Below are 68614 nucleotides of genomic sequence, written 5' to 3' on the forward strand. Positions count from 1 at the left end.
CCCTAAGGAAGTCGATCCACATCTTGAGTATATGTGACAATCTCAGGTCTAAGGACAAAGCGTATATTTTTTGTAAAGAGAGAACTACTTCTCGTGTTGGGTCAGTCCTAGCACATGTCTCCACATGTGCCCACATTATTAGTTCAACACCTCCATGTCCATGACTCGTGAAACATAGTCATCAACTAATACATGTGCTAGTCTAATATTCATGTGTGTCCTCACATGAACTCCGACTAGGGACAACTTTATAATAACCATACAAGTAAAGAGTTTCACATACAATTCACATAATTGCAAATCAATTCATGTAGCCTTTAATGGATATTCAAGGAACACAATATCAATCATGGATACAAATGGAATATCATCATGTCTATGATTGCCTCTAGGGCATACCTCCATCAAGAGGATCTCACCTGTGATGAACATAACTTTACCGACTCTTGCCTCATGGCTAGAGGCCCCATGGTAGACTCCGAATCACCTTTCTATGGTGATGATGAGGTAAATAGTGATGATGAAAAGATGATAAAAGCCTTAGGAAAACATGCTTCCAAATGAATAATGAAACTAATGATGGTACTAGAAGATAGGGATGAGACTCTTGAGGTGCATGAAGAGCTATTTAGACTTGAGCAAGAGAAAACCATTACTCTTGAGAATTCCCTTGAAAATGAAAAGAAGGGTTGTTGGCGCTAGAAATCGGTCAACCGAATCCCCAGCGTCTGACACACGACCCGGGAGAATCTGCTTAACTCCTGTTCGGGTGATTGCCCTGGTGCGGTTCGCGTGGCGTGCCAGCTAATCTGACCTGTTGATTGGCAAGGAAGAATACGTGTAAGATCCAAAAGTCACGATCGGCTAAATTTTCGATCTCGAGGGAGCTTATCAGCGAATCGGCCGATTTGCCGTAATAAAGAAATCGGCTATGAAGCAGCCGACTATCAGGCAGCGTGAACGATGACTAATTGAAGTAATCGGTACGACGCTACAGTGACAACACTAGGAACAGATCTAATCGGCTATGCGTAGAATAAGTAAATTAAACAGCAAAATATGAGAAAAGCCGAAACTGCCGATTCCTAGCTGGATAACTGGTGATAAAACTAGAAAAACAGGTAAAACCTACAATTCTAGTGAATATCGATAACTAGTGAATAAATCTAAACGAAACGATAGCGATGCGCCCGAAGTTAAAGCTTAGAATTTACTCGGTAAACGAAACTTACAAGATCGGCCGGAGGTCAAGCTGATGCAGCCCCGCCAACCCGTACGAACTCGTGAAAAAGAAGAAAGTATTTGGCAAAGTCGCCTGCTTGAAAGTAAGTACGAGGAAATAGTAGTTTGTTGTATTGAGTAGTTGATGATTACAGATCTTCAAAGGTGGCTATTTATAGCCCCGTATAGACGACTCCTTATCTGACTAGAACTCTATCCCTAATTCAAATAGAAAACGAATATTTACAAGCACGACTCGTACTAGGTTGGTTATTATACGCTTCATGGGCTGATTTCCTCTTCATCCTTCTGATCCTTTCCAAGCCCATACCGGCCCAATTATCCCAACCCCCTAATCGGCCGATTCCTCATCGGCAAAGGGTAACCGATCGGGAACCAGACGTGTCCGATCCAAACCCCAAGGGTTAAGCGAGGCAGAATTCCTAAAGATCCATCGGTCGATCCTGTACTGTAGCATCGGCCGATCCTGGACTGTAGCACCAACCAACCGATCTCTAACTGTAGCGCCATTCAGCCAATTTCCAACTGTCACCCCTGTATTCTACTGTACCTTCCCATTTCTTCTTCTCCTGACGCCGATTTTACTTGTGATGAAATTTGGCGTCAACACATGCCCCCCAGTTTCGGAGTAAAACATAGTCTTTTACTTTGAAATTCTTTTCAACTTCCCCTCCGAAACAACCGCAATGAAAATATCCTTCCGTTTCGCAGTCTTCAACCTGATGATTGCAATCTTTTCGAAACGGGCGCCCACAACAACCACTACTCCCGAAAAACTCGAAACGCCGGCGCAGTAAAAATTCCATTTTTACCCTTCATCAGACACCCTTTAAATATCAGTACACCCCGCACCTCCTTTTCGAGCTTATGTCCTTCTTCCTCAGCGCGCGAGCCTTCTTCTTCCTCCAGCACTTTTCCTTAGTTCCAAAGCTTCCTGGCGCCATCCTCTTGTCACTTTTCCTCCTCCCCTCCAATGGCGGCACCTTCAGGCAACTCACCCGCGCGCGATGCTCCAGAAATGGCACCTCCGGTGGAAGTAGCGACAGTGGTGGCTCCGTCGTCGGAAGAAGGAGCTTCATCCGAGATCCCAATGGCGATCCCAATAGTGGTCTCATCCTCCGCAGCTGCACCAGCGGTCACGCCGACTACAAGGAACTTCATCCCAGAGGTCATTACCGAATCCTTCCTCTATCGGCAATACATTTACTTTAGATCTATTTCTTACTTTCGCACCCCCTTTCCTTTTTTAGGCGGTTAGACATCGCATCACTATCCATCTAACGGGAAATCCCGGCCTTATCTGTCTCGGACCCATGGGGAACCCAGATCCAACCGAGCTCATTAATTTGGAAACCCATAGAATCCCCTTCAAACAATCCACCATGGACCTGGATCACTGGCTGGGCACCTTTAGGTCTTGGCCGAATGAAACCCCTGGTTGGAGGGAGTGATACCAGCGGATAGCCGAACTGAAGAGGGTCCAATGGGACGAGCTCAAAATCGGCCAATGCATCAATCTGTCCCAGATGGAGCGCAACGAACCATTAGTGATAGCAGCCTCTTACTTCTGGTCTGATGCTCTCAATGCATTCTTGTTTGGACATGGACCTATGACCCCCACACTGGCCGATGTGGTTCTGCTGACCGGCCTAGACATTTCCTCCCCGGACACCCCTTTCCGCCTCTTAGCCGCAACATCGCATCGACTGGACACGAGGGGAATCGGCGAGTGGAAAGGCTTTATCAGATATAACAAAAGGGCCGGGTCAGTTGAGAACAGGGAGCACACGGCTTTTTTAATGATGTGGTTCGAAAAACACTTCTTTTGCGGGAGAGCAGCCGGCCCATCAACCAATACCCAAGCCTTAGCCGAAGCACTATCAGTAGGAACTCCTGCTCCTCTTGGAAAACATCTGCTAGGAGCGGCATACCACATGCTTCATCAAATCGGCATCAAACTTTCCAAGGGGGAGCCGATTGGAAATCCAGGCGGACCCTGGTGGTTCATTAACTTGTGGCTGAACCTTTATATGAGCAAGATTTCTCAGCAGAGGGTGGAACACATGACGTTCCCAACATCGAATCGGCAGAAGATCCCACTGCTCGATGCCGATGCACATCTTTTGGTGAAGCGGCATCGGCCTTCCCCGGTTGCCTATACTCTGCTACGAAAGTGGCCGAGTACTTCCGATGCTTTTACAACGGTTTCAATGAAGATGCAACCGTCTGGTTTCCTTATCGGCGAGATGACCCAATCTTCGAACTCCCAACTTGCTTTGACTCGACCACTGGCCAATTCGACGAGGACCTCACCGATGAGTTAATCAAACCGGGAATCCTGCCAGCCAACTTCTTTTCAGGGAAAGATGCTCCTACATATGAGTTCTACAATCCCTCTGCTGCAGCACGTCAACTCGGCATGGGTCAGCTGCCGATTCAAGTGTATTTTGCTGGCCGAGCCAAGTTCAGAGATGGGCTTACAACAGGTTTGGACTATAGTCGGTTGCGAGACCGGATCCCAGACTCCACCACCATTGACTTGAACGACTGGATAGTAGCTCCCTTCGCTGTCCAACCTTTCAAGCTTTGGTGGGCTGAATGGAAACAATTCCTTTTCTACAACTCCGCATCGGCATACTGCAATCTCCTAGACCCCACCAACGTCGACCCGAACGCCGAGGTATTTTTCCTTAGCCGATTTTTACTCTTTTACCAACCACGGCTGAACACTAACGTTTTGCTATTGCTTCAGTTCGAGAACCGTGTCCCCCCAACACACAGCCGGAGTGGTCGGCTAATAGAAGATCATCATCCATACACCACCTTCCCTCTTATCGGCTATGATGCCCCGTCCTTGGATGTGATCGCTGGCCGATCGAAGCAAGCACAGAAGAGAGTCACCAAGAAGACCAGTCGCCGAGTCCGGGCCCGTATAGAATCGGCGGATCCTCCCACGCTCGTATCGGCAGAGACTTCGGCCGCACTGCCTCTTCAAGCTGCCAGAGAGATTGATACTCAAGTCGTCGCGCAAGCTAGGGCAGCCGCTGCATCACTACTGTTAGAGGCCGTTTAGGTAAACTCATGTTTAACCCTTCCGATTATTGTTTCAATATTATGCCCTCTTATCTTAGACTGCACAGATTACCCCTATGGACTCACAACAATCGGCAGCAACTCAATCGGTCATCGACGCGCCCCCGCTTCCATCCGTCGAGGTATAACACTCTTCCACCGATTCCCCTAGTATTTAAATGACGTGCTCATTCAACCTTCTGACACAGGTCATCAGTACGCCAAGCGCCCCTCAACCAATGGTCCCCTCTCGGGAAGCTGGTCCAAGCACAGCACCAATCATCATGGAGTCTTCTTCTTCTGATGAACCCATGGTACCAGCCCCTGAACCGAGGATAACGGCTTCCCAAATGCAGCTTGAGGAAATCCGATTCAAGGAGGTAAGAGACCTTTCACCTTTATTTAAACCGATTTGCTATTACCATCGGCTGATTTGTTTTTCTTCTTAACTTGCTATTTCCAGGAACAGGACACCCCTGACAACAGCCTCTTCTCTTTTGCGGTCGCCCTCTCTGACGACGAAGAAGTCGCCTCCTGCCAGGTCACCTTGAGCTCCATCCCCGACGACGTCTGAGCCAAGCTTACCAGCATCCGATCCCTTCTTCAAGAAGACATCGGCCGATTGGTAGAAGATGCCTCGCCGATCCGGCAACTCTTTGGTGACATCAGCGGACAAGTGCCAGAAGAAGCGGAGGAAGCCTTGGCGCCGGCCGCATACATCGAGTCGATGAGGATCCCGGTCTTCAGAGCCCTTCGTCACATGGCCGATCGCGCCAAGTTGGCCAAGACTCGTGACGAAGAGGATGCGTTTAAACGTCAGGCCCAAGAGGTGCACCAATGTATTCATTTTCTGGAGGACTCCCGCCCAGGGATTGTCGGCGAGATAGATCGCCTCAAACGCCGAAGGGCAGAGCTTGCCAAGGAGATGGAACAGGTGACCAAAGCAATAAATGCCAAAGAGAAAAGGCTCCAAGAACTCCCTTCCGTCATCGCCGATCTAAAATAGGAGAGGCAGCATTTGGCCCATGAAGCCCTAAAACTCCACCGCGGTGCATCAGAAGTCCCCGGATCGGCGGATGATGACCAACGGGTTTTGGACTCTGCCGATCAGATCCGGCGTCGAGCGATTGCGGCTATCGATGCCCTTCTGGGTAATCTGTAAAAGTACTGACTATTTTGTACGAACCTTTAATGACTGCTTTGACCGTCCTTCGTGACGCCTCTTTTATTCATTGCCTTTCTCACTTCCGACGGGACGCACCTTTACCAAATATCTACGCCTCTTTTTCTTATAAATGCCAGCCTAGACCCTCCTTCCGAGAGTACCAGTTTGGCTCGGCTTTGTTTTCTCAACCTGCTCTCGTCCATGCGACCTTCAGTTATGTCTTCATCATCTTCCTCTTCCTCTGTTAACCAGGTGAAAATCTGGCCTTGATCCTTCTTCTCTATTTAACTCTTTTGAAGGGGATCACCTTTTTAATCGTTCTTTTCTTCAACCACGGCGTCTTAGCCTCGAACTTGAACGCGCCATCGAGCTCATGCACTCTGATGAACCGTTGTCGTCAGAGGACAAGGATTTAATCAGGGCTCATCGTGACGAACTTCAAGAACATATCCCTGCTGACATCCGTCGGATCTGGGACTTTCTGGACGGCAACGCCCGCCGGCGACCTTAAGCCGACAGAAGTCATCCGCTTCCTCCAAGAGTCGCCCTTGAAGATGCGGCAGCAGGAACATCGCGCCCGGCCATGGACCGGAGCCACCCTCTCCCCCGTCAAGTCGAAGCGGAGGCTTCGATGAAAGAGATAGAAGAAGAGTACATCCGTCTTATAATAGAGTTAGGTCAGGCTGAGAGAGAGCGTAAGAAAAAGAATGGTTAATTATTATTTTTTGTTCTAAGGGCGACTTGTACCTTGTCGGTCGTGTAACCCACCATCCGTACCGAATGAACACATCGGCCGATTTGGACGATTACATGTTTTTTCTAGACGAACCGTTTTGTATCGGCTGTGTGCTGTTGTATTATGGTCAATCCTTTATGCTCCGACCCATATACTAGGGTAGTATCTTTTCAAGTACCTACCGTTCAGAGCCCTAGTAAACTCTTCTCCTTCGATTGTTTCCAAAATATAAGCATTTCCTGGAGCACATCTGCCGATTTTATACGGCCCTTCCCATGTAGGGGACCACTTTCCGAATTTAGGATCTTTCGACCCAATCGGCAACACTAACTTCCAAACCAGGTCCCCAGGGGAGAATTGTTTGACTTTGACCTTCTTATCGTACCACCTGGCTACTTTTTTCTTGTTTTCCTCAATGCTTATCAAAGCTCTCAACCGCTGGCCAGCCAAGTCATCAAGTTCCCTTTTCATGAGTGATGAGTAGTCGTCGGCCGTTAACTGGTCCTGGAGCGAAATGCGCCTCGACCCCGCCCTTGATTCCCACGGTAGTACTGCATCATGACCGTACACCAACTGATAAGGGGATAACTTGGTGGCCCCATGGCAAGCCATCCTGTATACCCATAGGGCTTCAGTTAGACATAGATGCCATTTTTTCGGCTGCTCCTCTATCTTCCTTTTGATTAACTTAATTATCCCTTTGTTGGAGGATTCAGCCTGGCCGTTAGCTTGGGCGTAATATGGAGAGGAGTTTAATAATTTGATTCCCATATCGGCTGTGAATTCCTCGAATTCCCCTGATGTGAACATTGTTCCCTAATCGGTTGTAATAGTCTGGGGAATGCCGAATCGGTAGACGATATGGTCCCTTACGAAGTCGGCCATGGTAGCCGATGTCACGGCTCTTAACAGAATTGCTTCCACCCATTTAGTAAAGTAATCGGTAGCCACCAGAATAAATTTGTGCCCTTTGCTTGATGGAGGGTAAATTTGGCCGATAAGGTCTATTCCCCATCCTTTGAACGGCCATGGCTTGATAATGGGGTTCATGGCCGATGCGGGCGCACGTTGGACATTCCCGAATTTCTGACAATCCTGGCATCCCTTATAATATTTGAAGCTATCTTCGAGGATCGTCGGCCAGTAATACCCATTATTCCTGATCATCCATTTCATCTTATGGGCCGATTGATGGGCTCCACACACCCCTTCATGGATTTCTCCCATCAGAGTCTTAGCCTCCTCTGTTCCTAGACATTTGAGTAGGACGCCGTCAATTGTTTGGTAGAACAAGTCGTCTTCAAGCAGCACGTATTTGGTAGCATGGAAACGCACTCGTCGATCCACTTTCTTAGACGGATCTTTCAGGTAGTCGGCAATTTCTTTTCGCCAGTCATCGGCCGCGAGTTCCAGGGCCATAGCGCCTAGAATTGGCCGATATCCAGATGCATGCTGGGCGAGCTTGTTGGCATCCTTGTTGTGATCCCTTGGGATGTGCTCGATTACTGCCGATTTAAATTCTTTTAAGAGTTGCAGGCAATCCTCGTAATAAATTCTCAATACATCGTCCTTGCACTCGGACCTCCCTGTTAATTGATCCACAATAAGCATGGAATCCCCGAAGACTTCAACAGAATCGGCCTTGACTTCTCTTAGTAGTTGCAATCTCTTCAATACAGCCTAGTACTCTACTTGATTGTTAGTGGCGGTGGCTTCTATCGGCAGAGAAAAATCATAACTTGCCCCCCGAGGCGATATGAGTACGATGCCGATTCCTGATCCGACCCCACATGACGATCCATCAAAGTATAAAGTCCAAGGCACCAGTTCTACGAAGGTAGTCTCTGGTCCACAGTGTTGGGCGACAAAATCAGCCATGACCTGACCCTTGACGGCTTTCGCCGATTCATACCGTAGGTCAAACTCTGACAAAGCTAAGATCCATTTGCCGATTCGTCCTTTCAAGATCGGCAGTGATAGCATGTATTTTACTACGTCGTCTTTGCATACGACCACACATTCCGCCGACAGTAAATAGTGCCTGAGTTTGGTACATGAGAAGTAAAGACATAGGCACAACCGCTCCACTGGAGGATATCTTGTTTCAACATCCAGAAGTCTTCTACTGACATAATAAATTACTCGTTCCTTTCCTTCGAATTCCTTGACTAGAGCCAACCCAATAGCCTTTTCATCGGCTGATAAATACAATTTAAATGGCTTACCAGTTTGAGGAGGGACCAATACAGGTGGTGAGACCAAGTACTGCTTGATATCTTCCAGTGCCTTGCGTTGCTCCTCCCCCCATATGAACTCCTGGTCGGGCTTCAACTTTAATAGTGGTGTGAAAGCCTGGATCCGCCCAGATAGATTAGATATGAATCTTCTGATGAAATTCACCTTGCCGATTAAAGACTGCAATTCAGTTTTATTCTGCGGGGCCACGACTTTGTTGATAGCCGTTATGGTCTTCCGATTGATTTCTATTCCCCGCTCATGCACCATGAATCCTAAGAACTGTCCGGCGGACACGCCGAAGGCACATTTATTCGGGTTCATCTTCAGCCCATGTTTCTTAGTGCATTCCAGCACTTTTCGCAAATCGGCCAGATGCTCTTCGTGCCCTTTGGACTTGACTATGACGTCGTCGATGTAGATTTCTACCAGTATGCCGATGAGCTTGTGAAATATGTAGTTCATGGCTCTCTAATACGTGGCGCCGGCGTTTTTCAAGCCAAAAGTCATTACCACCCACTCGAATAAACCAAGGTGGCCCGGGCATCTGAAGGCCATTTTGGGTATGTCCTCTTCGGCCATAAGTATTTGATTGTACCCATCGTTTCCGTACATGAAGCTAATAATCTTGTGTCCCGCGGCAGCGTCTATCAGCACATCGGCTGTTGGCATGGGGTACCCGTCCATCGGTGTGGCCTGATTAAGATTCCTGAAATCAACGCACACACGTAGCTTTCCGTTCTTCTTGTACACTGGTACAATGTTGGAGATCCACTCGGCATAACGGTATTGCCGAATAAATTTTGCTTCGATTAGCCAAGTTATTTCGGCTTTTATGTCTGGTAGAATTTTAGGATTGCACCGTCGTACCGGCTGTTGATACGGCCGATATCCTGGTTTTATGGGTAGCCGATGTTCAACAATAGATCGATCTAATCCGGGCATCTCATGATACTCCCAAGCAAAACAATCCTTAAACCCTCTTAACAAATTTGTCAGTTTACATTTGTATTCTGAGTCTAAATTTGCACTAATATAAGTCGGCCTTGATTTCGTGCCATCGCCTAAGTCTATCATCTCTAATGAATCGGCCGACGTGAACCCGTGCCCTAGCTTCCCATCTTCTCGGGCGAACTGATCCATTTAATCTGAGTCTTCGGAGCCGACTGCTCGGATCGGCTGTAGGCCAAAATCGAACACCTTCAGGAAGTCGGTATCCCATACTCTACCGGATATGCACTTGACGGTTTCGCAGCTCAACTGCTGCGTGTCGGCTGCCGCGATGCTGTATGCGGAATCGGCATTGACCACCTCGATGTTGTCGCCGACCCATTGTACGAGATATTTATGCATTGTCGATGGGATGCAGCAATTTGCGTGTATCCAGTCTCGGCCGAGTAGCATGTTGTAGGATCCCTTGCCATTAATAATAAAGAAGGTAGTGGGAAGGGTCTTACTGCCGATGGTGAGGTCGACGCAGAGGGCGCCGCGAGTGGGAGACACGTTGCCCTCGAAGTCTTTGAGTATCATGTCTGTCTTGGTCAAGTCATCATCGCTTTTCCCAAGCTCCTGGAGCACGGCATATGGCATGATGTTGACTGCAGCTCCTCCGTCCACCATTAATCTGGTGAGGGGTCGGCCGTTGACATGCCCTTTAAGGAACAACGCTTTCAGATGTTGCCATTTGTCGTCTTCGGGCTTCTCGAACGTGGCTATCATGGGCTCCAAAGCCAATTGTGCCATCTGTTCTTCTATCGCCGACATATCCTGTCGGTCGGCAGGAGTCATAAATTCCATCGGCAGTGTGAAGACCATACCGATGTCGGCTGCCGATTCATCACCCGCCGATTCGTCGCCCCCTCTGTCGTTTCTTTTGGGGTGCCATACTTGAGACCTGCCTTCCCTTTTGTCCGTCGTGCACAGTTGTTCTTCCTCCTGCTGTTCCCATTGGCGGAGACGTTGGATCCTTCGTTTTTGAGATTTGGTCAATCCGTCGGGACACCACCTGGGGTTTACTGGTTTGGTCCTTGGCCTGGCGCGTTCCCATTTCGGCTCACGTCCTAAAGGGTTTTCGTCTGTCACCCGAGCATCGGCCATCTCTTCAAGCCGACTGTGAACGTTGGCCCTGTTTTCTGACCGGTCATGTCGATCAAACCTGCCCCCCGGCCTGTCATGGCGTCTGTCTTCCGACCGGTCATATCGGTCACTTCTGCCCCCCAGCCGATCACGCACGGGAGGGCGCCGGTCGTCTTGGTCGCGCCAGTTCCTGCTGATCGATTCTGGTCTCCCATCTCTGGAGCGAGACCTGTTGAACGGCCGATTATTACGATACGGGCCGTTGCATTCAGAGCAATTATTGGCCGAAGGTAGCCTGAGGTTGCTCTCCCAACAGTGGATGAAGAACGGGCACCTCCAGTGATCTTCGTGTCGCCGCATCGCTTCTTCCCGGTATCTTGAGCGTTCATGTTGCCGCTGATATTTTTGGAGCAGGAATTGGGAAGTAACGCGTGGCTCACCTGATTCGCCATCGTCGTCCTCGATCCGCCGCTTCTCCTTGACATCTTCAGGTGTCGCTTGATTTCTGGGGTCGACGGCACCACTCTTTTTAGCCGATTCGGACGTCAGCACCTTTGTTTGGAGCGAGTTCCTCCCTGTGTCAACCATGTTGGTGGGGAAGGGGTGTTGGTCGATCTTCATCGGCTTGGCTGACTTTGTTGGTACTTCAAATTTAAGTCTGCCCTGCTCAATGGCCGACTGTATCTGCTGCCGGAAGATTTTGCACTCATTAGTGTCATGGGATGTAGCGTTGTGCCACTTGCAATATTTCATCTTCTTCAGTTGTTCGGCAGAAGGTATTGTATGATATGGCGAGAGCTTGATCTGTCCTTCCTGGAGGAGAAGGTCAAAGATTTTATCGGCCTTTGACGTGTCAAAGCCGAACATTTCTGGCTCTTTCTTGCCGAACGGGCATGATATCGGCTTCTTTCCCTTAACCCACTCCGCAAGACCGACATCAGCATCTTCTTCGACTTCAACCTCTTCTAGGAACGCAACCTTCTTCTGGAAGTTCCTCCGTGGATCGAAAGAACGTACCTCCTGCCCAGACAATCGGTGGACGATTTGGCTTAAGCTCTCAAACTCCTGTGAGGCGTACTTTTCTTTGATGTGGGGCAGGAGACCTTGAAAGGCTATATCAGCCAGCTGTGCGTCGTTTAGAGCCAAAGAGTAGCATTTGTTTCTGATCTCCCGAAACCTCTATACATATGAGGATACCGGCTCGTCGCTTCTCTGCTTGAGGCTGGTCAAATCGGACAGCTTCATCTCATGCACCCCAGCGTAGAAGTATTTGTGAAACTGTCTCTCCAAATCGTCCCATGTAATAATCGAGTTCGGCGGTAATGTCGTGAACCACTGGAAGGCTGACCCAGACAAGGACGACGAGAATAGCCGCACCCGTAGAGCGTCTTGCGCCGCTGCCTCTCCGCATTGGATGATGAACCTGTTAACGTGTTCCACGGTTGAAGTGTCATCCATCCCCGAGAACTTGGTGAAGTCAGGAACTTTATACCGATGGGGAAATGGCAGTAGGTCGTACGTAGACGGGTATGGTGTTCTATAAGTGTAAGTCTGTACCTTCGGCTTCAAGCCGAATTGTTCCTGAATCACTTCTCCTATACGTGCCGACCAGTCCGGCTGTTGCTGGTAAACTGTTGGCTGAGGGACTGGCACGTGCTGGTATATCGGAGGCGGGACGGCTTGATGCTGAGTGAAAGTATGTGGCATCTGATGTGTTATAGCCGGCTGTGTATTTAGGGCCGGCTGTTTGAATGAACCACTCGTTTCATCGTATAGTATGAGCTCTGCTGCTTTGCTCATCTCTGGTGCGACGGGCTGGTACGGCGGCATAGTTGGTCGAGTGGTTGCCTGGAAAGATGCCTGGAATTGGGGACTTCCCTGACTGGCCGATTGATCCTGAACGGCCGTAGCTGATGGTGCCCCCCAAGGCGCTGGATTAAATGGAGGGAACGGCGCATAGGACAGCTGAACGGGGTGTGACTGGAAGTGGTGTGTGCCATTATACCCCAAAGGAATTGATGATGAGGACGCGCCTGAACCCCCGACAGGAAATTGGATCGGCTGAGAAGCCAAATTCAGATAACCCTTGTTTGGTGGAATTGGTGGAGCATATGCCGGTCCCTAGTACCCTTGAGGTACCCCGCTAGCCAAGGAGCTGATGACGGCATTCTACACCGTATTTGCAAGCACCGGGGATTGATCAATGAAGGCGTGATAAACGGACTGTTGGACCATCTCGGCCATCTTGTCCGAGTCCTCGGTGATTGTGATCTGGCGGGGAGTTGGAAACGGAGACTTTTTGATAGTCTCCCCGCTTCTGGTGCGACTGAAGGATTGCAGGCAAACCTTCCGGTATTGTGCCGTCTGCTTTTCTAGTTCTTCCGTCTGGTCGTCCCTGAGATCTGCCTCTGTCACTTCGATGACGTTATCTTCGGAGACTTCTGCTGCTTTCGACATGGTGGCGGTTGTATTTGTCCCACCGGGCGTGCCAAAAGTGTGTTGGCGCTAGAAATCGGTCAACCGAATCCCCAGCATCTGACACACGACCCGGGAGAATCTGCTTAACTCCTGTTCGGGTGATTGCCCTGGTGTGGTTCGCGTGGCGTGCCAGCCAATCTGACCTGTTGATTGGCAAGGAAGAATACGTGTCAGATCCAAAAGTCACGATCCGCTAAATTTCCGATCTTGAGGGAGCTTATCAGCGAATCGGCCGATTTGCCGTAATAAAGAAATCGGCTATGAAGCAGCCGACTATCAGGCAGCGTCAACGATGACTAATTGAAGTAATCGGTACGACGCTACAGTGACAACACTAGGAACAGATCTAATCGGCTATGCGTAGAATAAGTAAATTAAACAGCAAAATATGAGAAAAGCCGAAACTGCCGATTCCTAGCTGGATAACTGGTGATAAAACTAGAAAAACAGGTAAAACCTACAATTCTAGTGAATATCGATAACTAGTGAATAAATCTAAACGAAACGACAGTGATGCGCCCGAAGTTAAAGCTTAGAATTTACTCGGTAAACGGAACTTATAAGATCGGCCGGAGGTCAAGCTGATGCAGCCCCGTCAACCCGTACGAACTCGTGAAAAAGAAGAAAGTATTTGGCGAAGTCGCCTGCTTGAAAGTAAGTACGAGAAAAATAGTAGTTTGTTGTATTGAGTAGTTGATGATTACAGATCTTCAAAGGTGGCTATTTATAGCCCCGTATAGACGACTCCTTATCTGACTAGAACTCCATCCCTAATTCAAATAGAAAACGAATATTTACAAGCACGACTCGTACTAGGTTGGTTATTATATGCTTCATGGGCTGATTTCCTCTTCATCCTTCGGATCCTTTCCAAGCCCATACCGGCCCAATTATCCCAACCCCCTAATCGGCCGATTCCTCATCGGCAAAGGGTAACCGATCGGGAACCAGACGTGTCCGATCCAAACCCCAAGGGTTAAGCGAGGCAGAATTCCTAAAGATCCATCGGTCGATCCTGTACTGTAGCATCGGCCGATCCTGGACTGTAGCACCAACCAACCGATCTCTAACTGTAGCGCCATTCGGCCGATTTCCAACTGTCACCCCTGTATTCTACTGTACCTTCCCATTTCTTCTTCTACTGATGCCGATTTTACTTGTGACGAAATCTAGCGTCAACAAGGGTTTTAAGATGCAAGAGGACTTGCTCCAAGCTAAAATGGAGAAAGTTCTTAGCCTTGAAAAATCTCTTGCTAAATAGAAGATGAAAGTGGAAGGATTAACTAAGCAACTCTCCTTAGCTAAGGACACTAGTGCTAATCTTAAGATTTAGAAGATTGAGCTCAAGAGAACCTCACAAGTTCTAAAGCCAAGCACATGTCACTTGAAATTCAATTCAACACTCTCAAGAAAACCACTTCATCTAACTCTAATGATGCATCCATGTCTTCTAGTGCCTCTACTAGTAATGGTTGTGCTAGATGTTATAAAGTTGATGTGAATGTTTGTGCTACTAACTTTGCCGAGATGTATGCCATGAGGAAAGAGATTGCTAGACTCTCAAACTCACTTCTCAATGAAGGAAAGGGTACCTCTAAAAGGGGTGAGTTTGAGAACCACACCAAGGCATTTGAGAATGGAAAGGGTCTAGGTGTCGGTGTTTTAGACCGGCAACCAACCTAGGGGGTACCCTAGGTGGTCTTTTGTGTGGTAAGTGCCATCGAGCATCAAGGAGTCAATAGTGACACAAGGAACACGATTTAGACAGGTTCAGGCCGCTACATCGCGTAATACCCTACGTCCTATGTGTTGATTGTATTGAACTCGGGTGAGTTGAGGGAGTTGTTCTTGAGGGGGGTCCCAGCCCGCCCTTATATAGTCGGGGGAGCAGGGTTACAAGCTAGAATCCTAGTCGAGTACGGTTACAAAGTTCTACTCGGTGTAGACAGAGTAGTTTCCATATGTATACCTAACTAGCCTTCGGGAGTCTGAGCGGGATACGCTTCTTTGCTGCGTAGCCCCCGATTCTTGATTATGTTCGAGTACGCCCCTTAGTGGGCCGCACAGGGCCTACTCGTGGGCCTGGGATGCATGCCCGACAAGCCCCTGAGTACTTTGTAGTCGAGCAGCACAGTTCTAAGTACTCAGAAGCTGCTATCTGAGTAGTTCCCAGCAACGGTTGTAGTGTCTTCGAGTACTCGAGTACTGTCGTGTGGCTGGAAGGTACTCTTCATTTATTTTTTGCTTTCGAGTTGCTTCTATTTTGAGAAAATATGGTAGTGCGATGACAATCGCACTCGATATGGAGTAGCCCCCGAGCCTTAGTTTGAATCGAAGAATCAGGCTGAGGGTCAATCCCGTGTTCTGGTTATTTGTCTTCAGTAGTCTTCTAAAAAAGAAAACTTTGTCCAGCAGGTACGGTATCCGCAGCCCTCGAGCACTTAGGTGATTTTTCCGTAGTCGATGAAGTGGTCAAACTTCTTGCTTTGAGTAGCCATTGGATATTATGATGATAAATCCAGTTTATATTTGACTGTTGCGTAATTGACGCTTGGAATCCGGAGGTGATGGAGATATAATGAGGGGGCCCTTATGGTTAGGATTATGTTTCCATTTTAGCAGATCTGTTTTGTCCCCTACTTTTCCTGTTCGTCGTTGAGCCGTAGTGCTTTCTAGTGCCGCCACCACCATTGTTGCCTCCTCCTTTCCTTTGAGAGAGATCTGATGCAGGTTCTTCCCCTCATTCCTATCCCCGAGGCCATCTAATGTGCATTAAGAAGATGGGGAAGAAACCCAAGAAGACTCAAGGCCAGGCCGCGGCAGCCCGTAAGTTGAGATCCAAAATGAAGAAGGGGAAAGAGCTTGCGCTGCCGGCGCCAAAGGTTGGTCCAACGAACCAGACTACACTGCCACCGCCTGGGATCACGTGGCAGAATTCTGTGATAAGGGAGGCAGCTGTTCAGGTGCTGGTTGATGCCAAGCTTCTCCAGCCAAAGCATGTACTTGAGTGGAGGCCTGCTTTTGGCAATGCATGGCAGTTTGAGGAGCATCCGAATGACACTATCATACTTGCACACTTTTTCGAGAGAGGACTGGTAGTGCCTACTTCCGACTTCTTCAGAGGTATTCTCGAGTACTATAAACTCCAGTTGGTTCACTTGAACCCCAATGGTGTACTCTATATCTCTATCTTCGTACACTTGTGTGAAGTGTACCTGGGTGTCCCTCCTAGTCTTGAGCTGTTTAGGAAGCTATTTCGCTGTAAGCCACAGCCTAGCGCGATTAGGACAGAGGTTTTTGGAGGTGCCGGGTTCCAGCTTAGGAACTCAGGCGCTTATCTTGACTACAATCTGACTGAGTCGCATGGTGACTGGAAGAGAAAATAGTTTTATCTTGGGAATCATAACCCTTCTTTGCTGGTAGTCACTAGACATGCACCAAAGCACGCGGTGAATTGGGTGAGCGAGCCTGAAGACACCCCTGAGATTTCCCACCTGCTAACTCAAATTGCTGAATTGAAGTCGTTAGGCTTGACTGGCATCAATGTGGCTGCTGGTTTTCTCAAGCGGAGAGTTCAGCCTTTGCAGCAGCGAACTCGCTCAGGCTCCGAGTACTCGGGTTTTGATGACCCGTCACGTATGTCTCCTGATGACATTTCTAATGATGATGTGGAGGCATTGCTGGTGAAGGTCTTCAGGAATTATTAGGGGGCACCGGTTATTCTAGGAGTCCTTCGTCAATTTGACAGCTGGTACGGGCCGAAAGAGGTATGTTTTTTTTTGCTTGACTTGTGTTTTTCGAGATGTTGGGATATCTTCGAGTAACAACTTGTTTGCAGTCCCGAGTTCTTTTTGGCTATTTGGCACGGTCTGGGGGGGAGGAGGTAGACGTGTCTACTTCTGAAGACGAGCCTTCTCCTCCTGCGAAAAAGCGCCGAGTAGTTTGGAAGAGGGCTTCTGTGAAGTCTGCTTTGATGTCGAGTTTGACCCCTGACGGGTCGTAGAGTACCAAGGTACATAGTCGTTTGTTCTTGGTAATTTTTTGTAGAGTTGTCCTGTAATCCTTGATAATTTTAGTTGACTGGGGAGGCTGTCGATGTGACTCTTGGTGGTGATGAGGCTACTTCTGGTGAAGAAGTCGCCACCGCCAAGGATGTTGTTAGTTTTGCGGTTTGTTGAAGATTTGCCGGTGGGGGTGTTGCTTGTAGATTCAGGAGCAGCCCCCGAGCCAGCAGTCCTGACACCGTCGGCTACCGAGTTGCCGGTCCCTCACCAGGTAGTTTTAAGTTTACCTGCTGAGGTGGCAGATGTTGCGAAGGCAGAATCGCCGGTGATCGCTGCTGGCTCCTTGTTGTCCAATGTTATTGCTAGTGGTGAGTTTTTTCTGACTATTTTTGCTTGTTCGCAGTTTTTTTGTAGTCTTATCTTCAAATTTTTTAGGACTTGAAGAAAATATCGCTGTGGTGCCGAGTACTCGACCGACAGTCACTGAGAAGAAACGTGTGCGTCTACCGCCGCGTTCGTCCCGGTGAGTTTTTAAGTCGTGTTTTTGAGCTTTCTGAAGCATGTGTGATGACTCCATGTTTTGATGCAGGGATGCGGAGGACACTATCCCTGTGGATACAGAAGTGGAGTCTTGTCCTTCAACTACTCTTTCTGGCCCCTTGGTTGATTCGACTGTTGATGACGTACCCGAGGTTGAAACAAGCCGCCTTGGTGCCACTATGTCCATGCTTCAAGAAGTGCTCCGCTCAGTGGAGAGCCTTGCAGTCCCTTCGGGTTCTGGAGGTGTGTTGGGATACGAGGTAGGCTACACTAGTGCAAATCAAAATTTTCTACCGCGTATAACCAGGAAGAACTGCCGTATAAGGATCACGGGATTACCACTCGACGCACTACTGGTGCGGAAGATGTAGATATGCGTCGGTGCAGTGAAGACGATCACGTAGTCGTACGTAGTCGATCACGTGCAGCAGCTCCTCAGCAGCTCGTCCACGTGCACAGCAAGATCGCCTCCGGTACCGCGGCTCGTCGTCGGCTCGTCGTGACTCGTCGGCGGCTCGTCGGCGGCTCGTCCAAGTGTTGCAGGCGCAACACCTCCAAGGTATCCACACGTGCAGGGAGGAAGCGTCGCAAGCCGGATTGCTAGATCCGCGAGTTGCAACAGGCGAGGGCGTGGGAGGCGCGGCAAGAGTGTTCAGCCAAAAGGTGTAAACCCTAGGGCGCCCCCACCCCTCTATTTATAGAGGTTCCTGATGGGCCTCTGGATCCGAGGCCCATTAGTACTCCTAAACCTAATCCAACTCGGATCAGATCCGAATTGGGCTTCCAGCCCCTTAAGTGTGTGACCCTATGGGTTCGGATACGTATAGACATGGCCCGAGTACTCCTACTCGGCCCAATAGTCGGTAGAGGCCTCTAGCAAGACGTGCCAACTCCTATACGCACACGAAGATCATATCAGACGAACCATCACAACATAATATACATGCTATTCCCTTTGCCTCACGATATTTGGTCTAGCTTCAAGCCGACCGCTCTTTCTCGATCCTGTGATTCGGAATCCCTTTGTAGGTTAACTCTTAACCGTACGTAGCATGGCCATGCATTTTCGGATCCGATCACTCGAGGGGCCCAGAGATATCACTCTCAATCAGAGAGGGGCAAATCCCATCTTGATTGACCATGTCTCATAGCATGCTTCTTGACAAACCCGAAAGCTACCTTTATAACTACCCTGTTACGGCGTAGCGTTTGATAGCCCCTAAGTAGGTCGATCCACATCTAGAATACATGCGACAATCTCAGGTCTAAGGACAAAGCGTATATGTTGTTTAAAGAGAGAACTACTTCTCGTGTTGAGTCAGTCCTAACACATGTCTCCACATGTGTCCACATTATTAGTTCAACATCTCCATGTCTATGACTTGTGAAACATAATCATCAACTAATACATGTGCTAGTCTAATATTCATGTGTGTCCTCACATGAACTCCGACTAGGGATAACTTTAGAATAACCATACAAGTAAAGAGTTTCACATACAATTCACATAATTGCAAATCAATTCAAGTAGCCTTTAATGGATATTCAATGAACACAACATACAAATCATGGATACAAATGGAATATCATCATCTCTATGATTGCCTCTAGGGCATACCTCCAACAGTCTCCCACTTGCACTAGAGTCAATCTAGAAGGTACCTAATACCCATAGCTCTTACATGCACATCATGCTTAGCCTGCGGGAGTGGTTTTGTCAACGGATCAGAAATGTTCAGATCCGTGTGTATTTTGCATATCTTGATCTCACCCCGGTTAACGAAGTCTCGAATGAGATGAAATCGCTGTATTACGTGTTTGTTCTTCTGGTGGTTCCTTGGCTCCTTTGCTTGCGCAATTGCCCCATTGTTATCACAGTAGAGATTCAATGGGCTGGACGCATTCGGGAACACACCAAGCTCAATGAGGAAATTCCTTATCCAAACACCTTCCTTCGCGGCTTCCGAAGCCGCGATGTACTCGGCTTCTGTCGTAGAATCGGCCACCGTCTCCTGCTTGAAGCTCTTCCAACTAACAGCACCACCATTTAGCGTGAACACAAATCCTGATTGTGACTTTGAATCATCTCTGTCGGTCTGGAAACTAGCATCGGTGTAACCTGTTACAACGAGCTCCTCCTGACCTCCATAGACGAGGAACATATCTTTAGTCCTTCTCAAGTACTTAAGAATGTTTTTCACCGCTGTCCAGTGACTCTCACCTGGATCAGATTGGTGTCTGCTTGTCATACTTAGCGCATATGAAACATCTGGGTGAGTACTTATCATTGCATACATGATAGATCCAATAGCCGAGGCATATGGCACTCTACTCATGCGATCCCGCTCATCAGCAGTCGAAGGACACTGAGTCTTGTTGAGATGTATGCCATGTGACATAGGCAAGAACCCTTTCTTTGCCTCTTCCATGCTGAACCGCTTCAACACTTTGTCAATATAAGTATCTTGGCTCAAACCTATAAGCCTTCTCGATCTATCTCTATAGATCTTAATGCCCAGAATATATGCCGCTTCCCCTAAGTCCTTCATCGAAAAACTATTTTTCAGTGAAGTCTTTACGGACTCAAGCATAGGAATGTTATTTCCAATCAGTAATATGTCATCCACATATAAGATTAGAAATACTACAGAGCTCCCACTAACCTTCTTGTAAACACAAGACTCTTCTTCGTTCTTGGTGAAGTCAAACCCTTTGACCACTTCATCAAAACGAATGTTACAACTCCTAGATGCTTGCTTCAATCCATAAATGGATCTCTGAAGCTTGCATACCTTTCCAGCATTTTTCGGATCGACAAAACCCTCGGGCTGTATCATATACACGTCCTCAGCTAGGTTTCCATTCAGGAAAGCTGTCTTGACATCCATCTGCCATATCTCATAATCGAAATAGGCAGCTATAGCTAGAATAATCCGAATGGACTTAAGCATCACTACGGGCGAGAAGGTCTCGTCGTAGTCAACTCCTTGAACTTGTCGAAAACCTTTTGCGACAAGTCGTGCTTTATAGATGTGAACATTTCCATCCATGTCCTTTTTCTTCTTATAGATCCACTTGCACTCTATGGCTTTAACACCATCAGGCGGGTCAACCAAGTTCCAAACTTGATTGTCTCCCATGGACTCTATTTCGGATTGCATGGCACTCTGCCATTTTTCGGAGTCTGGGTCCATCATTGCTTCTGCATATGTCGCAGGCTCATCATTGTCCAACAATAATATTTCCCGCATTTCGCGGAGCCTTGCCGACCTTCGTGGTTGTGGCGGTGCTTCTCTTGCCATGGGTATCTCAACTTGTTCTGCTACGTTACCATCACTCATTGATTCTTGCCCGATCGGCTCATCTTGAACTTCTTCAAGATGCACTGTCTTTCCACTCTTTTCTCCTTTGAGAAACTCTTTCTCTAGGAAAACCCCGTTCCGAGCGACAAACACTTTGCCTTCTGATCGATTGTAGAAATAATATCCCAAAGTTTCCTTTGGATATCCCACGAAAATGCACTTATCCGACTTGGGTGTGATCTTGTCCGACTGAAGTCGCTTGACAAACACTTCACATCCCCAAATCTTTAGAAAAGACAAGCTAGGAACCTTTCCAGTCCATATCTCATATGGTGTCTTAACTACGGATTTAGATGGTACCCTATTAAGTGTGAAAGCTGCTGTTTCTGGAGCGTATCCCCAAAATGACAACGGTAGGTCCGACTGGCTCATCATTGATCGAACCATGTCTAACAAAGTTCGATTACGTCGCTCGGACACACCGTTTCTCTGAGGTGTTCCAGGCGGCGTAAGTTGTGGAACAATTCCGCAACTCTTTAGATGATTGCTAAACTCGTGGCTCAAATACTCGCCTCCACGATCAGATCGTAAGGCCTTAATTTTCTTGCCACGCTGATTTTCAACTTCATTCTGAAATTCCTTGAACTTTTCAAAGGTCTCAGACTTGTGCCTCATCAAGTAGACATAGCCATATCTACTAAAATCATCAGTGAAAGTTATGAAGTATTGGAATCCTCCTCTAGCCGTCGTGCTCATTGGTCCGCATACATCACTATGTACGAGTTCCAACAAGTCTACTGCTCTCTCAGGAAATCCTGTGAAAGGCGTCTTGGTCATCTTGCCTAGCAAGCAAGCCTCACATGTCTCGTATGATTCAAAATCAAACGAAGTTAGAAGTCCATCAGAATGGAGCTTCTTCATGCGCTTATCACTTATATGACCCAAACGACAATGCCACAAGTAGGTAGGACTCAAATCATTAGGCCGAGGCCTTTTAGCACTTACATTACAGACAGGTGAACCATCAAGATTTAAAACAAATAATCCATTCACAATGGGTGCAAAAGCCATAAACATATTATTCTTAGAGATCACACAACCATTGTTTTCACTCACAAATGAATAACCATTCTTCATCAAGCATGAAGGAGACAAAATGTTTCGACTTAAACTAGGAACAAAATAACAATTATTCAACTCCATAATAAATCCTGACGGGAGGTGGAGTTGCATCGTCCCGACGGTCAAAGCAGCAACTCTTGCATTATTGCCCACGCGGAAATCAACTTCTCCTCTTTCCACGCTTCTACTTCTTATCATTCCCTGCATCGAATTGCAAATATGAGCAACCGATCCGGTATCAAATACCCAAGAATTAATAACTGTATCAGCGAGAAATATGTTGTCTATAACATTAACAACAAGCGTACTGAGGTAGAAGTACTCTTACTTCCGCCGTTCTTCAAGGAAGCTAGGTACTGCTTGCAGTTTCTCTTCCAGTGACCAAGTTCATGACAGTAAAAGCACTCTTTATCTGGAGCAGGTCCAGGTCCAGCTTTAGCCTTGGGCGGTGGGTTTGGCTTGGACGTTCCAGCCTTGCCCTTCTTCTTCCAAGAATTGCCCTTCTTCTTAAAGCTGGGCTTGTTCTGTATCGCCATCACATGGCTGGTACTAGCGCTTTTCTTGATGTCAGCCTCTGCTGTCTTGAGCATACCACACAGCTCATTCAGACCCTTCTCCGTCCCATGCATATGGTAGTTCGAGATGAAGTTCCCATAGCTAGGCGGAAGAGACGAAAGAATGAAATCCGTGGCCAACTCTTGGCCCAGTGGGAAGCCTAGCTTCTCCAACCGTTGAGTGTAACCAACCATCTTGATTACGTGTGGTCCTACTGCTGCGCCTTCTGCTAGCTTGCTCTCAACAAAGGCCTTAGACACATTGAACCTTTCAGTCCTGGCCTGTGTTTGGAACATGTCTCTAAGCGCCACGATCATATCGTGCGCCTCATGGTTTGTTTCGAACTGCATCTGCAGCTCGGGTTCCATGCAAGCAAGCATAAGGCAGCTTACTTCAAGGTTAGCATCACATGCTTTCTTGTAAGCAGTCTTAGCAGCAGCGGGTGCATCATCAGCAGGTTCTTCTGGTAGTGGGTTGTCTAGAACATCTTCCTTTTTCTCAGCCCTGAGAACAATTCTCAGGTTACGGATCCAATCCGAGTAGTTTGTTCCATTCAACTTGTCCTTCTCAAGGACCGAACGCAAAGCAAACGATGTGGTGGTGTTGCTAGGTGCCATTTAATCTACAACAAAAGTAATGCAAAATACACTAAGACAAACGTATCCATGATAGAGCAAATGACATTAAACTATTTTAACAGAATCTACTCCCACTAAAATCAATATCCCTCTATTGAAACTTAGTGATTCAGGATCCACAACTAACAAGTCTACTAGTGAGCTTTAGCATCACCGCTAGCAAACGAGGTAGATCGGTAAGCAACTTTTGCTAATCATATCACATATGACTCCTGTTGTTGGGTGACATCTCTATGTCTCGGCGTCCAACCTTTATGCCCCAAGGTCCTTAACCGTTAAGATGACCTTGTTAAGCAAACCAACCCTTATGCGTGTAAGTGTCCGACACAAACCCGTCTAGTCAAGGAAAACTAGTGGCACCCTAATTTCATAGACCCACCACTAATTGTACAAGACATGGGACGGTGCAAGTTTTAGTTGGGAGGGCATACTAACTTAAACTTTGCGAGGGATCGTTCTACTTCTAACATCACAGCATGCAGAAAGTAAAACATAAACAGAATAGCATTCACACAGTTGTGACACAGTATGGCCCGTTTTCATATGGTGATCTCCATCTCCATAGAACCTGTTCACCATGGTGATCTCCATCTCCATGTTCCGTGTGCGCCATCCTCCTGGTGATGAGTCCTCCAAGAACTAGAGCATGCTATTACGCCTAATAGCTAGTAAAGAATCTAGTAATGAAGATTACATAGTTGCTTGGATCATCACAGATTGGTACGCAGACCATTAAATACAATAAAGTGACAACACATATGGCTCCTGCCGTGTTGCCGTACGCGCGACACGCAGGTCACGAATGAGTTACACACATGCATCACATACACAAGGGGGCCATACTGATCACAAGATACAAACATACATCCTGCAAAACAGAGTTAGGCGTCCTAACGTTCCAAACTTCGGAGGCCCGAAACTCCATCTTCCAAGCCGAATTTGGGAAATCTAATCTCGCCGAAAACGGCAAGGCCGTTGAAATTCACGTGTAACTTTTTCTGTAGATCAATTTTTGTATAGAAATCGCCCCGATCCGAGATCGTACCGAAAAGTTACGGTTGATTTACCGAAGCATGCGCATACGGCAAAATCCCGACCCCGGCAGTAGATCCCATCTACTATTGCACATCTAATGCGCCTGGCGTATGACCCTGGATTTCGATTTGACCAATCATATTGATCTTCCCTCACTGCAACTGGATTTACGTGTATCACTTAACTCCGATGGCGGAAACCGACCGGTAGGAGTATGTCGTTACACTACCATTGCAGCAAGGGCACGAAATCAGGACATAGATCAAACAAAGAACTCGCATATCTCCATATGCACACATCCCGAATCCAAAACTAAGTAGCTACGGCTCTTGATACCACTGTTGGGATACGAGGTAGGCTACACTAGCGCAAATCAAAATTTTCTACCGCGTATAACCAGGAAGAACTGCCGTATAAGGATCACGGGATTACCACTCGACGCACTACTGGTGCGGAAGATGTAGATATGCGTCGGTGCAGTGAAGACGATCACGTAGTCATACGTAGTCGATCACGTGCAGCAGCTCCTCAGCAGCTCGTCCACGTGCACAGCAAGATCACCTCCGGTACCGCGGCTCGTCGCCAGCTCGTCGTGACTCGTCGGCGGCTCGTCGGCGGCTCGTCCAAGTGCTGCAGGCGCAACACCTCCAAGGTATCCACACGTGCAGGGAGGAAGCGTCGCAAGCCGGATTGCTAGATCCACGAGTTGCAACAGGCGAGGGCGTGGGAGGCGCGGCAAGAGTGTTCAGCCAAAAGGTGTAAACCCTAGGGCGCCCCCACCCCTCTATTTATAGAGGTTCCTGATGGGCCTCTGGATCCGAGGCCCATTAGTACTCCTAAACCTAATCCAACTCGGATCAGATCCGAATTGGGCTTCCAGCCCCTTAAGTGTGTGACCCTATGGGTTCGGATACGTATAGACATGGCCCGAGTACTCCTACTCGGCCCAATAGTCGGTAGCGGCCTCTAGCAAGACGTGCCAACTCCTATACGCACACGAAGATCATATCAGACGAACCATCACAACATAATATACATGCTATTCCCTTTGCCTCACGATATTTGGTCTAGCTTCAAGCCGACCGCTCTTTCTCGATCCTGTGATTCGGAATCCCTTTGTAGGTTAACTCTTAACCGTACGTAGCATGGCCATGCATTTTCGGATCCGATCACTCGAGGGGCCCAGAGATATCACTCTCAATCAGAGAGGGGCAAATCCCATCTTGATTGACCATGTCTCATAGCATGCTTCTTGACAAACCCGAAAGCTACCTTTATAACTACCCTGTTACGGCGTAGCGTTTGATAGCCCCTAAGTAGGTCGATCCACATCTAGAATACATGCGACAATCTCAGGTCTAAGGACAAAGCGTATATGTTGTTTAAAGAGAGAACTACTTCTCGTGTTGAGTCAGTCCTAACACATGTCTCCACATGTGTCCACATTATTAGTTCAACATCTCCATGTCTATGACTTGTGAAACATAATCATCAACTAATACATGTGCTAGTCTAATATTCATGTGTGTCCTCACATGAACTCCGACTAGGGACAACTTTAGAATAACCATACAAGTAAAGAGTTTGACATACAATTCACATAATTGCAAATCAATTCAAGTAGCCTTTAATGGATATTCAATGAACACAACATACAAATCATGGATACAAATGGAATATCATCATCTCTATGATTGCCTCTAGGGCATACCTCCAACAAGGTGTGCCATCTTCAACGTTGTTTGGTGGTACCCTAGCTTTAGTTGATGTGACTAAAGCGGATGAGGCTGGCGCATCGGGTATGTAGTCGAAGTATAGGTGTTCTTTATTGAAGTTGATGTTGTTATATCCTGTGACGACTAATGTGTGTCGTTTGTCAAGTGTTGTCTTGGGCTAAGCTCCAGAGCCTCGGATTGTTAAAAATGCTGAAGGTCTAGTGCTCGAGCTACCGTCGGAGTCTGAGTTTCAGAGAGCTATCCAGAGCTTTCAGGTATGTTTTTTCTTTTGTCTCACTGTTTTTTCCTGAAAACTTGATGATTTGCTTTTATTCGCAGGATCTTTATGACAGCGCTCAAAAAAATGCTCGGGCCCTCCAAGAGCGAAATGATTCCGTGCAATGGTTGGCGCAATTGGAGCAAGAGTGCAGCTGTCTCACCGAGTCCTTGAAGGTTCATGAGGAGGCTGTGAAGTCTTTTGCCGTGGAGCGGAGGGATCATGAAGTTTTGCAAGAGAAGTTGGAGAGCCGCTATCGGTCTTTGAATAAGAAGTATCAAGGTGAGTACTCATGACTTTTGAGTATTTTCAACTATAGTCGAGGGTTTTTGAACTGTTGCCTTGTTGCAGAGCTCAAGAAGAAAGAGGCTATTGCGAGTAGTCAGCTTCTTGACTGGAGGAATGCGCATGACCGAGTAGTTGACAAGGCTAATCGTCTCCGCGCATCGCTAGATGAAGCTCAGGCTGCATGTGAGCATCAGAGGGACAGGAAGAATCAGAATGGAGTTATGCTCGCTATGGCCATGGTGGCTTATAGAGATCATGGCCAGACCATAGGAAGACTTCGAGGTGAGCTCCAAGAGTTAACTGATGCTACGCGGGATGTGGTAAATGCCATTGCTCCTCTTGAGGATGATGTGGAGCCCCGTTCATTAGTCGAGCGGCTGAAGACTACTCCAGGTAAGGTTGCTAGTCTCTGCAAGGCTGTTTGTAAACAACTCATTGCGGTGGTCAAGTCATATTACCTGAGGGCAGATTTAACAGCGGCTGGTGTCAGTGTTGCTCGGAACTCCACACAGGATGCTTATGTGCAATATCTTGAGGAGGCTGAGCCAATCGCTTCAAAGATGTCTGAGTTTGTATCTTTGGAAGAGCCTTAGGCTTGTATAGCCTTGTAATCTGCCGAGTACTTTGTTTACCTAAGATAATCTCTGAATTTTGTTTGAAGTCTACTGAGTCATTGTCAATTCTTGTCATTTTGGAGCAAGTCTGAGTGCCAGCCAAGTAGTCGTGCGGTCGTCAATTATTGCCATTGCTGTTTTGAAAGTACTCTCTCCCTTTACTCTCCAAGGGAGGTGCACAGGTGTTCTGTACTCTCTTATTTTTTGTGGTGTGAATGCCTTCACGTGAATGGGGTCAGAGGGCATCTTGCTGACTCGTCAGTACTTGTCACGAGTGAATAGTAACTCCCGAGTGGGTGGTTGTTGTGGCATTTGGCTATAAATAGACTGCCGTGGAAGTCGATCAAAATCAGGCTTGAGTAGCGATGGACTGCTTTCGATTGCTATTATTTGATTGTAGAGAAGCTTCAAAGAGTAGTCCGGTCCTAGAAGATTTCTCGTAGATTAGAATCACCTTCCCTCCATAGAATCTAGCGCTCGTAGGGATAGCTGCGATGCTAGAAGAATCCTCGTAGGAGGGTTTGTCGCGTGCCTCATCTTGCAGCTCATGATCCAGCTAAGTCTGTGCTGGAACTCGCGAGTGATGGGTGATGAGTACTTCGGTCTTTATTCGGCTCTCTTATTAGAGGTGGAGGTGTGGCATGCAGTGTGGGACGGCTCACTGAAGCTAGCAAGGCAGCAGTCTTGTTTTTTCTCCCTTATGCAGCGCTCGGGATTCATCGTTGCCGCTGTCGAGGTAGTGGCGGTGCACGAGTTCCTGGTGTTGTATGGGAGGAAAACCGGGATGTGGCTGTGTTTTGCACAGCTTCCTTGCATGTGGGCCCTTCCCTTTGTAGTAGTCGATAGGCCTGTGTGGCCTTGTGATATTGTAAAAGCCTGAGGCTTAAATGCAGACCGCCAATAGGCAATTGCTTGTAGTCTTTGCTATGCTGTTATATTGTATTTTTGAGTACCCTTACTCTTTTATGAGTAATCATGTGTAACTTCGAAAATTTGTTCAGTTTGAACCAATCTTGAGTAAAAAAATTGCTTTACCCTTTGAAGTCTTGGAACTCGTACTGAGGCTTCGGTGCCTATAGGAGCTGATTTTGATAAAGTCGTGTATCAAGAGTAGTGAATCAATATCCGGAGTTGGGCTGTCAGCTCCGAGTAGCCAGTAATGAGTTGTTTTGAGGGAATTGGGGCAAAGGTCCAAGTACATTGTTTACTATGGGTAGTAGCGATAGAGATGTTCTATGTTCCAAGAATTTGGTATTTGTTCTCCTGAGAGTTCTTGTAGTCGGTATGATCCGGGTCCTGTGACCTTGGATACGATGTAGGGATCTTCGCATGGTGAATTGAGTTTATGCAACCCTGACGTGTCCTGGATTCGTTTGAGGACCATGTCACCTAAGTTAAAGGATCGCTCCTTAATGTTGCGGTCGTGGTAGCGTCTTAGCCCGTCGAGGTATCTGGCTGATTGTATGAGGGCTGTGCATCTAGCCTCTTCCAGACTATCTAGATCCAATTGTCTTGTTTCTTCTGCTATTCCTTCATCGTATTGTTCATTTGCGGGAGAGTGCCACATGACATCTGCGGGGAGGATAGCTTCTGACCCATACACAAGGAAATAAGGGGAGAATCCGGTAGATTTGCATGGTTGGGTTCGTAGTCGCCATAGGGCATTAGGTAGTTCTTTGAGCCATTTGCCTCCTTTTGTGTTGCCGATGTCGTGTAGCCTTTTGTTGAGTGCTTCGAGTATCATGCCGTTGTCATGCTCGACTTGTCCATTGGCTCGTGGATGAGCAACTGAGACGTAGCGGACGTCAATCCCACTGTTCGCGCAGTATTCCCAGAAATCATGGTTGTTGAAGTTGGATCCCAGGTTGGTGATTATTCTATTTGGAAAACCGTAATGGTGTACGATTTCATCCAAGAAGTCGAGGACTCGGTCTGCCTTGGGGCAAGTGACGGGTTTGACCTCGATCCATTTGGTGAATTTGTCGATGGCCACGAGTACTCGGTTGAAACCACCTGGACCAGTTGGCAGTGGTCCTATCATGTCTAGCCCCCAGCAAGCGAAGGGCCATGTTGGAGGGATTGTGATTATTTTGTAGGCGGGGACGTGTTGCTGTTTAGTGAAGAACTAACAACCTTGGTATTTTCAGACCAATTGTTTTGCATCGGCCAATGCCATGGGCTAGTAGAAACCTGCTCGGAAAGCTTTGCCACAGATCCTATTGTGAATTTCTTCCAGGATTTCTTGGTTATCTTCTCGAGTGACACATTTCATGAGTACCCCTGATGATGCACTTTTTTTGTAGAGTTTGTCTCCGACTAGAACGTAATTTTTCCTCGCCGGGAGATTTGCTCAGCTTGACTTTTGTCAGATGGTAACTTATGGTCTTTGATGTAGTCGATGAAGGGTGACCTCCAGTTGACTTCTATCATCATGATTTCCCGATTAGTTTCTGTAGTCTTGACCACTGATGGTGTAACTTGCTCTGGTATGGACAGTTTATGGAGTTCATGTACAAAAATTCCTGCTGGAACTTCTGCATGAGTCGAGCCCATTTTTAATAACACGTCAGCGGCTACGTTGTTGTCACAGACGACATGATGAAATTCCAAGCCTGAGAACTTGTTTTCCAATTTACGGACTTCTTTGTAGTAGGCGTCCATGTTTTCCTTGTTTCGATCCCATTCATCATTGACTAGGTTGATAACAACTAGCGAGTCGCCATATACTAGTAGTCGTTTGATTCTGAGGGAGATTGCGAGATGAAGACCATGTAGCAGTGCTTCGTACTCGGCTTCATTATTTGAGACTTCCCAAAAGATTTGAAGTACGTATTTGAGTTGGTCTCCTTTTGGAGAAATTAAGAGTACTCCTGCGCCGGCTCCTTCGAGCTTGAGGGAACTGTCGAAGTACATGACCTAGTGTTTTGGCCTCTCGACTGGTGTTGGTACTTGGTTTTCTATCCATTCGGCCATCAAGTTGACCAAAGCCTGAGATTTGATAGCTATTCTTGGTTTAAAATCTAAAGATAGAGCTCCGAGCTCTACTGCCCATTTGGAAATTCTACCCGTGGCATCTCTGTTGTGGAGGATTTCGCCGAGCGGCAAGTCGGTGATAACTGAAATGCTGTGTTCTTGAAAGTAGTGGCGTAGTTTTCATGAGGTGAGTAGAATTGCGTAGAGCAGCTTTTGTATTGGCGGGTACCGAGTTTTGGAGTCTAAGAGTACTTCGTTGACGAAGTAAACGGATCTCCAGACTCTATAAACGTGGCCTGCTTCAGATCGTTCGACTACTACTGCAATGCTGATGACATGAGTAGTAGCTACTATGTGTAGGAGCAAATCCTTGTTTGGGGATGGAGCGATGAAGATTGGTGGTTTTGACAGAAAGTCTTTGAGTTGCATCAAAGCTTTGTCTGCCTCTTCTATCCATTTAAACTTGTCCTGTCATTTGAGAAGCTTGAAGAAGGGTAGTCCTCGTTCTCCAAGTCTCAAGATGAATCGATTAAGGGCTGCCATGCAGCCTGTAAGTTTCTGCACATCCTTGATGCTAGCTGGTGCTTGCATATTTGTGATGGTAGTTATTTTCTCTAGGTTGGCTTCAATGTCGCGATGGCTAATGATGAACCCGAGTAGTTTGCCAGAAGGTACACCAAAAACGCATTTGGTAGGGGTTGGTGTTTTAGACTGGCAACCCGCCTAGGGGGTACCCAAGGTGGTCTTTTGTGCGGTAAGGATCGTCAAGAATCAAGGAATCAATGGTGACGCAAGAAACACGATTTAGACAGGTTCGGGCCGCTAGATCGCGTAATACCCTACGTCCTGTGTGGTTGTTTGTATTGATCTTAGATGCACTTGGAGTTGTTCTGTTTGAGGGGGGTCCCTGCCCGCCCTTATATACACGGGAGGGCAGGGTTACAAGTCCGAGTCCTAGTCTAGTACAATTACAGAGTTCTACTCGGTATGGCCCGAGTAGTTTTTCATATGCATACTTGACTAGTCCGAGTGGGATAAGCCTATCCCTGTCCTGATCACATCTGAGTACGTCCTTAGTGGGCCGTCCAAGGTCTACTCGTGGGCCTGGGGTGCATGCCCGACAAGCCCCCGAGTACTTTATAGTCGTGCGCCGCAGTCTTGAGTACTGTGGGCATTATCCGAGTAGTTCTTTTGTAGAGGTTGCAGTGTCCAAAGTGCTCGAGTACTATTGCGTGGCTGGAAGGTACTCTTTTTGCTCCTTTGAGTTGCTTCTGTTCGGAGAATTTTTTATATGGTAGTGCAATGACAATCACACTCCATATGGAGTAGCCCCTGAGCCTTAGGTTGAGTCGAAGGGTCAGGCTTAGGGTCAATCCTGTTTCTTGGCTATTTTACTCTTGGTAATCTGAAAAAGAAAATTCTGACCATCAGGTACGGTACCCGTAGCCCCCGAGCGCTTAGGCGATTTTTGTTGTTGAAGTGGACAAGACCCGTTGGAAAGAGTAGCCGTTGGGTGTTTAAGGCAATTAATCTGTTTAAAACCTTTCCGTTGTGTAACTGACGCTTGGAATCCGGAGGTGGTGGAGATATAACTGGAGGGCCCCCCTTCGGTTAGGTTTACGCCCCACTCTAGTAGATCTGTTTTTCTACTTCCCCCACTTTTCCATTCCTGTTTTCCTCTGCCGTGATTGTCTAGCGCTGCCGCCGCCGTTGCTGCTCCTCTGAGAGAGATCCGAGGTTGAGTGCATTTTGCTGCGGGTGAAGCCGGCGGATGCGTACCAAGAAGATGGGGAAAAAACCCGAGAAGGTTCAAGGCAAGGCTCCAGCGGCGGGCAAGGTGAAGTCCAAGGAAGGGAAGGAGCTGGTGTTGCTGGCACCGAAGGTGGGGCCGACGAATCAAATTGCGCCGCCACCGCCCGGAGCGACGTGGCAGCATTCTGTGATGAAGGAGGAGGCCGTTCAGGCGCTTGTTGACGCCAAGCTTTTGCAACCGAAGGAAGTACTTGAGTGGCGCCTTGCTTTTGCGAATGCGTGGCAGTTCGAGGAACATCCGAATGAAACGGTGATGCTTGCACACTTTGTGGAGAGGGGGTTGGTAGTGCCCACCTCCGACTTCTTCAGAGGTATCCTCGAGTACTACAAGCTTCAACTTGTATACTTGAACCCCAATGGTATACTGCATATGTCAATTTTTGTGCACCTTTGCGAAGTTTACTTGGGAGTTCTGCCTAGCCTTGAACTATTTAGGAAATTGTTTCGCTGCAAGCCTCAGCCCAGTGCACTTAGAACTGAGGTCTTTGGGAGCGCCGGGTTCCAACTCAGGAGCTCGGGTGCGTATATTGACAATAACTTGACTCACTCCCATGGGGAGTGGAAGAAGAGGTGGTTTTATGTTGGGAACCATATCCCTCACTTGCCGGTGGTCACTGGTCATGCGCTGAAGCACGCAGAGAATTGGGTGAGCGAGCCTGAAGATAGCCTAGAGCACGATCACTTGCTGCACCAGATTGTCGAGTTGAAGGCACTCGGTTTGACTGGAGTCAATGTGGCAGCCAGCTTCCTCAAGAGAAGAATTCAACCCTTGCAAAAGCGGGCGCACTTGGGTGGGGAGTACTCAGGTTTTAATGACCCATCACGTATGTGACCAGATGATATTTCTGATGATGATGTTGAGGCGCTTTTGGCCAAGTTCTTCAAAAACTATCAAGGAGTACCAGCTATTCCTTCAACGCTTCATTAGTTTGATGCTTGGTATCAGCCAGAAGTGGTATGGTCCTTCACTTTGACTTGTACTTTTTGAACTGTTCGGGATATTGTTTGAGTGTTGACTTGTTTTTGTAGTCCTGAGTTCTAGCCGGCTACTTGGCGCAGTCAGAAGAAGAAGAATCTGTTGTTGAGGAGTCAGAGAACGAGCTCTCTCCTCCTGTTAAGAAACACCGAGTAGTCCGCAAGATGTCTGCTGCTAAGGCTACCATGACTTCTCCTCCTGAGAAGTCTCAGGGTGCCGAGGTATGTAGCCGTGTACTCACTTGTAGCTGACACATTTTAACTTGTAATCTTTTAATCACTTTATCTGTCTCAAAAGGCTGATGACGCGGCGCTTGGTGATGATGAGGCTGCTTCGGATGAAGTAATCGTGAGCGCTCAGGGTGTTGATGTTGCGTCTGTTGAGAAGGTGCCAGAGAAGTTGCCACCAACAGATGCTGGAGTAGCCCCCGAGCTAACAGTCCAGGCTCCATTGGCTGCCGCGCTGCCGGTCCCTGACCAGGCAGTCCTGGGTTTGCCTGCTGGAGTGGCGGACGATGTTGGGAAGGGAGTATCGCTAGTAGTTGCTACTGGGTCTTTGTTGTCCAATATGAATGCTAGTGGTGAGCTTTCGTTCCCGACTATTTTTGTTAGTCTAAGTTTATTGTAGTCTTGACCCTGTGTTTCCCAGGTCTTGGCGAGAAGACAGCGCCGGCAGCTATTCTGTGGTACCGAGTACTCGGCCTCCTGTTGCCGAGAAGAAACGCGTGCGATTGCCGCCGTGCTTAACTCGGTGGGTTGTTTATGCTTGGTGTGTATCTTCGAGTTTTCTTGAAGCCATGAGATGACTTTATATTTTAATGTAGGGATGCGGAGGAGACTATCCCTGTAGAGGCAGGAGTAGAGCCGTGTCCCCCAACTACTCTATCTGCTCCTTTGGAGGATTTAATTGTCGAAGAAGTATCCATAGTTGATGCTGGTCGCCTTGGAGCGACCATGTCTATGCTTCAGGAAGTGATCCACTCGGTGGGAGATCCCTCAGCTGCATCGGGTTCTGGGAATGTTTCCTTGTCAGCGTCTACTGGCGGAGCTTTGACTGTAGTAGATGCAGAGAAATATAAGGAACCAGCTGCTCTAGGTATGTATCCGCAACCCTGGTAGTGTAGTCGTAGTATTGAGGTGACTGATTGTTAATTTCTGATGTACTACCTTGGGTGCAGCTCCTCATCTTGCGAAGAGTACTCAAGGTCCAGTACTCGGGCTTCCATCTGAGTCAGAGTTCCAGAGAGCTGTCGATGTTTTTCGAAGCTTCCAGGTGTGTTTTCTTTGCTTGTCTAACAGATTTAGTAATTAAGGGACTTGACCGATTGTGTTGCTTTGCAGGATCTGTATGACCAAACGCAAAGGAAAACTCGGGTCCTTCAAGAAAGAAATGAGCAATTGGAGCAAGAGTGTGCCCGGCTTACGAAATCCTTGAGGGTTCCTGAAGCTAGAGCGAAGCCCTTTGCTGTGGAGCGGTCAGATCATGAAGTCTTGCAGCAGAAGTTCGAGAGCCGCTACAAGTCTTTGAATAAAAAGTATCAAGGTGAGTACTTTTCATGTTCCGGGTATATTTGACTGTAGCTGGCTGTTTATAGAACTTGGTCGTTGTGTGCAGAGCTCAAGAGGAAGGAGGCTGCTACGAGTAGCCAACTCCTTGACTGGAGGAACGCGCACGATTGAGTGGCGGATGAGGCTGAACATCTTCGGGCCGCGCTGACTGAGGCACAGGCTGCCTGCGAGCATCAACGAGACAGGAAGATCCAGAACGGAGTGATGCTTGCCATGGCCATGGTGGCATGCGAGCTCCAAGAATTAACTGATGCCTCTCAAGGCTTGGTGAATGCCATTGCCCCCTTGGAAGAGGACACAGGACCTCGAACACTAGTCGAGCGCTTGAAGACTGCTCTGGGTAAGGTGGCAGGCCTCTGCAAGGCTGTTTGCAAACAAGTCCTTGCTGTGGTTAAGTCATACTACCCGAGGACAGATTTGTCGGCGGCTGGTGATGGTGTTGCTCGCAACTGCACAGAGGAAGCCTATGCGCAGTACCTCAAGGAGGCGGAGCCAATCGCAACAAAGATGTCTGAGTTTGTATCTCTGGAGGAGCCTTGAAGTTTTTATGTACTCTTGTAGTCATTCGAGTACGCTGGATGGTTTTTTTTGTTTGAGAAAGGAACACTTGTCTATATTTTGTTGCTTAAAGTAGTACTTCGCCCGACCCAAGGTCCCGGGGTCGGATACGCCCGACCCCTTGCTGACGAAACTCCACTTCACCCGACCCAAGGCCCTAGGGTTGGATGCGCCCGACCCTTTGCTAATGAAACTCCGCCTCGCCCGACCCTTGGTCCTAGGGTCGGATGCGCCCGACCCCTGGCTGCAAGGCTCTGCATTGCCCACCCCTAGGCGTAGGGGGTCGGACTCATCTGGGCCACTCAAGACAAGGAATCACCTCGGGCGCAAACTAGGCGCAAGGAATTGGTTCTGAGGACTGAGTTTGAGTAGTCGCAATGTAGTCGAGTACCTTGCCTTGTTACTCGTTGAATAGGAGGTGCATGGGTGCACTGTACTCTTTGTCATTTGTGGCGTGAATGCTGTCACGTGGGTAGAGTCAGAGGTCATCAGACTCATCGATCATGGGCGCATAGTAACTCCTGGGTGGTTGATGGTTGTAGCCCTTGGCTATAAATAGACCGCCCTAGAGGTCGACCCGAATCAAGTTTTGAGTAGCGATGGATTGCCTTCGGTTGCTGTTGTTTAACTGTAGAGAGGCTTCAAAGAGTACACCGGTGCTAGAAGATTCCTTGTAGATTGAGGCCACCTTCCCTCCATAGACTCTAGTGCTCGTAGGGATAGCCGCGATGCTAGAAGAATCCTCATAGGAGGTTTCATCGCACGCCTCATCTTGCAGCTCGTGATCCAGTGGAGTACGCATTGGAACTCGTGGGTGATGGGTGATAAGTGTCGCGGTCTTTATCACGCTCACTTGGAGGTGGAGTTGTGGCCGTAGAGTGGGTTGGCTCGGCAAGGCTAGCAAAAGAGCAGCCTTGATTCCCTCTATGCACGGCACGCGGGATTCATTGTTGCCACTGTCAAGGCAGCGGCGGTGCAGGAGTACCTGGCGTTGCCTTGGGTAGAGGACCTGGATATGGCTGCATTTTGCGCAACTTCTTTGCATGTAGGTCCCACCCATTGTAGTCAGCAGACCTGAGTGGCCTTGTGATATTGTAAAAGCTTGAGGCTTAAATGCAGCCCGGCAAGAGGCAGTTGCTTGAAGTCCTCTTGTATTCTATTTTGAGTTCATGTACTCGCTTGTAATCTTGATGTATCTTCGGTCTTGAGTAAAGAATTACTCTACCGCTGAGGCTTTGGTAGTCTGGAGTCAAGAGTAGTATATCTTGTAGTTGGTAGTCGAGCTGTGGGCTCGAGTAGTTGTCGAGTTTTTGCTTGAAGCAATTACTCGAGTGCTGCTATGGGTAGTAGCAACAGAGGTGTTCTATATTCCAAGAGTTTGGTACTTGTGCTCTTAAGAGCTCTTGTAGTCTGTAAGATCCGAGCCCTGTAACCTTGGATACAATGTAAGGGTCTTCCCATGGTGAATTGAGTTTATGTAACCCTGACGTGTCTTGGATTCGTTTGAGGACCATGTCGCCTAAGTTGAAAGATCGTTCTTTGACGTTGCGATCGTGGTAACACCTTAACCCGTCAAGGTATCTGGCAGATTGTACGAGCACTGCTCATCTTGCTTCTTCCAAACTGTCTAGATCTATCCGCCTTGTTTCTTCTGCCATTTCTTCATCGTATTGTTCGACTGACGGAGATTGCCACATGATGTCTGCGGGTAATATAGCTTCTAAGCCATATACGAGGAAATCGAGAGATATCCTAGTAGTCTTGCATGGTTGGGTTCATAGTCCCCATAGAGCATTCGCAAAAGCTTGGCGTCGACAAGCGTCTGAATAGCCTCCTCCTGTAGGGATACGAGGTAGGCTACACTAGCGCAAATCAAAATTTCTACCGCGTAAAACCAGGAAGAACTGCCGTATAAGGATCACGGGATTACCACTCGACGCACTACTGGTGCGGAAGATGTAGATTTGCGTCGATGCAGCGAAGACGATCAACATAGTCGTACGTAGTCGATCAACATAGTCGTACATAGTCGATCACATCAACGTCCAGCAGCTCCTCAGTAGCTCGTCCACGTGCAGCAAGATCGCCCTCGTGCCGTGGCTCGTCGTCGGCTCGTCGTGGCTCATCGGCAGCTCGTCGTGGCTCGTCGGTGGCTCGTCCAAGTGCTGCAGGCACAACACCTCCAAGGTATCCACACGTGCAGGGAGGAAGCGTCGCAAGCTGGAGTGCTAGATCCGTGAGTTGCAACAGGCGAGAGCGTGGGCGGCGCGACAGATGTGTTTCGCCAAAAGGTGTGAACCCTAGGGCGCCCCCACCCCCTCTATTTATAGAGGTTCCTAACGGGCCTCTGGGTCCGAGACCCATTAGTACTTATAAACCTAATCCAACTCGAATCACATCTGAGTTGGGCTTCCAGCCCCTTAAGTGTGTGACCCTATGGGTTCGGATACGTATAGACATGGCCCGAGTACTCCTACTCGGCCCAATAGTCGGTAGTGGCCTCTAGCAAGATGTGCCAACTCCTATACGCACACAAAGATCATATCAGACGAACCATCACAACATAATATACATGCTATTCCCTTTGCCTCACGATATTTGGTCTAGCTTCAAGCCGACCGCTCTTTCTCGATCCTGTGATTCGGAATCCCTTTGTAGGTTAACTCTTAACCGTACGTAGCATGGCCATGCATTTTCGGATCCGATCACTCGAGGGGCCCAGAGATATCACTCTCAATCAAAGAGGGGCAAATCCCATCTTGATTGACCACGTCTCATAGCATGCTTCTTGACAAACCCGAAAGCTAACTTTATAACTACCCTGTTACGGCGTAGCGTTTGATAGCCCCTAAGTAGGTCGATCCACATCTTGAATACATGCGACAATCTCAGGTCTAAGGACAAAGCGTATATGTTGTTTAAAGAGAGAACTACTTCTCGTGTTGGGTCAGTCCTAGCACGTCTCCACATGTGCCCACATTATTAGTTCAACATCTCCATGTCCATGACTTGTGAATTATAGTCATCAACTAATACATGTGCTAGTCTAATATTCATGTGTGTCCTCATATGAACTCCGACTAGGGATAACTTTAGAATAACCATACAAGTAAAGAGTTTCACACACAATTCACATAATTGCAAATCAATTCAAGTAGCCTTTAATGGATATTCAAGGATCACAATATAAATCATGGATACAAATGGAATATCATCATCTCTATGATTGCCTCTAGGGCATACCTCCAACACCTCCTTCATCACCGAATGCTACCACATCACTCCAGGCGGCGGCGGCGCAGTCTGGTTCGTCGGCCCCACCTTCGGCGCCGGCAACACCAGCTCCTTCCCCTTCTCTGACTTCACCTTGCCTACTGCCGGAGCCTTGCCCTGAGCCTTCTTGGGTTTCTTCCCCATCTTCTTGGTGCGCATGTGCTGGTTTCAACCTCAACAAAATGCACTCACCGTCGGATCTCTCTCAAGGGAGCAGCTATGGCGGCGGCAGCACTAGGCAATCGCGACGGCGCAAATGCGGAACAGAAGCACAGGGGAGGAAGAAAAGCAGATATGTTACAGTGGCGTGTAAACCTAACCGAAAAAAGGCCCCCAGTTATATCTCCGCCACCTCCAGATTCCAAGCGTCAGTTACGCAACGGAAAGGTTTAAAGCAGATTAATTGTCTTAAACACCCAACGGCTACTCTTTTCAACGGGTTTTGACCACTTCAACGATAAAAATCGCCTAAGTGCTCGGGGGCTGCCGGTACCGTACCCGATGGTCAAAATTTTCTTTTTTAGTTACCAAGGGTAAAACAGCCAAGAAGCAGGATTGACCCTAAGCCTGACTCTTCGACTCAACCTAAGGCTTGGGGGCTACTCCATATGGAGTGCGATTGTCATCGCACTACCATATAAAAAATTCTTGGAACAGAAGCAACTCAAAGCAAGAAGAGTACCTTCCAGCCACGCAACAGTACTCGAGCACTTCGGACACTGCAACCTCTACGACGAACTACTCGGATAGTGCCCACAATACTCGAGACTGTGGCGCACGACTACAAAGTACTTGGGGGCTTGTCGGGCATGCACCCCAGGCCCACAAGTAGACCTTGGACGGCCCACTAAGGGACGCACTCGGATGTGATCAGGACAAGGGGATAGGCTTATCCCACTCGGACTAGTCAAGTATGCATATGGAAAACTACTCGGGCCATGCCGAGTAGAACTCTGTGATTGTACTCGACTAGAACTCGGACTTGTAACCCTATCCTCCCGTGTAATAAGGGCGGGCAGGGACCCCCCTCAAACAGAACCACTCCAAGTGCATCTAAGATCAATACAAACAAACACACATGACGTAGGGTATTACGCGATCTAGCTGCCCAAACCTGTCTAAATTGTGTTCCTTGCGTCACCATTGATTCCTTGATTCTCGACAACCCTTACCGCACAAAAGACCACCTAGGGTACCCCCTAGGCGGGTGTCGGTCTAAAACACCGACACCGTCCAAGTTTTGTTGGTGCTATAAGTCAAGGAGGGACTCAAGCAGCACTTGAGTATCACCCTGCCTGGACCGATCTGACCGGTCTGGTAAACCGGTCTGACCGGTTTAGCCTGGGCAGTGCTGCTGAGTGGGTTGAAGTTTTATAAATTGATCATCTCGCCTATTCACCCCCTCTAGGCAACATCTCGGTCCTTTAGAAGTGATGTATAGAGACTACTGCAGGCGATAGATATGAGAGGAACTTCACAAATATATAGATCGGCACAAAACAAGCTTCTAGGTCAAAATGACCTAGAGGAACACAACAAGCACACGAGACAAATGATTTATTTACCGAAGTTCACTTCCACAAAGGAAGCTACATCTCCATTGAGGAGCTCACAAAGAGCCGGGTCCTCACTAACCCTTTACCTCTCTCAATCGACCACAAAGAGAATTGAGTTACTTACTATGAATCCTCACAAAGAGGATGGGTAATACAAACTTTCCGGACGCACCACACAAAGAGGGCGCTGAAACGGGCAACGCCTAACTGTTTAGAACCAAGCTTCAAGAGTAACAAACGTGAATCGAAGGCCGAAGATGCTTCAAGTGCTCTTGAGATGAACTTGTTGAAGCTCACACTCAAATCCCCAAGTCTCACACCTCCAATCCTTCTCTCATCCAAGCCCTAGCTCAAACTCTCAAGGATTTAGCTCAAAGAGAGAGTGGGGAGTAGTATTGAATGATCTATGGGGTGTTTTGCTTGAGTTAGGTCAGCAGCAATGAAGGAGGGGGCTAAGGGGGTATGTATACCTAAGCCCAAAAAACTAGCCATTACAGTGTTGTTATGTGCTTGTGGAAACATCTGACACAGGGTCGGAACTTCTGACACAGTTATATTAAAATGGTTGGGAACCCCTCATCGGAAGTTGTTAGAAACTTCCGGTGCTTATTATCGGAACTTCCGACACAGGGTCAGAACTTCCGATACTGTTAAATTAAATCCCCTAAGTATCCCCGGTCAGAAGTTTCTGAAAACTTTCAGCCGGTATCGGAACTTCCGACCCTATGTCGGAACTTCCAATACTCATAGAAATCGTGAGAAAATAAATGTGCAAGTGCGTGAGTGGTGTCTCTCATAGGTGGTTAGCATCTCAAACGAGCATCTCCAGGAGAGTTGGTAAATTTGGATACCTAAAATTGGGTTTAGCTATAGGAGAGAGAAGGTTTTGTAAAAAGAATTAAGCTGTATACCCAAAACTAGTGACCTATATTTCATTCGAGGACTAATCTGCGAATGAAACCCTTTTTTCAAGGGCCAATCTGCAAAAATGATACATCCTCTCCCCACCTCTTCTTCCTCCTCGTTCTTGCGCCATTGCTTCCCCCGCGAGGTGTCGTGCCCCTGCTCTTGCCACCCCAACCACCGCTCATCGCCACTGCCTGCTCGCTTGCCGCCATCTAGCGCGCGACGGTGCCCGCTCGAGTGGCGGAGCTAGCTCCCACCCGCGTGGGATCTGGCTGGGGGCAGCGCGATTGCGGGCCCAGCGACACCCGCTTGAGTGGCCCATCTAGCTCCCACGGCGGGGCTAGCCTCACCCACGTGGATTTGGCCGGAGCAAAGCGATTGCAGGCTCGGCAGCCTGGGCGGGTACGGAGAGGATAGGGGGCGGCACCGGAGATGGAGGTTGGGGGGTGGCGCACAGCAGGTGGAAGTTTCTTCCGAGCCGCAGTTGGAGTTCCCAAGCGAGCATAGAAATATAGCAATCCACTCTTTGAATTGGTATATTTGCATATAGGAAAGAGAAATTTAGGTTATAGCCTAAAAATTTTAGGTATAGCAAACCATATAGGTATACTGCTGGAGCAAGTTTTTGGTGGATTTTAGGTATTATGGTAGGTTTTAGATATAGGAATTGGTAATCTACATACACGTATGCTAGCCAAGCATGTCTTATGACTACTACTCTAGCAGTGATAGGAGAGCCGCCTGCCCCCTCTAACCTGCAACTCTTTTCAAAATTTTATCAACTCAGTCGGATGTCCTGCAAGGCATAAAAAAATGTGGGAGATCCTATGTATGCCCTCCTCATCTAAATCCATAGGGATGAACTCATTTACATAAAAATTAGCTCTCATCTCACACATTTTGAGACCAGAGGGAACATTCAGATGCACAGTTGAGCAACATTCGTTACATATGTACTCAAATATATACGTACTCACGCCTTCATAACCGCATCAAGAATTTGAACATGGGATTGCTGCTTGAGCATCCTGAAGGTAGCATTACTGACTTATTTTGTTTATTACTGTTCAACAATTCAGTTACACCACTCTGTTAAGTTATTACCGTTGTAAGCCCCAGTACATGGAGTGTAGCCTGTGAGGCTACGTTTGCTTATTCAAGCATGTTATTCTACATAACAGATTTCAAGAAGCCCCCATTTGCATATTGGATCAGCATCTGCACCTCCAACTATACACTTCACAACAATTATTGTAAACTGTATGAACTACAGGACGCAGCAAATGCACCTATAGTTGTATGGTATCTATGCTCCACCGTTGTTCTTCAGTACTTGCACTGGATACCTGGCTGCCATATGGAATTTTGAGATCAGTGGCTCCCGGTTGACAGCGCATTTGCCTCAATCCAGTCAAAAGCAAGTGGGCTAAGGAAAGCATCGGGAATTCCGAAAGAACTGACAACAGCAAGGGCATGGGGCCTGAGTTCACTGCACAGTTTCAAGACTTCTTTCCGCACACCAGCTACGTTGCCACGTGACAGATATCCATATCTTAAAAAAGATGCAGATTCATCTATGCTGACCATAACATATAGAGACCTCAGCAAGCCCAGCAGCTCCTGGAGATGATAACGAAAGATTACAATAGCATTATATTTACAATTAAATATTAAATATGGTTCAACTCGCAAATGAAAAATACCAAAGAAAGGATTTTTCATAAACAGTTTTATAGTTTAGGGGGTTATCTGGACTTTAGTGATACTTGAGGGGAGTAATTTAGACTTTTTCCTTTTTTGGAAAAAGTCCAAATCACTCCCCTCAAGTATGATTAAAGTCTGAATAACCCCTAAACTATAAAACCGTTTACTTACCCTTGAGATTCCAATACCAGTTTATTTTAACCCCTTGAGATTCCAATACCAGTTTATTTTACACCTTTGCATTTAATTAAAACCGGTTTTCCCTGTGTGGACTTTGAATTCGCTTGTTTTGATAAGCGGGATGGCCACACCAGCATCCATTTGAGGGCTCGGAACTCACTGTGGTGTCTTGAGGTACAGAAACAGCTGGGAGGAAGGAGGCATCTGATGCTAGTTGGGAAGATCATGTGGGGTTTCAAGCTCATGGGCACGTCAAGAGGTCAAGGTCATGTGAAGGGATCCCAGCGGCGGCAACGCCCATCATGGCAGTGAAGCTGCGAATCGAGCTTGCGGTGCCGCGTAGCCGGCGGCACCTAAGCGGGGCGCTGGCGGTCTTGTCGGCGAGGATGTCGGCGGTCCTGTCAGCGAGGATATGTGTGCTCGTCCCGGAAGCAGCGATACGAGCCAAATAGAGGCGGGCAGATTCATGGCATGTTCGTGGCCTCGCCGACAGAACGGTTGCAGCTAGACCGTGGGCGACGAGGACGTGCTCGTGCAGCACTCACTTGTGCTGCCGACGATGTGCTTGAGTAGATAGCTACTCGAAGCTTGTAGCTACTGTAGCAGAGTGTGGATGATGATCACATCAATTTGGTAGTATGTGTTTTTTCTGGACGAACTACTTACCACTCGCGAGGTTTCAGTGAAGCATGCATACATGCAGTTGTTGATCGTTGCTATCGTCTCATAACATATTTATTTGGTAGGATATATTACGTACAGGTGGCCGAGGGATGTAGGATAGTTGAACCAGCTTTCCACTAGACAAAACCACTTTTAACTGAGTGTAAAAGGTGAAGAATGAGCTGGTTTTCAAATCACAGGGGGTTAAGTAAGCAGTTTTATAGTTTAGGGGGTTATCTAGACTTTAGTCATACTTGAGGGGAGTAATTTAGTCATACTTTTTCCTTTTTTATTCAACTATAATGGTAAGCAAAACAATGCAATTGTGGACTAAAAACCATAGTGTGAAACTGTAAATATACCTTTAGGGAACCAGAAGGAACATTCATCTCGTCCTCCAAAAATATTTGGAGGATTGTACGCTCAGTAAATGCTCTAGCTAAGTCTTCAGCAAGTTGGAAGCTCTGGGAAAATGTCATTTATATCAATGACAAAGAAATTTTAGAACAGGAAAAATATCACACAGTGGAATCTGAATTATACCAGCATCAAAGCCTTTTCTCTGCTTTCACCTCGCGCAAGATGGAGAGAAACCTCCTCTGCGAACTGCTTTAGTAAATCTCTCTCCCTTAAGCAGAACAGGTCCATCTATTAATGTGCACAAACCCAAACTCAAAGTCCGTATGCATGCCATAGATATATTAGAAGTAACAAACTAACTATGGTTACCTGGAACTTGGAGCTCCTTAATATGCTACCTGTTAGCTTATCAGGAATAACAGGGCTTGGACCATTTAGGTGTTCCAATCCCAATCCCTTAAATGGCTTCTTCTTCTTTTGTGCAGCCAAAAATTCAGCATAAAGTGCTTTGCTTACCTAAACAAGGTTAAGTTGTTACAACCACACGAAGCACCTTTCATGAAATACATGGATGACTGAAAACAACAATAACCTGCTGCATTAGAACATTATTATCACCCTCAAATGTGGACTGGACATCAAATTCAGCTTTGAAAATTCCTACGCGGTTCTCAGTCTTTAGACCCTGGCCTCCACATGCCTCGCGACACTCCTAATATATTTATTAGAAAATCCAGTGAGAAAGAATGACTGGAATAAAGAAACATAATGATAGCACTTTCAACACTCAACAGTACCTGAAGCGTAATCATATTCTGCCAAGTTAGTGTGGCTTTCAGAGCACTAGAGTAAATGTGTATGGCTTTGCTCATTTCAGGAGTTCTTTTTACATACATCTTTTTCATAAAATTACCAGCACTGCTCATCAGACATCTGCACAAGGAAGCATAGTGAAATGATAACTGTTACATAAGTGAAAACATTGGCAAAAAAGTGCTATGAATTATTTGTTTCAATTACAGAGTATGGAAGCTTTGTACAACAATAAGGTAACTACCGGAACAAAAAAAATATAGCTAAACTAGAATAAGAACTTGTATTAAATATTAACTATAGGTACATAAAACAATAGCAAGCTAGTAGCATACACTTTTGCTAGCAGTGGTAGAAGGCGTCGCTGGTGACTGGGATAATCAAGCAACAACATTTCAGGACCATCTGGTGTTAATGAAAAGGCCCTCCTCGACAAACCGTACCTCACAGCAATCGCTAGGCCTACCTGCATGCATGGAAAGTAGATAGCATATCATTATGTCCAATACAATTGTATCCATGATTCAACTCTGAACACAAGGCACATTCCTCAGTAAAGGGTAAAACTTATCCAAGCTAGTTCTTTTTGAAAAAATCAACTCTATCTTTTCTGGCAAAAAAGCTAGAATCAGTTCCTCCAAATAAACAATCAATACCCAGATAATTTCCATGCTTGTTCAAATGAGCTATATTTTGGGGAAAATTTGACTTGTTACCTATCCCTTGCCCAATTGAGTAATGTTCCACTTCAGTAAAGTTGTTTGGTTAACCTTTACTGGGACCAGTTTGATTAATTGGTTGGTTAAATTCAAAAAGCAAAAAACTGCAAGCTTAAGGGGACTGTATTTGTTAAATTCATTGACAAAAATATTTTTATGTAATTACATGAAAAGAAAATGCCTTGCAACACACCTTTGAAATGTAGACTGAGTTAACTGCAATGTTTACTCGACCAAGTGTAAGCGGAGACAGGAAAGCTGCAAACCTCTGTAAATCAACATTGTTACTTGTTCAGAAAAAAAAGAACAAAATCTGGCTCATCTATCACGTCAACATATTGAGAGGGAGAAGGGGGACCTGATCTTGATCATCTATCATGCTAACATATTGCCCATCTGGCAAAACATCAGCAACCCAATTAAGCAAGTTCTCGCGAGGAACACGTATATTCTGAAACCTGGTATAGAGGTGAAAAAATAGGACGTGATATACAATAAATGACATATATAACAATACAAAAAACAAGAAATAAAATTACTCACCAAATCCGCCCATTATCAACGCCATTCAATCCAATTTTATGGCCACAGTCAGCTATATGGATATTAGGCAACACATTTCCATCACCATCCCTTATTTGAGCTACAAAAGCATGGACTCCTTCATTTTTCCCATTTATGTGGAGTTGAGAAAAGACTATTGTATGCGTAGCATGCTGCAAAAAGGGATGAACATTTTTAGTAAGATATAACCAAATGCACACCATAGATGCAGAAAGTTAAGCAAGTGAAATGATATCTTACGTTAGCAGCTCCACCAATCCAGTATTTCTGAGCTGATTCACATGGAGTATTTATGATAAACTCTCTTGCTTTTGAATCATAAGTTGCTATTGTCTCTATTCCTCGCACCTTTTGTATGAAAGAAACAGAAGAGCAGAGCTTAATCAGCACTGTTACCCAGATATACACCATCCAAAAATGAAATGCTTAGCCGAACACGTACATTGCTTCCATGACCTAGTTCTGTCATTGCAAAACAACCCTTGATATCATAATTTTCTGTGGCGAACAACCATTTGTCGTGGTGGCGCTTTGTTCCAAGAAACTTGATAGCGCTGCCCCTGGAATACATAAAGAAATTAAAGAAACTAAACATGAGAAAATTTCAAACAAAAGAACTCCATATAGCACTATGTTTTAAGCTCTATCAAAATTTTCTACTTAATATGCCACATATTACATGTGAGGAAACACAATTCAAAAAATAAATATAGCTTTTTGTTGAGGCTAAAATTAAGCTCCAGGAACTTCCTTAAATTTTGTCTGAAATTCAGCTCAAAGTTTTCAAAGAAAGCTATAAACATGTCATCAAAGATGAAAGCTTCCAGAGAACTTTGTATCTGTAAAATTAGTGATAGAAAATATGGAAGAACCAGTATTTGTGCTGACAAAAAATTAAGATTAATTGCCAAAGGAAATAGTCTAAGGACAAAGGTGATGGCTTTTTTCATACCATTCATGTATGTTAGTCTAAAGAGCCACAAGAAACTCCTAGAAACGATCATCTAGATGTGAAAATCTCTGTAAAACTTGGTTAACCTCAGACACTAAATACATAAGACAGAGGTAGCAGTCATTCTTCCTCTGTGACAAGTCAGAAATAAATTATAATAGAAGAACAATATCCAAAGGCATCCTGCTGCTCGCATGAGTCACAGTTTCCAGCTGTTCAACACCATCACCATCACTATTTGTCACAAACCAATCAGTTTTTGTTACTACTATTGCCAATCCAGCACAAGCGAATGACAAATCACGAGCACTGAAACAAAGAGAATTCTATAAATGGCAAAACACAAAGCAACCCAACAGGATGACAAGATCAGAATTTCCACACCAGTCTACCAAAAACACCAGATGGAACTCAAATCCAGGAACAATAAAAAGGACATAAACTTGCTAATTTGTCATGAAGCTTGGCAAGTTTTTAGCAGGTCGATCTGGGATGGGGCGGGACAGTCCCGATTTTGCCGGTGTTTGGTTGCGGAGCGAGGGAGGATGGGTGACGGGTCCGTCCCACAAGCGAATATCCACGCTAGAACGCTAGATGCGGGACACCCCCCCTCCCCCCGTCTGCCGAAAACGAGCGGATGGGCTCGTCCTAGTTTGAAGCTGTCCTTCTCCGTCTCGCGTGCGAGCTGCGTCGCGTCCGGGCACCGGAGTGCACGGGAGCTCCGCCGCGTGCAGGTGACAGAGCAGGGCGGGGAGAAACAGCGCTGGTAGCAGCAAGATCAGAGAGCGGGATCCGGATGGCGGCACCTTGGCGGAGCTTGCGGCAGGCGGGGTGCTCATCCTCAGGCAGCATGCGCAAGCACTGCACGAGGGTAGCTGGCCATCGTGGAAACAGGCGGATGGGAAAGTTAAAATTCCAACTTTCCCTTCAATGGATTTGTAAAGATTCAATGGATTTGTAAAGATGGGTAGTAAAATCCATTTGCAACGGATCAAGGAAGCTTCCAGAGCGAGCGATTGAAACGAAACTCAACATGCCTGACGAATTTGGCCAGCGAGTATCAGGTGGCCAACGGGAGGTCCTTCGGTGGCGCGAGCTTCCCGCAAGCGGACGCGCCTGGCTAGCAGCCACGCGAGCTCCCTCCGCGGGCAGCCGCGCCTACTCCTCCCGCGGGCAGCCCTGCGTGCTCCTCTGACGGTGCCTGAGGCTGGCATTGCCTCGATTTGGATCCATGGACGGGGAAAACGGGAAAGAACAGAGGAAGAGGAAGATCGGAAAGGGAGGCTGACATGCGGGTGCAGATAACGTGTTACAATATCATCCATCCTAGGGCAACTATCCCTCCTATCAAACATAAAACTGGAACGGATCTATCCCATCACAACTAAATAATGAACGGAACCGTCCCATCCAAAAAAAGACATGACCTACCAAACAGAAAACTAGAACTGATCTATCCCATCTCAACCAAATAATGAACGGGACCATCCCATTACACAAAACTGGAACAGGCTCAACCAAATAGTGAAGGGGACCATCCCATCCCACAAAACTGGAACAAGACGATCCCATCCCATCTCGCCTCCCAACCAAACACACACACGCTTGCTACCCACGAAAGATCCAACCTATAATAATGCATTAACACTGGAAATTGTAGCAATAGTCACCAGAGGAAGAAGTGGACACCAATCTTGATGGCAAGAGAGTGGTCAGACACAGATGCAGTCGAGGAGGGCGATCTTGCGGAGCTCGGCTTCGGCTCCATCCTCACTGAGCCACCCTTGGAACACCTCGCGCCGCGTCAGATACGCGATCCGATGCATGGTGGCCTCCCGCTACCCTTCCTTTCCCTCATTGAAATCCGGCCCCACGAACACCCTGCCGTCCGTCCCCGTGCGCCGGCAGCCTCCTGAGGTCGCTCAAAGTGAACGCCGGTGGCGGCTCGCTGGACTCCGGCGGGACATAGCTCAAGCAGCAGGACGGTTCCAGGGAAGTCCTTCCTTGTACAGGGGCCGCGGCGCCGGGCGGGCCGCGGGTGACGGTGAGGTCGGGTCCATCACGAAAGGTTTGGGGTTCGGCACGGACAAGGCAGAGTCGTGGAGGTCTGGGTGATCACAGGGGTGGCAACGGGACAACGAAGCAGCTTTGAGGTAAACAAGGAGGCGGCGGAGATCTCTAATGTACGAATCTTGGTCAGGCCCCTTGCCGTCCTCGACCTCCCATCACGCCACGTCACCTCCATTTTCTCAAGCGTCAAATCGTGCGCAAACGTCTGAGATCGTTCAAGAATTCGGATAATTTTGCAACAAGGCCCTCGTACTTTGCATCGATCCCCCGCCGGCGCTCGACCTCGAATCCGAGTGCCGAGTGGCGGGGAAGGCCGCCAGCGTGGAGGCGGAAGGCTGCGGCCGCGGGCCCTAGGAACCGATGAGGTTGGGTGCGAGCCCTGGCATGCCGGCCACGGCAGACGAGCAGCGGCGCGAGCCGAGGGCGCAGCCACGACTGCCGGCGAGGCATGGGGCTGCAGCATCCGATACCAGGCGGCGGGGCCTCGGCCTCCGACTGCTGGATCTGGGGGCGCCAACGGCGTGGGGCATGAGGGGACAGCGGAGACTGGCCCCGCAAGGGTGGCTCTGCTGCTCCCGCTCCTCCGAGCGGTGGCAGGCGGCTGCAGGGGCTGTGCACCCTGGCCGGCGAACAATGGCCCGCGCCCCGGCTGTCGGAGGGGGCCTCCATGATGAGCCCGAGCTCACCCTCGGAGCCGCGCGGTTTCGCGTGGGTGGGCGGCCGCGGCAGTGGCAGTGGCAGCGAAGGCTGGTGCGTGAACGGTGGACCACTGCCGGTACATGATGTGCGCGGCTCCTGGCGGCCGGCGAGACGGAGAGGCGTGGCCGCGTGGGGGCAGCGCACGGCTGCGGTAAAGCTCCCAGGAAAAGCTGCTGGCGAGCATGTCGTTGACGTGCTGGAGCTGCTCCACCTCCGGGTCGTTCCACTCCGGCGAGGTGGAGACGACTCCCAGCCAGTAGCCACTGCAGCCTGTTGCCCGCGGATGCTGCTCCTCCTCCTCCAAGGATCTCCGCTCCTGCAAGCGGCACTCCTACTGCTTCTTTCTGACTCGTATGCATGCTTATCATTTTTCTGCAGCCCATTGCTCAACTCAAACAACTTGCTCCTCTATTCTCTGCTGATCCTTTCATTTTCATTGGCAAGTTAAATCTCTCATTCGATGCTTGAAAATCTCCCGACTCCCACCCTTATGCTACCGTATCCCCTGTCAATCTTTAAGTTATGGAACTGATTCTTATAAAGTTGAAAGGGGAGCAATGATTGGTTAATGTATACATCTCTGCTCCCTCTGTGTGATCAGATGAGGAGACCAGACATTCAGACCCAAATCAGCAGAAGTTTTTACAAGAGCAACCGGTGAGCAAATATAAATTCATCAGAACAGTGTCAAATTTGTCCCGGCTTTGTTGTAAGAACCAAGTTAATCTTCTTAATTTCATGTCAGAAACAAGGCGTCGTCTTACTAGAGTGCAAGAAGTGCCCATTAGGACAGAGGCGACGAAGCTCCAGCTCTAGGACGACGAACACTATGGGCGAGCATCACAAGTCAGAGCGCGGAACAGAGGTCAGAGGAGATAGATATCCGCACGATTCTTCAACACCAAGCGTTGTTTTTTCGGAAATCGTAAGCAACCAACCAACCGAGTAATTGCCGATAAAACGTGGGATGAGGAAAAAGCGATGGGCAATTGCCGTACCAGAGGAAGAAGTGGACGCCGATCTTGATGGCGAGGGAGTGGTCGTAGACGCCGAGGCTCTCGAGCAGCGCGAGCTTGCGGAGCTCGGCCTCGGCCCCTGGCTCGGTAAGCCACCCGCGGAACACGCCCCGCCGCGCTAGGTGCGCGACCCGCCGCATCGTGGCCTCCCGCTGCGCCTCCTTCCCGTCGTTGTAGTCCGGCGCCACGAAGACCCTACTCCCACTGCAGCGCTGGCGCGGGCAGAAGAGCTGGCTCTCCTCCATGACGCGGAATACCCAGTCGCGCTCCCAGAGGTGGTGCCCGTCGAGGAGCGCGCGGAGCTCAGCGGGCGGGAACGCTGGCGCGGGCTCGGTCGACTCCGGCAGCGCGTAGCTGAGGCATGGGGAAGGACCCAGCAGCGCGACCGTGGCGGCGAGGGGCGGAGGACTCGGGAGCGCGCCGGCGAGGTGCCGCGCGATTGTGGCGGCGCGGCGGCCGGCGGGGGAGAGGGCGGGGTCCATCGCTGTGGGGGAATTTGGATCGTGATGAGATGAGCTGATGTGTGAAAGCGAACCGTGCAACGCGGGCGGGGAAGGAAGAAGCTTGCAAGCTATCGAGACCCGCACAACAACAAAGAGCCTCCCCTGTTCCTTGTTTTTCAAAATAGAAAAAGCGGTGGCCCATGCCGGACGGAGAGAAAGAAGTTCCCAATCTAATCCATTTGTTTGCACCTAATATTGCTTCTGCTATTTTTTTCATCCGTCGTGGTTATTTTGTAAAAAACTCTCAAATATTTAGTAATCAACCCGCAGTCCAAATACTGAAGAGATGGGAGCTCGGTGGAAAAATGAGGGAAGAGAGGGGTTAAACTGATAATCGTGGCCGGCCGGCACATGCCCCCTCCCTCGGAGCCGCGCCCCACGCCGGATCCAGATCCGGCGGGAGCAGGCGGCGGCGGCAGCAAGCAGGGAGGAGCGGCGGAAAGTAGGGAGGGACGGAGCGGGGGAGCTGGGCGGCGGAGCGGCCTCGCAGCGGCCGGCAGGGAGCGTGGGCGGGCGGCGAGGAGCCTGGTGTGCGGGCGGTGGGAGTGGATGGGCGGCGGCGCTAGCGGGGTGGCGGCAGCCGCGGTTCCTGTGCCTGCACAGGTTCCGAACCAGCGCCGATATAATGTGGCGGCAGGTGGTGGGGAGGTGGCCCGCCGAGGTGACGTCGTGCCTGGACCTCGTCTTCGCGGACGGGCTGTTCCCGGCCGAGGGCGCGTCCCCCGTGGCCGGCATCTTTGACCCGCCCTACTACGAGTGGTTCCAGTTCGCCGGTGAGGTCCATTCCCCATCGCATTGACCAGCAAGAACGGCCCGTCCCCCATGGCCGGCGTCTTCGACCTGCCTACTACGAGTGGTTTCAGTTCGCTGGCGAGGTCCGTTCCCCATCGCATTGACCAGCAAGTAGCAACGCTGGCTGCTGACAAGTTTCCTCTCCGCTGCTTCAGATCTGGGAGGACATGATCCCGTCGAGTGCAAGAACTTGGATAGGTGCTTCTCCTACCTCGAGGAGCTGATGATCAGCCGGGCTGCTAGGATTCTCCTAGGTGTTTGATTACTTTCCCGTTACTAATTCCCCGTGCATGGTGCATGATAACTCCTCCGCCATTGATGGGTAAATGACCGTGGTGGATGCCAAATTCTTACCAGGGCGTCGTCGTATCTACAGTGCTTGCAGGGCTCCAGGAATAGGTAAAATGAGTTGTGGCGTTTGGTACCAGGTGTGGTAAAATGAGCAAAATGTTCAGCGGGTTGTGCGATGTCTGTTGCTTGTCATGGTTGCTACTGTCATAGCTTGATTTTGCAAACTCATCTCCGCGTTTTCCGGCAGGGGTTGGCCTTCACTGGGTTGCTAAGGTGAAGTGCGTGATAGTTATATCCGGGGGGGGGGGGGGGAGATCCAAGCGGGGCAGGGGTTGGCCTTTACTGGGCTTGCTAAGGTGAAGTGCGTGATAGTTATTTCCGGGGGGAATATCCTGTTGGAGGTATGCCCTAGAGGCAATTATAGAGATGATGATATTCCATTTGTATCCATAATTTATATTGTGTTCCTTGAATATCCATTAAAGGCTACTTGAATTGATTTGCAATTATGTGAATTGTATGTGAAACTCTTTACTTGTATGGTTATTCTAAAGTTGTCCCTAGTCGGAGTTCATGTGAGGACACACATGAATATTAGACTAGCACATGTATTAGTTGATGACTACGTTTCATAAGTCCTGAACATCAAGATGTTAAACTAATAATGTGGGCACATGTGGAGACATGTTGATGAGGACATCAACCCCTACACAGGACCTACTACTCTAACGGAACCAGCACCAACGTCACTTCCCACTACACCAAGTCCAGAAACGTTTCAAGGTCCAATAACGCGAGCCCGTGCACGTGACCTAAATTATGTGATCCTTTTAAGGAATGAAGAAGAAGATTCTGTCCAGGAATGACAACCTGAACGCCATCTATGGAAGCTAATAAAGGGTGCTGCGCCACCTATCTTTTGGAAAGATTGTTTCCATGTAATACGTAGCTATTTTAGAAAGGTTAGGTGGGGATTTCAGCCAAAGATTCATGCTGGACGAAATTCCCTCCCCACCTTTCTCCTATTTAGTCCTGCTCACGCCCCCTTGGTTTGGCGGGTTTTCTTTGATAAGTTTAGCCATTGTGCAAACGTCCTGTACTGCAGTTGTGCTCAGCAGCCACCTGTGGACAGCCATTGTGAACCCCAATTCGTGAGTGATTGATATTCAGTTGTGCCTTCATCTTGTTCTTGCTTGTTCTTCGATTGCTTGCGGGAATAGAACCTCGTGTTCAGGTTGATCTTGCCATCAGCAAGGTCAATAACCATTTGGAGTTGGTTCAGCGATTGCTAAGGCGCCACGACCTGTTCGTTTGTAGTCGGATCGCAAGAGTCACCTCCTCCACAAATCGAAGTTATCCCTCTCACCGAAAGATCGGGCACTCCAGCTCTATCAAGTGGTATCAGGTTTCAGGTTGTTCGGTGAGATCTACCCCCTTTATTTGTAGTTTTGTTCATCGTCCTATCGTCCACCAGAAAAGCCACCAACAAAAAAAGTTTCAGGTTAGAACCACTGTCCAAGACCTTTTGAGCCTTTGCATCTTTCATTCAGTTTATTGCTTTGTTGAGTTTTTGGTTGCATCGCTGTGTCGTGTTGCTGGTCTTGGCGTCTAGTCCTTTAGAGTTTTGAGTTCCTGTCACGTATTAGTTCACATCTTTGCACTTGATCCTCCTTTTCCTTTGTCCTCCTTGTTCCTGTAATCTTTCCCACGTCATAGACCCCCTTGTGCACGCCACATTTCCACCTACAAAAGGAAAGTAATTTATTTCGGGTTTTGTTTTATCTCGGCAAGGAAACAGACCTTAACTGTTGCATCCGTAGTCCGTTTGGGAAGTTTAGGTACAATTTGGAAAGAATATTTCGTGCCCTTTCCAACGGATATTCCCTTGCCTATCGATTCATTTTGGGCGTATCACAGCAGATCGTGAGAGCTTCGGCAGTCTGTGGCTACACGAAAGGAAAGAGTTCCTGATTTCCTTTTGTTTCCTTTTGAGTTGTGCAACGTGTTGGCAGTGTCATCAAACAAAAAAACGGCCAGAGGTGCATAAAAAAAAACAAAAGAGCCGCACCAAAGAAAAAAAACAAAAAAAAAGGAGAAGCCAAGGGTGTGTACTCGCTGTCTTTTACTCTTTGTTCTTGCAATTCTGTGACTATCTTTGTGCGTGGGCTCACGTCTCTAGTACGGTCTAGCCTAGGACCAGCACAACACCAGCTTTGAGTGATTATTCAACTTTGCATTTGCTGAATGCTGGTGCTAATCCTTGCTACAAATTGAAGCCTTCCCATAGCTACACAAATTTTCTACAGCGTGCAGGTTGTGTCCTCTGGCAATCGCTCTATCCAAGCTTCATTGGTTGCACCGCTGGTTGCAGGTCACCCCTGTTTGCATGGTAAGAACGGGTAAGGGCTTGGTAACGGCTTTTCGTTTGAGTGATCTGATCAGCACCACATCCCAGTAGGCATAGGACATATTCCTTTATTTCGTGTTCTCCCTTGTTTTTTTTTTTGGCACTAATCATGGCAGGATCTGCGGATGAGCAAGAGGACCCGAATGCCATACCACACTCCCCTCGATTCAAACGCATCATCCAGCACTTTGATCGCCTAATGAACAAGCACGTGGATGACCTTGCAGAAGATGTTCGGGTCACTAATGAGCGCCTTGGCCACTTTGAAACCACTCAGCTGACCACAGGTACAACGCTCAGGGAACTACAGCAAGCACAAGCCTCCACCAACACCAGCCTTGCCACCATCACGACTCGTCTCGACGAATTAGTCCAGCAACTTGCTGATGCACGGGCTGGCTTTGATTATTGTGGTGATACCGAGCAAGAAGATCCTGACCAGCCTCGTCGGACGCGAGGGCCTCACCGTGTGGTACGTAATCAGGATGACTCTTTTGCCAAGATTAAATTCACCGTACCAACGTTTAATGGAAAATATGATCCTGATGCTTATCTTGATTGGGAAATTGCGGTTGATCAAAAATTTGCATGCCATGCTGTCCCTGAACCACACCAAGTTAGGGCTGCCACTAGCGAGTTTACGGATTTTGCTTCAATTTGGTGGCGTGAACATTGCAGCAAACACCCCACTCAAATTCCACCCACTTGGGCTGCTTTGAAAGTTCTCATGCGACATAGATTTGTTCCTTCCTACTATGCACGCGATATGCTTAATAAATTACAGCGGTTACAGCAAGGTAGCAAGTCCGTTGAGGAATATTTTCAGGACTTGCAAATTGGGATGCTTCGTTGTGGTTTAGTTGAAAATAATGATGCAGCTATGGCACGATTTTTGGGTGGGCTGAACCGCGAAATTCAGATTGTGCTTGATTATAAGGAGTACAATACCATTACTCGTTTGTTCCACCTTGCTTGTATTGCTGAACGAGAAGTGCAGGGACGCCAAACGAGGACACATGCTCACTCCTTTGCAGGTCGCACCACCTCCTTCAAACCAGCCACTAAACCTGTGGCTGCCTCATCATCAGCTGCACCCTCACCACACAACATCACCTCGCGTGATCCGGCAGCGACAAAGACTCCATCCGCACCTACCCCAACACGTTCCTCTTCTTCTTCCACTGGGCGCACCAAGGACATCCAATGCCATCGCTGCAAAGGCTTTGGCCATGTTATTCGTGACTGCCCCAACAAGCGTGTGCTGATTGTACGTGAGGATGGTGAGTACTCTTCTGCTAGTGATTTGGATGATCCCACATATGCTATGCTTGCCACTAACGTTTCAGGACATGAGGAGGAGGAACATGTTGCTGCTGTTGATGCCGACAAGTATGAGAGCCTTGTAGTGCAGCGTGTCCTCAGTACACAGGTTGCACAACCAGAACAGCACCAGCGACACAACTTATTTCACACCAAAGGCGTTGTGCAAGAACGATCGATTCGCATCATCATTGATGGCGGCAGTTGCAATAACTTGGCAAGTACGGATCTGGTAGAAAAATTGTCCCTTCAAACTCGGCCACACCCACATCCGTACCACATTCAATGGCTCAACCAGGGTGGAAAACTGAAGGTAACACGCTCGGTACGTGTTCATTTTTCTATGGGCTCCTATCATGATTATGCTGATTGTGATGTCGTTCCGATGGAAGCATGTTCTTTGCTGCTAGATAGACCTTGGCAATATGATACTGATAGCATGCACCATGGTCGCACAAATAAATACTCACTCATGTTTAAGGGCAAGAAAATTATTTTTCATCCAATGTCACCTGAACAGATTTTAAAAGATGACCTTGCTCGGGCCACTAGAGAGCACAAACCAAGTGCACAACCAAATTTACAAAATGAAATCAAACTGAATGCTCCTGTTTTACTCGCTACACTAGCTGATTTGACCGAGTTGGCTGTTCCCAATTCACTTTGCTATGCTCTCATGTGCACTAATGTGCTGGTTTCACTTGATGACACTGCACTTTTGGATCTACCCCCTGCTGTTACTAAGCTTTTGCAGGACTTTGCGGATGTTTTTCCAAAGGATGTCCCAGCTGGCCTTCCTCCCATTCGTGGCATTGAACATCAGATTGATCTCATCCCAGGCGCTCCATTGCCAAACCGTGCTGCCTATCGTACCAATCCAGATGAGACAAAAGAGATTCAGCGACAAGTGCAAGAATTGCTTGACAAAGGTTACATTCGTGAGTCTCTTAGCCCCTGCTCCGTCCCTGTTCTTTTGGTACCAAAGAAAGATGGCTCTTGGCGCATGTGTGTCGATTGCCGTGCTATTAACAATATTACAATCAGATATAGGCACCCTATACCTCGCTTAGATGATATGCTTGATGAGCTCAGTGGCGCTGTTGTGTTCTCTAAGGTTGATTTGCGTAGTGGGTACCATCAGATTCGCATGAAATTGGGGGATGAATGGAAAACAGCTTTCAAAACCAAATTTGGGCTATATGAATGGTTAGTCATGCCTTTTGGTTTAACTAATGCTCCCAGCACGTTCATGCGTTTAATGAATGAAGTTTTGCGGGCCTTCATAGGGGTGTTTGTGGTTGTCTATTTCGATGATATCTTGATTTATAGCAAATCTATGGAGGAACATTTGGATCACCTACGTGCTGTTTTTGATGCTTTACGTGTTGCCCGCCTATTTGGGAACTTGGATAAGTGCAGTTTCTGCACCAGTCGTGTGTCTTTTCTTGGATATGTTGCTACATCGCAGGGCATTGAGGTGGATAGCAACAAGATTGATGCTATACAAAGCTGGCCAACACCCACCTCGGTGACGCAGATTCGAAGCTTCCTCGGGCTTGCTGGTTTCTATCGTCGTTTCGTTCGTGATTTCAGCACCCTTGCTGCACCACTACATGAACTCACAAAGAAGGGTGTGCCTTTCTCCTGGGGACAACCGCAAGAAGAGGCTTTCATGGTTCTAAAAGATAAGCTAACCCATGCACCCTTGCTGCAACTTCCTGATTTCACAAAAATGTTTGAACTTGAATGTGATGCTAGCGGCATTGGGTTAGGTGGAGTGCTGCTGCAAGAGGGTAAACCGGTTGCTTATTTCAGCGAGAAACTGAGTGGTGCTAGTCTGAATTACTCCACTTATGACAAAGAACTTTTTGCGTTGGTTCGCACCCTACAAACATGGCAACATTACTTATGGCCTCGCGAATTTGTTATTCATTCAGATCATGAATCTTTAAAACATATTCGTAGTCAAACGCATCTGAATCGTAGACATGCTAAGTGGGTTGAATTTATTGAATCTTTTCCTTATGTCATCAAACACAAAAAAGGGAAAGAAAATGTTATTGCTGATGCTTTGTCTCGTCGTTACACCCTGCTCTCGCAACTTGACTTCCAAATTTTTGGCCTCCAAACCATGAAAGAACAATATGTTCTTGATCCTGATTTCAAGGACGTACTGTTACAATGCAAGGCTGGTAAAGGTTGGGGAAAGTTTTACACGGATGATGGATTCTTGTTCCGTGCTAACAAACTGTGTATTCCAGCAAGCTCGATTCGCCTTTTGCTGTTGCAGGAAGCACATGGAGGCGGCCTCATGGGCCATTTTGGTGTTAAGAAAACAGAAGACATCCTGGCAGCTCACTTCTTTTGGCCAAAGATGCGACGTGATGTGGAAAGATTTGTTGCACGCTGCACCACATGCCAAAAAGCTAAGTCCCGCCTGAATCCCCATGGTTTGTACACGCCCCTCCCTGTTCCTACTTCTCCTTGGTTGGACATTTCTATGGATTTCATTTTGGGGTTACCTCGAACTAAGAAGGGGCGGGACAGCATTTTTGTTGTCGTTGATAGATTCTCCAAAATGGCTCACTTTATACCATGTCATAAGAGTGATGATGCTAGCAATGTTGCTGATTTGTTCTTTCGTGAGATTGTTCGTTTACATGGTTTACCAAATACAATAGTTTCAGATCGCGATGCTAAATTTCTTAGCCATTTTTGGAGATCACTTTGGAACAAATTGGGTACTAAATTACTTTTCAGCACCACTTGTCACCCACAAACCGATGGTCAAACGGAGGTTGTTAACCGAACTTTATCCACCATGCTTCGGGCTGTGTTAGACAAGAATCTGAAACTTTGGGAGGATTGTTTGCCTCATGTTGAGTTTGCTTACAACCGTTCTTTGCATTCCTCCACAAAAATGTGCCCTTTTCAGGTTGTCTATGGTTTCATTCCCCGGGCACCCATTGATTTATTGTCTATTTCCTCTCCGGATGAACAACATGTAGATGCTGTTGCACGTGCTGAATTAATGTTCAAAATCCATGCACAAACACAGCAGAACATAGCTCATACTAATGCTAAAAATCAGGTTGCTGGTAGTAAAGGTAGGAAACTTGTTACTTTTGAACCTGGTGACATGGTCTGGTTGCATTTGCGAAAGGAACGTTTTCCTACTTTGCGCAGGTCTAAGCTGATGCCCCGTGCTGATGGCCCATTCAAGGTGCTGAAGAAAATTAATGATAATGCCTATATACTCGACCTGCCTGCAGAATATGGTGTTTCCTCTACCTTTAATGTTGCAGATTTAAAACCATATGCGGGCGAGAACGAGCAGATACCGTCGAGGACGACTTCGATTCAAGAAGGGGAGGATGATGAGGACATCAACCCCTACACAGGACCTACTACTCCAACGGAACCAGCACCAACGTCACTTCCCACTACACCAAGTCCAGAAACGTTTCAAGGTCCAATAACGCGAGCCCGTGCACGTGACCTAAATTATGTGATCCTTTTAAGGAATGAAGAAGAAGATTCTGTCCAGGAATGACAACCTGAACGCCATCTATGGAAGCTAATAAAGGGTGCTGCGCCACCTATCTTTTGGAAAGATTGTTTCCATGTAATACGTAGCTATTTTAGAAAGGTTAGGTGGGGATTTCAGCCAAAGATTCATGCTGGACGAAATTCCCTCCCCACCTTTCTCCTATTTAGTCCTGCTCACGCCCCCTTGGTTTGGCGGGTTTTCTTTGATAAGTTTAGCCATTGTGCAAACGTCCTGTACTGCAGTTGTGCTCAGCAGCCACCTGTGGACAGCCATTGTGAACCCCAATTCGTGAGTGATTGATATTCAGTTGTGCCTTCATCTTGTTCTTGCTTGTTCTTCGATTGCTTGCGGGAATAGAACCTCGTGTTCAGGTTGATCTTGCCATCAGCAAGGTCAATAACCATTTGGAGTTGGTTCAGCGATTGCTAAGGCGCCACGACCTGTTCGTTTGTAGTCGGATCGCAAGAGTCACCTCCTCCACAAATCGAAGTTATCCCTCTCACCGAAAGATCGGGCACTCCAGCTCTATCACATGTGCTAGGGCTGACCCAACACGAGAAGTAGTTCTCTCTTTACACAACATGTACGCTTTGTCCTTAGACCTGAGATTGTCGCATGTACTCAAGATGTGGATCGACTTACTTAGGGGCTATCAAACGCTACACCGTGACACAGTAGTTAAAAAGGTAGCTTTCGGATTTGTCAAGAAGCATGCTGCGAGACTTGGTCAATCAAGATGGGATTTGCCCCTCTCTGATTGAGAGTGATATCTCTTGGCCCCTCGAGTGATTGGATTCGAAAATGCATGGACATGCTACGTACGGTTAAGAGTTAACCTACAAAGAGATTCCGAATCACAGGATCGAGAAAGAGCGGTCGGCTTGAAGCTAGACCAAATATCGTGAGGCAAAGGGAATAGCATGTACATAATGTTGTGATGGTTCGTCTGATATAATCTTCGTGTGTGTATAGGAGTTGGCACGTCTTGCTAGAGGCCGCTACCGACTATTGGGCCGAGTAGGAGTACTCGGGTCATGTCTATATGTATCCGAACCCATAGGGTCACACACTTAAGGGGCTGGAAGCCCAATTCGGATGTGATCCGAGTTGGATCAGGTTAAAAAGTACTAATGGGCCTCGGACCTAAAGGCCCGTCAGGAACCTCTATAAATAGAGGGGTGGGGCGCCCTAGGGTTTCATACTTTTTGGCTGAAACACATCTACCACGCCTCCCATGCCCTCGCCTTGTTGCAACTCGCGAACCTAGCAGTCCGTCTTGCGATGCTTCCTCCCTGCACATGTGGATACCTTGGAGGTGTTGCACCTGCAGCACTTGGACAAGCCGCCGACGAGCCAAGACAAGCTGCCGACGAGCCGCGACGAGCCGACGACGAGCCGCGGCACAAGGATGATCTTGCTGCACGTGGACGAGCTGCTGAGGAGCTGCTCGACGTCGACGTGTTCGACTACGCTGATCGACTTCGCTGCCCCGACGTGATTCTACATCTTCCGCACCAGTGCGTCAAGTTGTAATCCTGTGATCCTTATACGACAGTTTTCCTGGTTTACGAGGTAGAAAAATTTTGATTTGCGCTAGTGTAGCCTACCTTGTATCCCAAAAGTAGTATTAGAGCCGTAGCTATTTTGTTATGGATTCGGGATGTGTGCATATGGAGATATGCGAGTTTTCAGATTGATCTATGGCCTGGTTTCGTGCTCTTGCTGCAATGGTCGTGTAACGACATACTCCTACCGGTCGGATTGTAGGGATACGAGGTAGGCTACATTAGCACAATTCAAAAAAAAAAATTCTACCACGTACAACCAGGAAGAACTGCCGTATAAGGATCACGGGATTACCACTCGACGCACTACTGGTGCGGAAGATATAGATATGCGTCGATGCAGTGAAGACGATCACGTAGTTGTACGTAGTCGATCAACGTAGTCGTACGTAGTCGATCACGTCCAGCAGCTTCTCAGCAGCTCGTCCACGTGCAACAAGATCGCCTCCGGTGCCGCAGCTCGTCGTCGGCTCGTCGTCGGTTCGTCGTGGCTCATCGGCGGCTCGTCCAAGTGCTGCAGGCGCAACACCTCCAAGGTATCCACACGTGCAGGGAGGAAGCGTCGCAAGCCGGACTACTAGATCCGCGAGGTGCAACAGGCGAGGGCGTGGGAGGCGCGGCAGGTCTGTTTCGCCAAAAAGGTGTGAACCCTAGGGTGCCCCCACCCCTCTATTTATAGAGGTTCCTGACGGGCCTCTAGGTCCGAGGCCCATTAGTACTTCTAAACTTAATCCAACTTGGATCAGATCCGAATTGGGCTTCCAGCCCCTTAAGTGTGTGACCCTATGGGTTCGGATACGTATAGACATGGCCCGAGTACTTCTACTCGGCCCAATAGTCGGTAGCGGCCTCTAGCAAGACGTGCCAACTCCTATACGCACACGAAGATCATATCAGACGAACCATCACAACATAATATACATGCTATTCCCTTTGCCTCACGATATTTGGTCTAGCTTCAAGCCGACCGCTCTTTCTCGATCCTGTGATTCGGAATCCCTTTGTAGGTTAACTCTTAACCGTACGTAGCATGGCCATGCATTTTCGGATCCGATTACTCGAGGGGCCCAGAGATATCACTCTCAATCAGAGAGGGGCAAATCCCATCTTGATTGACCATGTCTCATAGCATGCTTCTTGACAAACCCGAAAGCTACCTTTATAATTACCCTGTTACGGCGTAGCGTTTGATAGCCCCTAAGTAGGTCGATCCACATCTAGAATACATGCGACAATCTCAGGTCTAAGGACAAAGCGTATATGTTGTTTAAAGAGAGAACTACTTCTTGTGTTGGGTCAGTCCTAGCACATGTCTCCACATGTGTCCACATTATTAGTTCGACATCTTCATGTCCATGACTTGTGAAACATAGTCATCAACTAATACATGTGCTAGTCTAATATTCATGTGTGTCCTCACATGAACTCCGACTAGGGACAACTTTAGAATAACCATACAAGTAAAGAGTTTCACATACAATTCACATAATTGCAAATCAATTCAAGTAGCCTTTAATGGATATTCAATGAACACAATATACAAATCATGGATACAAATGGAATATCATCCTCTCTATGATTGCCTCTAGGGCATACCTCTAACACGGATTTCCGCCATCGGAGTTAAGTGATACACGTAATGCCAGGTGCAGCAAGCAAAGATCAATGTGATTGATTGAATCGAAATCTAGGTTCATGCGCCAAGCACATGTGATGCACAATAGTAGATTGGATCTACTACCGGGTCGAAATTTTTGTCGTATGCGTGTGCTTCGGTAAAACAGCCGTAACTTTTCAGTACGATCTCGGATCAGGACGAATTTTATATGAAAATTGATCTACAGAAAAAGTTACACATGAAATTGAACTCCTTTGCTGTTTTGGGCGAAATTAGATTTCCCAAATTTGGCTTGGAAGATGGAGTTTCGGGCCTCTGAAGTTTGAAACATTAGAACGCCTAACTCTGTTTTGCAGGATGAATGGATCTTGTGATCAGTATGGCCCAGTTGTGTATGTGATGCATGTGTGTAACTCATTCGTGACCTGCGTGTCGCACGTACGGCAACACGACTGGAGCCATATGTGTTGTCACTTTAATGTATTTAATCGTATGCGTACCAATCTGTGATGATCCAAGCAACTATGTAATCTTCATTACTAGCAATTAGGAGCAATAGCATGTTCTAGTTCTTGGAGGACTCATCACCAGGAGGATGGCACACATGGAACATGGAGATGGAGATCACCCTGGTGAACAGATTCTGTGGAGATGGAGATCGCCATAAGAAAACGGGCCATACTATGTCACAACTGTATGCATGCTATTCTGTTTATGTTTTACTTTCTGCATGCTATGGTGTTAGAAGTAGAACGATCCCTCACAAAGTTTAAGTTAGTATGCCCTCCCAACTAAAACTTGCACCATTCCATGTCTTGTACAGTTGGTGGTGGGTCTATGAAATTAGGGTGCCACTAGTTTTCCTTGACTAGACTGGTTCGTGTCGGACACTTACATGCATAAGGGTTGGTTTGCTTAAGAAGGTTATCTTAACGGTTAAGGACCTTGGGGCATAAAGGTTGGGCGCTGAGACATGGAGATGTCACCCAACAACAGGAGGCGTATGTGATATGATTAGCAAGAAGTTGCTTACCGATCTACCTTGTTTGCTAGCGGTGATGCTAAAGCTCACTAGTAGACTTGTTAGTTGTGGATCCTGAATCATTAAGTAATAGAGGGATATTGATTTTAGTGGGAGTAGATTCTGTTAAATAGTTTAATGTGATTGCTCTATCATGGATACGTTTGTCTTAGTGTATTTTGCATTACTTTTGTTGTAGATGTTCTCAGGGCTGAGAAAAAGGAAGATGTTCTAGACAACCCATTACCAGAAGAACCTGCTGATGATGCACCTGCTGCTGTTAAGAATGCTTACAAGAAAGCATGTGATGCTAAGCTCGAAGTAAGCTATCTTATGCTTGCTTGCATGGAACCCAAGCTGCAGATGCAGTTCGAAACAAACCATGAGGCACATGATATGATCGTGGCGCTTAGAGACATGTTTCCAAACATAGGCCAGGACTGAAAGGTTCAATATGTCTAAGGCCTTTGTGGAGAGCAAACTAGCAGAAGGCGCAGCAGTAGGACCACACGTAATCAAGATGGTTGGTTACACTCAACGGTTGGAGAAGCTAGGCTTCCCACTGGGCTAAGAGTTGGCTACTGATTTCATTCTTTCCTCTCTTCCATCTAGCTATGGGAACTTCATCTCGAACTACCATATGCATGGGACGGAGAAGGGTCTGAATGAACTGTGTGGCATACTTAAAACAGCAGAGGCTGATATTAAGAAAAGGGCTAGTAGCAGTCATGTGATGGCTATACAGAACAAGCCTATCTTTAAGAAGAAGGGCAATTCTTGGAAGAACAAGGGCAAGGCTGCCAAGCCAAACCTAGTGCCCAAGGTTAAAGTAAGACCTGGACCTGCTCCAGACAAAGAGTGCTTTTATTGTCACGAACTTGGTCACTGGAAGAGAAATTGTAAGCAGTACCTAGCTTCGTTGAAGCATGGCAGAAGTAAGAGTACTTCCACCTCAGGTACGCTTGTTGTTAATGTTATAGACAACATATTTCTCGCTGATACAATTATTAATTCTTGGGTATTTGATATCGGATCGGTTGCTCATATTTGCAATTCGATGCAGGGAATGATAAGAAGCAGAAGCGTTGAGAAGGGAGAAGTTGATTTCCGTGTGGGCAATAATGCAAGAGTTGCTGCGTTGACCATCGGGACGATGCAACTCCACCTCCCGTCAGGATTTATTATGGAATTGAATAATTGTTATTTTGTTCCTAGTTTAAGTAAAAACATTATGTCTCCTTCATGTTTGATGAAGGATGGTTATTCATTTGCGAGTGAAAACAATGGTTGTGTGATCTCTAAGAATGATATATTTATGGCTTTTGCACCCATTGTGAATGGATTGTTTGTTTTAAATCTTGATGATTCACCTGTCTATAACATAAATGCTAAAAGGCCTCGGGCTAATGATTGGAGTACTACCTACATGTGGCATTGTCGTTTGGGTCATATAAGTGAAAAACGCATGAAGAAGCTCCATACTGATGGACTTTTAACTTCGTTTGATTTTGAATTATACGAGACATGTGAGGCTTGCTTGCTAGGCAAGATGACCAAGGCACCTTTCACAGATTTTCCTAAGAGAGCATTAGACTTGTTGGAACTTGTACATACCGATATATGCAGACCAATGAGCACGACAGCCAGAGGAGGGTACCAATACTTCATAACTTTTACTGATGATTTTAGTAGATATGGATATGTCTACTTGATGAGGCACAAGTCTGAAACCTTTGAAAAGTTCAAGGAATTTCAGAATGAAGTTTAAAATCAGCGTGGCAAGAAAATTAAGGCCTTGCGATCTAATCGTGGAGGCGAGTATTTAAGCTACGAATTTAGCAATCATCTAAAGAGTTGCGGAATTGTTCCACAACTTACGCCGCCTAGAACACCTCAGAGAAACGGTGTATCCAAGCGACATAATCGAACCTTGTTAGACATGTTTCGATCAATGATGAGCCAGTCGGACCTACCGTTGTCATTTTGGGGATACGCTCTAGAAACAGCAGCTTTCACACTTAATAGGGTACTATCTAAATTCGTAGTTAAGACACCATATGAGATGTGGATTGGAAAAGTTCCCAGTTTGTCTTTTCTAAAGATTTGGGGATGTGAAGTGTTTGTCAAGCGACTTCAGTCGGACAAGATCACACCCAAGTCGGATAAGTGCATTTTCGTGGGATATCCAAAGGAAACTTTAGGATATTATTTCTATAGCCGATCAGAGGGCAAAGTGTTTGTCGCTCGAAATGGGGTTTTCCTAGAAAAAGAGTTTCTCAAATGAGAAAAGAGTGGAAAGACAATGCATCTTGAAGAAGTTCAAGATGAGCCGATCGGGCAAGAATCAATGAGTGATACTAACGTAGCAGAACAAATTGAAATACCCATGGCAAGAGAAGCACCGCCACAACCACGAAGGTCGGCAAGGCTCCGTAACATGCGGCAAATATTATTGTTGGACAATGATGAGCCTACAACATATGCAGAAGCAATGATGGACCCAGACTCCGAAAAATAGCAGAGTGCCATGCAATCCGAAATAGAGTCCATGGGAGACAATCAAGTTTGTAACTTGGTTGACCTGCCTGATGGTGTTAAAGCCATAGAGTGCAAGTGGATCTATAAGAAGAAAAAGGACATGGATGGAAATGTTCACATGTATAAAGCATGACTTGTCGCAAAAGGTTTTTGTCAAGTTCAAGGAGTTGACTACAACGAGACCTTCTCGCCCATAGTGATGCTTGAGTCCATTCGGATTATTCTAGCTATAGCTGCATATTTCGATTATGAGATATGACAGATGGACGTCAAGACAGCTTTCCTGAATGGAAACCTAGCTGAGGACGTGTATATGATACAGCCCGAGGGTTTTGTCGATCCAAAAATGTAGGAAAAGTTTGCAAGCTTCAGAGAACCATTTATGGATTGAAGCAAGCATCTAGGAGGTTGAACATTCGTTTTGATGAAGTGGTCAAAGGGTTTGACTTCACCAAGAACAAAGAAGAGTCTTGTGTTTACAAGAAGGTTAGTGGGAGCTCTGTAATATTTCTAATCTTATATGTGGATGACATATTGCTGATTGGAAATAACATTCCTATGCTTGAGTCCGTAAAGATTTCACTGAAAAATAGTTTTTCGATGAAGGACTTAGGGGAAGTGGCATATATTCTGGGCATTAAGATCTATAGAGATAGATCAAGAAGGCTTATAGGATTAAGCCAAGATACTTACATTGACAAAGTGTTGAAGCAGTTCAGCATGGAAGAGGCAAAGAAAGGGTTCTTTCCTATGTCACATGGCATAAATCTCAGCAAGACTTAGTGTCCTTCAATTGCTGATGAGCGGGATCGCATGAGTAGAGTGTCATATGCCTCGACTATTGGATCTATCATGCATGCAATGATAAGTACTCGCCCAGATGTTTCATATGCGCTAAGTATGACAAGTAGACACCAGTCTGATCCAGGTGTGAGTCACTAGACAGCGGTGAAAAACATTCTTAAGTACTTGAGAAGGACTAAAGATATGTTCCTCGTCTATGGAGGTGAGGAGAAGCTCGTTGTAACAGGTTACACCGATGCTAGTTTCCAAACTGACAGAGATGATTCAACGTCACAATCACGATTTGTGTTCACGCTAAATGGTGGTGCTGTTAGTTGGAAGAGTTCCAAGCAGGAGACGGTGGTCGATTCTACGACAGAAGCCGAGTACATCGCGGCTTCGGAAGCTGCGAAGGAGGGTGTTTGGATAAGGATTTTTCTCATTGAGCTTGGTGTGTTCCCGAATGCGTCTAGCCCATTGAATCTCTACTGTGATAACAATGGGGCAATTGCGCAAGCAAAGGAGCTAAGTAACCACCAGAAGAACAAACACATAATGCGACGATTTCATCTCATTCGAGACTTCGTTAACCGGGGTGAGATCAAGATATGCAAAATACACATGGATCTGAACATTTCTGATCCGTTGACAAAACCACTCCCGCAGGCTAAGCTTGATGCGCATGTAAGAGCTATGGGTATTAGGTACCTTCTAGATTGACTCTAGTACAAGTGGGAGACTGTTGGAGGTATGCCCTAGAGGCAATCATAGAGATGATGATATTCCATTTGTATCCATAATTTATATTGTGTTCCTTGAATAGCCATTAAAGGCTACTTGAATTGATTTGCAATTATGTGAATTGTATGTGAAACTCTTTACTTGTATGGTTATTCTAAAGTTGTCCCTAGACGGAGTTCATGTGAGGACACACATGAATATTAGACTAACACTTGTATTAGTTGATGACTATGTTTCACAAGTCATGGACATCGAGATGTTAAACTAATAATGTGGGCACATGTGGAGACATGTGCTAGGGCTGACCCAACACGAGAAGTAGTTCTCTCTTTACACAACATGTACGCTTTGTCCTTAGACATGAGATTGTCGCATGTACTCAAGATGTGGATCGACTTACTTAGGGGCTATCAAACGCTACACCGTGACACGGTAGTTAAACAGGTAGCTTTCGGATTTGTCAAGAAGCATACTGCGAGACTTGGTCAATCAAGATGGGATTTGCCCCTCTCTGATTGAGAGTGATATCTCTTGGCCCCTCGAGTGATCGGATTCAAAAATGCATGACCATGCTACGTATGGTGAAGAGTTAACCTACAAAGGGATTCCGAATCACAGGATCGAGAAAGAGCGGTCGGCTTGAAGCTAGACCAAATATCGTGAGGCAAAGGGAATAGCATGTACATAATGTTGTGATGGTTCATCTGATATGATCTTCGTGTGCGTATAGGAGTTGGCACGTCTTGCTAGAGGCCGCTACCGACTATTGGGCCAAGTAGGAGTACTCGGGCCATGTCTATACGTATCCGAACCCATAGGGTCACACACTTAATGGGCTGGAAGCCCAATTCGGATATTATCCGAGTTGGTGTTGGGATACAAGGTAGGCTACACTAGCGCAAATCAAAATTTTCTACCGCGTATAACCAGGAAGAACTGCCGTATAAGGATCACAGGATTACCACTCGACGCACTACTGGTGCGGAAGATGTAGATTTGCGTCGATGCACTGAAGACGATCACGTAGTC

General features: G+C 47.3%; 1 protein-coding gene across 2 annotated transcripts; it reads right to left on the minus strand.

The window, feature by feature from the left end:
* Positions 1-41680: 41680 nt before the first annotated feature.
* LOC101786184 (acyl-coenzyme A oxidase 3, peroxisomal) lies at positions 41681-51072 on the minus strand. 2 transcript variants are annotated; one of them, XM_012845579.1, is made up of 13 exons: positions 48342-48454; positions 46162-46279; positions 45960-46067; positions 45699-45871; positions 45514-45613; positions 45349-45423; positions 44772-44902; positions 44421-44556; positions 44216-44335; positions 43993-44139; positions 43807-43911; positions 43626-43727; positions 41681-42336 (listed from the first exon to the last, which is right to left on the minus strand). In XM_012845579.1, exons 1-13 carry the CDS (start codon positions 48437-48439, stop codon positions 42088-42090), a joined length of 1662 nt encoding a protein of 553 aa, XP_012701033.1. In that variant the 5' UTR covers positions 48440-48454; the 3' UTR covers positions 41681-42087. The 2 variants fall into 2 exon arrangements, with proteins under 2 accessions (XP_012701033.1, XP_004965421.1); XM_004965364.3 differs by lacking the exon at positions 48342-48454 and adding an exon at positions 50439-51072 and having other exon boundaries at positions 41714-42336.
* Positions 51073-68614: the final 17542 nt, after the last annotated feature.

Source organism: Setaria italica, chromosome IV, assembly GCF_000263155.2.
Source record: "Setaria italica strain Yugu1 chromosome IV, Setaria_italica_v2.0, whole genome shotgun sequence".
NCBI classification, from domain to species: Eukaryota; Viridiplantae; Streptophyta; class Magnoliopsida; order Poales; family Poaceae; genus Setaria; species Setaria italica.

Excerpts from the sequence above, each read along its gene's own strand:
- LOC101786184 (XM_004965364.3), bottom strand. The coding sequence starts at position 50,938 with ATGGACCCCGCCCTCTCCCCCGCCGGCCGCCGCGCCGCCACAATCGCG. Across the intron at positions 43,728-43,806 it reads GAGAAAAGGCTTTGATGCTG|AGCTTCCAACTTGCTGAAGA; the intron begins GTATAATTCAGA and ends ACATTTTCCCAG. Across the intron at positions 42,337-43,625 it reads TTCCTTCTGGTTCCCTAAAG|GAGCTGCTGGGCTTGCTGAG; the intron begins GTATATTTACAG and ends TATCATCTCCAG.